Below are 72,089 nucleotides of genomic sequence, written 5' to 3' on the forward strand. Positions count from 1 at the left end.
CCACAGAAAAAGACATTACAAACCCTGTTGTTCAAGATCAGTGTATATCAACACCTCTCCAGAGCCATGCTGAGATGAAGGATCCCAGTGTTATTACGAATATTTCCACAGAAGACCTTACAAGTCATGTTCTTCAAGAGGAATATATACCAACTCCACTCCAGAAACCTGTTGAGACAAACAATCCAAGCATCCTCATGGAAATTTCAAGAGAAGACTTTACAAACCCTGTTCTGCAAGAGCAGTGTATATCAAGTCCACTCCAGAACCCTGCTGAGACAATTGATTCAAGCATCCTCATGGATATTTCCACTGAAGACTTTATAAATCCTGTTTTTCAAGAGCAGTGTATATCAACTCCACTCCAGAACCCTGCTGAGACAAACAGCCCACCCATCGTTATGGATATCTCCACAGAACAAGACCTTCCAAACCCTGTTTTTCAAGAGCAGTATGTATCAACTCTACTCCAGAACTCTGTTGAGGGAAATGATCCACGCATCGTCATGAATATTGCCACAGGAGAAGAGGTTGCAAACCATGCTTTTCAAGAGCACTGTATATCAACTCCACTCCAGAACCCTGCTGAGACAAATGATCCACCCACTGTTACGAATATCTCTACAGAACAAGACCTTCCAAGCCCTGTTTTTCAAGAGCAGTATGTATCAACTCCACTCCAGAACCCTGCTGATACAAACGATCCATGCATCATCTTGAATATTGCCACAGGAGAAGAGGTTAAAAACCATGTTTTTCAAGAGCAGTGTATATCAACTCCACACCAGAACCATACTGAGACAAACGATCCATGCATTGCTATGAATATTTCCACAGGAGACCTTCCAAACCCTGTTTTTCAAGAGCAGTATGTATCAACTCCACTCCAGAACCCTGTTTTTCAAGAGCAGTGTATATCAACTCCACTCCAGAACCCTGTTTTTCAAGAGCAGTGTTTATCAGCTCTATTCCAGAACCCTGTGTTTCAAGAGCAGTATATATCAACTCCACTCCAGAACCCTGTTTTTCAAAAGCAGGGTATATCTATTCCACTCCAGAACCCTGTTTTTCAAGAGCAGTGTATATCAACTCCACTCCAGAACCCTGTATTTCAAAATCAGGGTATATCAACTCCGCTCCAGAACCCTGTTTTTCAAGAGCAGTGTATATCAACTCCGCTCCAGAACCCTGTTTTTCAAGAGCAGTGTACATCAACTCCGCTCCAGAACCCTGTTTTTCAAGAGCAGTGTATATCAACTCCGCTCCAGAACCCTATTTTTCAAAACCAGTGTATATTAACTCCGCTTCAGAACCCTGTTTTTCAAAAGCAGTGTATATCAATGCCATTCCAGAACCCTGATGAGACAAATGATCCATGCTTTGTTATGAATATTTCCACAGGAGACCTTCCAAACCCTGTTTTTCAAGAGCACTATGTATCAACTCCACTCCAGAACCCTACTCAGACAAACAATCCACATATTGTCATGAATATTTCTACAGGAGAAGACTTTGTAAGTCCTGTTTTTCAAGAACAGTTTATAACAACTCCACTACCGAACACTACTGTAACATACAACCCAAGGATCTTCATGAATATTGCTACAGGAAGTATTGCAATTCCTGTTCTTCCAGAGCAATGTATAACAACTCCACTCCAGCAACCTGCACAACATTCATCATGGAGGCCAATTGCACCAAGAATGAAGCTATCACAGGCCCGAAATGACTCACCATATGCTCGTAAGTCTGAGAGAGCAAGAAATGAATTTTTCCAGAGGGAAGTCTCCAACATCCCAAGACACAGACTTGTGCAGCCATTAATACTCCCTGCCCCTCCGCTGATAAAACAAATCCCTCAGCAACCAGTTTGGGCAAGCATACCTACAAATATCCAATATATGCCTGTGAATTATGGAATAAGGCAAGTGCAACCCTTGTACACAGGCACCCCCAATTATAGATTTGAAGTTCCTACACAGAACACATACAATTTCACCATGCCGATGGAATCACCTCCAGTGACGTATGCAAATCAGCCTCCGAATATTATAAATAAGCCGCCGCCGGAAGTGAAGATAAAATCACATTGCAATTGTGACCTCTGTGAGTATATCAAGAAACATGGAAGAATCTGAATTCCTAGACAATTGAAGACAAGTAAAAATGAACATGTCCTAAAAATGAACCCATTCTTTTATTTAAATAACATGAATCCCAAAATGTCCTGTCAAATAATAAACAAATTAAATTATATTCTTGAGTGTTGTTTGGAACGTTCCATACTGCTCACGCATCGTTGGTATATACCCTCCCTGCTTTGCTTCCCCTTGATGTCATTCGTTGGAGCAGCAGAATTGCCAGTAGAGGATTCCACAGGGTTGAGGGCAGTGCAGGAAGATCTGGTCCCCTGGACCTTGATTGGGGTCAGGAGACAGAAAGAGCCAAGTCCTCACCTGGGTAGGGGGAGTCACTAACAATTTAGGTGTATGAAGCAGAGTATCACTTCCTCATGGATGCTCCCCAATCAGCACTGCCAGAAATATCATCGGAGGGCTTCTCTTCTCAAGATCCTGTGGACCTACAAGCTGCCCATCCAGCAAGGAATGGACCACTACTGTCTCCTCATTCACGAGAGACAGGCCATTCCAAAAAACCTTGGTACTATGGTGGAGGGAGGTGAGGATTCTTTTATTTATTTATTTTTGTCAGTCATGAGGCTTGAACTCTGGGCCTGAGTGATGTCCCTCAGCTCTTCAGCTTAAGGTGAGCACTCTACCACTTGAGCTTCTGAGGTGGGGATTCTTAGAGATTACAGTCACTTCACTGGGTTTCAGACAAAACCAGTAAAAGGTTGTTGGAATAATAGCAGCCACACTTCACGTTCCAGAAACTCCCTGGGTGTGAACACAGATGTGTGTCACATCACAGTCCTTCAGGGTCACAGGCAGTGGGCTGCACCTTTCCTCAACCTAGCCCAGGTTACCTGACATTGCACTGACCTCAAGAGTTCCCAGCTTCTACTTGACACCCTTCTCTACCATAGGATAAATTCAAGGGGCTGGGATAGTTTGAGTCCATCCTGTGAATCTCATGGCCTAGGAGGAGACAGAAAGAGAAAGCCACAGGGAGGATAGTGGGCAGTGAGTGATCTGAGAGAGGTCACTGACCCTGGAAGCACAGAGGAGAAAGGGCCCCCTTCATAGCTGGGACATTGCAGCCAAGCCACTGGATTTAGTAGAGTGACAGTCTCAGCCCTGCTACTTTGCCTGCCTGTCCTACACCAGCCCCACCCATCCTCTCAGCACCCAAAGCTCTGCAGGCACAGATCTGCTTGGTTCCTACCCCAGAGCTTCTAGGCACACCTCCTTGGTGTCTACCAGAGCTCATGACTTGGACCAAGTGTGATTCCCACTTGGACCCATCGGTGTCACAGACCTAGGACCTCATGCATCACCACCGTAAATACATCCCCCCTCCAAGTCTACCAGTAGGTGACTGCCTGCCCCTAAGTATGTGCCCCAAGTCATCCAGCTCACACCTCTCTTTCTCCTGATCATGACCTGTATCATCCAGCATGATTCCCAGAATTTCCAGTGTGTCCACAACCAGCATCCCAGCCCCACGCCATGCTGCTTGCTGTCTTAGCCAGCAGCACTCTGTGCACACTCCATCTTCCCATGTCCTGCAACTAGGAGCTTGCCTGCTACAACAGTTCCAGGGCAGTCACAGTGCCCATGGGACTAGGAGAGGCAGATCTGGTCACTCCTCTGCAAAAACCTCCCAATGCTTCTTGATTGAATAGAGACAAATTCAACCCTTCTAATGAGAGCCATTGGGATTCCCCTTGATGTGACCATTTCATCTCCTCCTCACTCCAGCAAAACCCTATAGCCACACAGACCTTTCTTCCACCTGTGGAACATTCTTTGTTCCTGACTGTTGGTCTTTGAAGGGGGAGGGTAAGAGGCTACATCGTGTCACCTTACAATTCCTGTCCAAGTGTGCACCCCTAGTACCTCACAGTGAGACCTGATATAGAGATACAGGCTGTTTCCAATGCAATAGCATGAAACAAAGTCATTAGGATGGCCCACATCCAATATTGCTGACATCTGAGTAAAAGTATGGAACTTAGAGACAGACATGCACACAAGCTAACTACTATGAGAAGATGAAGGCACAGCTAAATGAATATGATGCTTCACAGATCACAATGTGCCAATGACTGCCAGCCAATCAGCAGACACTAGAAATGGGACATGACAGAGTCTTTCTGTCACAGAAGAGCGGTCCTCACCAATACATTACCTTCAGATTTGCCCTTCAGAAATGAAGGGTAAAAAATGTTTCATTTGGTAGATATAAACATGTCTAATCAAGGCCAGCAAGGCAATGCGAGAGTGCTCCTCCCATGCCATAGGCATAAGCTGATCCCCACACATATCCACCGGGAGTGTCCCCATTTTCCCATCAAACAGCACAGCAAGCTACATCTGCATGTTCACTGTCTGTGTTGACGCAACTACTGCTCCACCCAAGGCCACTTGCACCTTGTTTCCCACTGTCTGCCACTAGAACTGACATTGTCACTAATGCTGCTTGTCTGAAGACATGTTGAAGAGGATATCCAGATCCAATGGCAAGCCTATCTAAGCTGCTGCCACATTGCAGCAGACCTCCCACAGACACCTGCCATGTACATGCCACCCACCAAATGTCCTCTTTCCTTACAGACCTCATGGTCCTGAGACTCATTGGGTTATAAAGTATCACCTTTTTCGTTGAATGTGGATTATTTGTGATGTAAAATTTTGCTTCTCCTAGCCCTGGCCATGTGTGTTTACTCTTCTGGGAGATCTGACCAGAAGAGATTTGCCTACTTCCCACCACTCAGCTTCTTAGCCATTCCAAAAGAGATCAGCAAGGCCCTCAGAGAGATGGAGAGGTCTGCGGAATGTGGAGAGGCCTATGGAAAAGAAGAAAAAGGAAAAAAAACTTTCCCCCTTGGAGGTTACATCTGCTCCTTGTTCTGAGGTAACCCAGGACAGGGTTGCAGACCAACTAATAAAACTCCTTTTTCACCTTAAATCATGCTTCTGTGAATTTTCTCACTCACAAGTCATTACAATACCAGAAGCTAAGCAGGTTCCTGAGCAGAGTCACACCAATGGTCCATGATGCACAATCACTTTTGCATCCAGGACACAGAGTGGCACATTACATAATCACGCCATGACGTAAATATGTACTTGTGCACAGTGATTTGTTGGAGACTTCTGAGGGACAAAGATGGCTTGCACCAGGGACCTTGACGGTAACTAACTTTAGTGAGGGGGTCTGAAGAACAGGAAGATAAAAAAGCAGGAGGGAGAGGAAGAAGAGGAGGAGGAAGAGGAGAAAACAATCAGGCAGGAAGTTGGAGAGATGTAGGATCTCTGCAGCCAGCACATCTTGAGTTGGAAGGGGTACATCGTGCTTAGAAAACTTTCTACTATCTGTGAGTGTGAGATGAGGGTACAGCAGGGAGGGGCTGTGAGAATTGAGGCAAAATGGGGGCTGCGCTTCAGGTGAAACCCAGCATAGTGCCTATGTGGGAGGTAGGTTTTTTGAGGTATGACTGTTGGAAAAAGGCAGGACCTTGAGGGAGAAGACTGGTTGGGTGCTAAGCTTTGAGGAGGAAGGAAGGGGAGAGGAGGGATGGAGCTAGTTAGGGTGGGGTTTCCGGTGGAGCAGGGTGGGGTTTTGGGGTAGAAGGCTAGTTGGGAGCAGGGCTTTGAGAGGGAAGGCTATGTCAAGGAGGGACTAGGCTAGGTAGGGGCGGGGTTTCCGGTGGAGGAGTGGCTAGGATGTGGAAGTGTTCCCTTGAACTGAGCAGATGGAGGAGGATTTTTAGGGGTGTGGCTTTGAGAGCGAAGAAAGAGGGTACAAGGGGGTAGTTTGGTTAGAGGCTAGGTTTCCAGTGAAGCCTGCCGAGGGTCCATTAGGTTGGGTAGACTGTGAGTGGCGGGGCTTGAAGGAAGAAGGCTGGTCTGGTGCAGGAATTTGAGAGCTCAGGGAGGGCTCAAAGTACTACACTAGTTAAGGCCCGGGTTTCTGTTTAAGCCAGGCAACAATTCGATTGAGGTGACAAGATTGCATGAGGCTTTCAGGGCATCAAAGGAGGAATCCTACTGGTGGCAGGATTTCCCTTAGGTTTCAAGGGAAGGAATGGTGAGGGTCTGGGGTTTCCTGTAGATCCATAAGGGGCTTCGAGAGAGGAGACCAAATGGTGGAGTTGCTTCTGGAGGAACAATGTGGGCTTCCAGGGAAGGTATATGGTGCCCAAGGGTTTCTGGTGAAGCAAGGCGGGGCTTGGAGATAGAAGGCTAGTTGGAGGTCAGGCTTTGAGAGGAAAAGCCCTGGCTAGGAGTGACTAGGATTGTTATGGACAATTTTTCCGATGGAGCATGGCCGGAATTCCAGGCAGGAACCAGACAGGGGTGGAGTTTATGGTGTAGAGTGGCAGGGCTTGTAGGGAGATGTTTGGGAGGTGGCTGGGTGTCTGATAGTGGAGTATAGTGTGGCTTCGAGGGAAGGAGCAGACGGCCTTGTGAGTAGTTTCTGGTGTTGCAAGGTGTGGTTTCCAAGCAGGGCACAGGATGGGTGAGAGTTTCTGGTGTAGCACTTGCAGTGTTTCCAGTCTGTCTGGCCTTTTGGTTTTTACTTCAGAAATGATCAACTCTTTCCCTGGCAGAAGGAAATGAAGTTTGTCTTGATAGGGCTCTAAGAGCCCTATGCTTATCAGAGGGTAAGAGTGTCCTCTGACAAGCACAGAGCTTGTAACAAAGCTTTGGGTTTATGTTCTACAGGCCAAAGGGACCCGAAGTCCTGGCTTCACTGAAGCCATATGGGCACTCCATTAAGTATGAGAACCTCCTCCTTTGTCCCTAAGCATCTGTCTTCCTGTCTCTTCCCTGAGTAATTCTGTAATGATAACTCTGAGAAAGTCTTCCTATATCAGAGAGGAACAAAGTAAACGGGGAAAAAGGGGAGACCACATGTACCCCTCATTCAGACAAATGCAATGCAAGTGGAAAAAGACCTAGTCACAGCCCACTGACAGTGAACTCTTGGGGCCAGAAATGTAGGTCACCTAACTTGACCTTGGACCTTGTGTCTAGCAAGTGAAGGATTCACGTGAGACTTGATTTCAATGCAAGGTGATAGCAAGCAACATTTGTTAGAAAAGAAGTCTAACAGAGTAAGAGTGTGTGGCACAGACATGCCATGGGAAGATGGCCCTTCCAGCCAGCTCAGCCACCCTGCCTAGTTGTCTTCATTACAGAAATTATCTTTGGGTTAAATACGAAAATTGGAGTGCTGGATATCAGCTTTTTGACTGCGAGTTCTCCTGACTGATTTCTATAAGGTCTTGACACCAAACATCTAGAGCCCAACCTGACATTCTTTATCCTGCTTCTTCATTTTTATAATCCCTTTGTATTTCAGCTGATACATCGGCAAGATGAATAGGTTCTGTTTCCTGGCTACCTGCTTTTCTACTAACTCATATCAGTATTTCTGGTCTGAATAGACATTCCTATGCAACTTCATTTGAAGCTCATGCAGGACAAAATTACGTTAATTTTGAGTTGGTTAACCTCTCAGTTTCGGCGGCACCTGGTGGAAGCTTTTATAAAACTTCTGCTTTCCAGCTCTGAGAGCCCTGGCCTATCCTGTTCGTCTGTTGTCAGCATGTTAAACCATTCATCCATCAGCTTGGCTATCCTTCCATTTGTGTGTCCATTCGTTGTCAGTCTATCCTTTGGTCGGTCCATTTGTCTGATTGTCCATTCATCCATCTGTTTGTATCTCCATCTGCCTGTCCATTTGTATGTCATTCTGCCTGTTCATCTGTCCTGTGTCTGTTTGTCCATCAGTTTTCCCATTTCTCATTCTGTCAATCCATCCATATGCCTGTCATCTCTCTGTCCATCTGTTATTCTGTCCATCTGTCACACTGTTTGCCATTCCACTAGCCATTTTGTCATTGTATCCCTCTGTCGGGCCAACTTTCTGTCTGTCTCTGTCTGTTCATTGATCATCCATCAATGGTGTGTCTCTTTGTCCATCCGTCCCTTTTTCTGCCTCTCTGTTTGTCACTGCATCATTAAATCCTTTGGTCTATTCATCTTTCAGACTGTATGTCTCTCTGTCTGATGTCTGTCTGCCATCAGCTGTTTATCTTTTGCAATATTGGTGTATCTGTCATCAACCTCTCCACCTGTCAACTGTCCATCCATCCATCTATTTGTTAATCAGTAATATTCTTCCACATGTTTCTGCTTTCCTTTCTATGTCTTTTCTATCCACTTTTCAGTCTATGCAACTATACGTCCATTTAACCATTTATTAGTTCACTCATCAAATTATCAATATACTCATTTGTTTTGCTATTGTGTCTAGATCTGTTCATTAAACTAATGTCTATTGGTGCTTCCTCTGTCTCCTTCCTGTCTGTACTTTCATCCATTTCTACATTCCTTGGTTTGCTGGTCCATTTGCCCATTCATCTGTATATTCACATGTGCAATCATGGAACCACTCATATATCTAACTATCATCACATTCATCTATCCATCAATCAATATATCTATACATACATGCATACATACATACATACATCAATATATTGTCCATCCTCGCAACTACAACATCCATTCTCCATCCATCCATTCCTCCCTCCATCTCCCCATCCATGATGCAATGATTCTCTATATAATCATTTAGTTGTTTCAGTGGTGGAGGACCTGATAATGCTATAGACTTACATAATTCTTTGAGTTTCTTTGTCTTTGTAAGACAAGTTTGAATAGTAGATCTGATATATATATGCTTCATTTTTGGAAAATTACTGTTTTTTCTTTCCATGGTCTATTGATTTTCTCTAGAACTTTATTTGTAGACTTTATGAGTAAAATTTTACATAGCTGTTTTAGTCTGGAACACTATTATCTTTCTACTTTTGATATCCTGACTTTCCCACATGTAGATGACTGTTTCATTCATTTTTCTGATGCCCCCATAAGCCATCAGCCTGACTCAAGATTTTGCTGAGTTTTAAAGTTACTTCTCTACTGTTTCTTGAATAACTTCTTTACCTTCATGTTCTCTGTCCCATTTTAGGATAGTCTTAAAACTGGCAATCTTCCCAGTTCTCTTTTGCTCCCCATTTATTGCCTATTATTTCTCTTATTTCATTGAGTCATAAAATACATAGGGATGTAGAGCTGAAGTGTTGCTTCAGTCTGCACTCATACACCAAGTCTCCAAACCAGATAGAATATATTCATCACCCTGAAGAATGGTTCATGCTGCCCCCTGCTGGAGACTACTTTCTGCCACATCATCTCCCATAAAGACTATCTGGGACTCATGGCAACACCTGAATTGTGTGGTTCCTGCAATGCATAAGAATGTCAAGTGCTGTTTACGTTTCAATCTCTACATGCCTTTAGATGTCAGAGTATTTTTGTCTCTTTTGATTAGTGCATTCTCTTCTCTTTCATGATTACATCATAACTCATTTCTCCAACTTACTGAACACTTATTTTTCAATTTGTTCTTCTGAATACTGGGTGTTGAACCTTTTGGGGTAAGAACTTCCACCTAGAAACATTTCCTGAATCACTCTGGCCTACGGTTCCATTTCACTCCCCTGCCCATGATGATTATTCTTGACTCCAAGTTAGAAAATGGGTTTCCCCGTTTGTTCTCTTCAAAGCTCAGGTTTTATCCCACAGATATGCTTTAGTGCAGTTGTATTGTTCTCCATCCACTGTGTTGGCATTGAGAACGTGGGCAGGCTTTGAAATTCACTGAATGATGGCTTCTTCTTTATTTTTATATTGAGAAGAAAACCATATGTTATTAATCATTTTACTCCACTTAGTTACCTTCTTTGACTTAATGTCTCAGGGTAGAACTCAGGACTTCTGGTCATCTTGTCTTGACCTTTTCCATCTATTCTCATGCTTTACCATATGAGTGATACCTCTCCTTTACAGTTTCTCATTCTGTGTATCCCTGAGTCCATCTCGCTTTTTGTATTCAAATTAACTCCATTCCTGTTTCATTTGTATTGGCTTGCTTCATATCAGACAGTTTTAGATTGGTGGGGTTTCAATACACTATGTATTAAACGTATACCTCACTTTTCCTAATACCTCACTGAGATTCCCATAAAATGATGTTTTGTTATTTCCCAAAGAACTTCCATAGGCTCTTAACTTGTACTACAGTATGCACTGTTAAGTCTCTGGGACTACTACAGAGGTGTCATGATGGACAATATTTTGTGTTGCTATTTCTATATATTTCGATTGTTCATACATCTGTGTATCTCTCTATGTGTCATTGGTTCCTTCCATTTGTTGTTTGCTGATCATCTATCTTTCTATCTGCTTGTTCATTTTTATGACCATTAGTTGATCTATGCAGGTGTCTGTCCATCCCGCCATCTATCATTATTGACATCTGCCTGTTCATCTGTTTCCTGTTTGTTGTCAATCTATCTTCTCATCTATCTGTTGTTACATTTACATTTGTGATGTATGTCTGGGCATCTGTTTTCCACCCATCCATCCATCCTTCTGTTTGTGTATTTTTCTATCCATTTTCTTTCCATCGGTCCATTCACCACTCCATCTTACTCACATCTGCCCATCCATCTACAGTCTATGGGCCAGTCCACTCATCTCTGTGCCCCTCTGTTGCCTGTATGTCTCTCCATCTTCCCGTGTGTTTATCTGACTATCCATTCATCTTTCTGACTATCCATCTGTCAACCCATTTGTCCATGTGTCCATCTGACCATCAGTCTGCCTGTCTGAATACTGTCTGTCCATCTGTTTTCCATCTGTCCATTCATCTGTCTGCTTATCTGTTGTCAGTTTCTGTATTCATCCATCAGCATGGCCATCCTCCCATTTCTCTGTCCATTCATTGTCAGTCTATCCTTTGGTCCGTCCATCTGTCTGATTGTCTGTCTATCCATCCATCTGTCTTTCTCTCCATCTGCCTGTCCATTTGTATGTCATTCTGGCTGTTCATCTGTCATGTGTCTGTCCATCCATTTTCCCATTTCTTATTTTGTCTGGCAGTCCACACATATGTCTGTCCATCTCTCTGTCCATCTGGTATTCTGTCTATCAGTCCCACTGTCTGCCTCTCTATTCATCACTTTGTCATTATATCCTTTTGTCTGCCCAACTTTCTGTCTGTCTCTCTATCTGACGTCTATCTGTTCATTGATCATCCATCAATGTTATGTTTGTCTGTCTGTCATCCTATCCTCATGTCAACTGTCTGTCCACAGATTACTCTGTTAATCAGTAGTATCTTTCCACATCCTCCTGGCTATTGTTCTTCATGTTATTTCTATCCATTTGTAAGTCTATTATAGTGGATATCCATTTACCTACTTATCAATGCACTCATCAACCTATCAACTCATTCAAATCTCTGTCTGTCCTTCTGTTTAGATATGTTAATCAGTCTATTGTCTGTTCATTAGTCTATCCGTCCCCTCTACATTTTGTGTCTGTAATTTCATCCATTACTACATTCCTTGGATTGATGGTCCATTTGTCCATTCATCTGTACAATCATCCAACCACCCATTCATCCACCTGTCATCCCATCCGTCCATCCATCCATTCATCAGTCCACCTGTGCATCCATCCATCCATCCATATGTATATCTATCAGTATATTGTGGATCCACCCAACTACACATCTATTTCTCTATCCATCCATTCATCCATGGCTCCATGATTCTCTATATAATCATTTAGTTGTTTCAGTGGTGGTAGCACTGATAATGCCTAGATTTACAGAATCATTTGAGTTTCTTTGTCTTTGTAAGACAAGTTTGAATAGCAGATCCAGTAGTAAATGCTTGCATTTCTGAAAAATTGCTTCTTCTCTTTCCATGGTCTTTATTGATTTTGTTTAGAACTTTATTTGTAGATTTTCTGAATAAAATTTTACACAGCTGGTTTAGTCTCTGGAACATTATTATCTTTTCATCCTTGATATCCCAAAGGTATATGACTATCTCAGTGTGTCTCATTATTTTGCTGATGCCCCAGTAAGCCATCAGTCTGACTCATGATTTTCAAAGTTAGGTGTCTACTGTTTCTTGAATGACTTCTTTACTACATCTCTTCTGTTCCATTTTAGGATAGTCTTAAAACAGTTCTTCTCTTTTGCTCCACATTTCCTATTGATTGTTTCACTTCCTTCACTGAGTCAAGAAATTCAGTAACATTTCAGAGGCAAAAAACATCCACCCAGAAACCTTTCATGAATCACTCTGGCCTATGTTCCATTTCATACTCCTGCCCATGATGATTGCTGTTGACTACAAGTTGGAAAATGGGTTTCCTTATTTGTTCCCTTCTCAGCCCACTCTACCAATACACTCTTCTGTCTTTGTATTAGTCTCCAACCACTGTGTTGTCATTTAGAAAGCAGGTGGGGTTTTGAATCCATTGAATGATGGCTCTTCTTTATTTTCACATTGAAAGGTAAATCATGAAATATTAATCATTTTACTTCACTTATGTATCTTATGTACTCAGGCTAGCACTCAGGACCTCTGGAGCTCTATTCTTTACTTTTTCACTCAAGTCCTGTACTCTAACTCTACTTTACAGTTTCTTGTTCTTGGAGTCCATCTCATTTTTCTTATTCTAACTCATTCCATTTGTTCCATGTTGGACAGAGACTATGTTTCATCGGTTTTAGAAACTGTATTATACATATCTCAGTTACTCATATCAAATATGTCATCTTATTTCCTAGACATGTCCCATAGGCACTATTCTTATGCTTGATGTGGACTCTACTTTCCTTGCTATTACCAGAGTTGTCATACTGGAGAAAATTTTGTTTTATCTCCTTATTTCAATGGGCCATTTATTCAAATGTCAGCCATTACATCCCTCTCTCTGTCCCTTCATCCTCCATTCTTATTTTTTGTTTGTTTGGACATCCATCCCTCTGTTGATATGCCTGCCCTTCTGCCTGTTTGTTTGTCTATGTGTCCATGTGTCTTTCTGTCTTTCCATTATTATTCATTTGTCTATATGTTGTGTGTCAGTTACAGAAATGGAAAATATGTTCATTGGGGTTTGCCTAGTAGTGAATAGGACAAAATGCACAGAGCTTTTCATCTCATGGTAGGTAGTAAGTAGATAAAGACTGGGGAATATGTATAACCTTCAAAGACTTGCCTTAAGTGACCAACTTCTTCAACCTGTGGAAACTGAGATTTTAGGATTTCAGTTCAAAGCCAGCCTAGTCAGGATGTTTGTGAGTCGAGTCCCTTACCTCCATTTAGCGAACCTAAAGTCAGAAGTATAGGTGTGCCTCAAGAGATAGTTCACTAGCCCAGAGTGAAAAAGATCAGGGACAGTGCCCAGGCCTGAGTTCAAGTCCTAAGACCAGCACAAAAGGAATACAACAGTGATATGGCCAGATACTTGTCGCATATGCCTATAATCCTAGCTACTCAGGAGGCTGAGTTCAAAACCATCCTGGTAAGTATGTGAGACTCTTATCTCCAACTATCTACCTAAAAGTCGGAAATGGAACTGTGACTCACATGGTAGAGTATCATCCTAAGTGAAAAAGGTAAGAGACAACACCTATGTCATAAGTATGTGAAAAAATTTTTTAAAAGTATAATATGTCCTCTCATCTATGTGGGCAGCGACCATCATTTATGCCATTATGGTCTTTTACCCAGCCACACACATGCTCTCTGCTTTTCACATGCACACTGGTGAACTTTAGTCATGGATTAGTGATGCCTAGCCTATCAGTATGAATTTTCCCTAGGATAGATTCTGTGAAGACTGGACTTCAGAAATGAAATGAAAATCAATGCCATTGCTATGGGAATCTACAGATAAATGAGATTTGGAGACAAGCAGAGATCAGGTTGGATCTCAAAGCACAGCTGAGGTTATGGCCATTTCATTCTACTCCAGATCTTGGAATAACACTATCACAGATGAACAAGAGCTCTCCTGTCTGCCCAAGAGTGTATGGTCTCCTATGGTAGGGACACAGACCAAGTGGCAGTAAAATACACCACTCCCTTGGGTCCATCTAAAGTTGAGCCAAGCAAACAGTGGCAAAGTAGGACAGATATTGCAAGTGAGTCAGGAAAATAGATGGGTGACCAACCAAGTTCAGAAAATCTACCTTAGAGGAACCGATATCCAGCAACCAGTCTGACCTAGGTAGACCAAATAGCACCTTGGTTAGATTCACTGGAGCCTGGCTTTTGGCCAAAGCAGCAGAGCAGAAAAGGGCCTCCCCCTTCATCAGGAAAGGGAGGGATAATGGGATCTTGATTTCTCAACTCAGGCAGGACTAGGACCTGTGACCCTCTGTGCCAGTCAGAAGACTCAGGAGACTTGTCTGGGAATTCCAAAGGCTTATCCGTACATTTGGAGAGTGGGAAAGACCTGGGGTCTGCCGCCCCTCCTTCTTCCCACACTTGGACAAGATGCCATCTCCTGATTGGCTGTAGCCCATGTTTGTGACAAAATATGACACACAAAGAGACTGATGTCAGCAGAGGGTTGCCCAGTAACTACATTATACAACTAGTCAAGAGCTTTTTCAAGACAGGCCAGTGAGACTAAGGACATTCTGGTCCTACAAGGACAGCAACTAGTAGTCTTCAAAACAAAATGCTTCTACTGCCTGTGTAGTGCCATGGATAAGATTATGCAAGATGAGAATATGCAAGAAGACCTTGAAGAGAAGTTGGTTCCACCTGTTGTCGATAAGCCACCAGGAGGTGAAGTGTCAGAGCCATTTCCTAATCCCACCCTGGATTCAAGAGACAGTATGGATGAACAAGGAAACCAAGCCATAATCCAGGAAATGCCAACCCAAGCTAACTTAGAATCTAGTGAGAACACACCGAATGAGGCCAATAAAGAAGACAACATTGATGCTCACCTCTCCTTTCCAAGAAAGTTATGGCTAATAGCAGAGAACCAGGCTTTTAAATCAGTGACCTGGAATGAAGAAGGAGACCATGTAATTATCCATGCCGAACAATTTCAGAAGGAAGTTCTCGACCTTGAAGGTGCAAACAAAGTTTTTCATGCCTCAACCATGAAGAGTTTCATTCGCCTATTGAATCTGCACGAATTCACCAAAATCCGTCCCAACAACTCCACAGTTCAGGCTCAAGAGCAAGGAAAAGTCATGGTAAGTTAAAAATATTTGTCTTTCATTTTCTGTTTGATGGGAATCTTAGTGTGCTGTCCATGTATTGCCACCGTAAACTACAAACCCTTTATCTTTAGTGAGCTCTTATTGAGGGGTGGATTGACACCTGCCCGCAAACAGGTTTATGATTGAGGAAAGGAAGAAAGCAATGACTATGTTATGTAAGAAAGAATGAAATATTTCATTTTGTTACAGATATACCATAATTCCAATTTTCAGAGAGACAATCCGGATCTTGTTAAAAACATCTGCATTAAAAGAAATAATAGACACATTGGTTTGCAAGAAACACACAAAACCAGTCTGATGAAAGAAAGTAAGGAAGAGGCCAAGACCGCAGCTTTCCAGCTGGATGCCGAGCATGAAGTTAACCAAGATCCCCAGAGGGAGTACCTCAATGAAGCAGGATCCAGGGAGGATATAGCATTATATTTTCGTGGCATTCCTCCGAGAAACATCTGCCCTCAGGAACCAAAAAATTCTAGTGGAGAAGGCACCTCAGCGAACAATGTTTTTGAGCTTCTGCCTGACTGTGAAACCAAAGGCAGTGAGGACGTGCCTAGCACATCACAACCAGTTCCTGATATGCAGTATATGATGGATTTGTATAACATCTGTTGCTCTTTTCTACTGGGTTCACTGCTATTCATAACCCCAGATGAGCCTCTGGATGGTGACAAAGATCCTGAGGACAAGCAATAGGAGGAGGAGGAGGAAAAGTGCTCCAAAGTTTACAAAAATGTAACCTTTGTGAACATTTCAAAGTCAATGCAGAGCTCTGAAGTTGTTGGGTGCTAAAGGCCCATAAAATCAATTTCTAATGAAGAAGCAATTTACATCTTAAGACAAGTCCCCAAACATCTTACCAGATAATAAAAAAACTAAATGATATTCTTGAGTCTGTGTTGTTTGGAACCTTCCTTTCTGCTCACAAGTTATCGGCATATACCCTCTCCCATTTTGCTTCCTCTTGATGTCATTTGTGAGAACAGCTGCATTGCCAGTAGAGGATTCCACAGGGCTGAGGGCAGGTAAGACCCTTGGGTCTTACCTGGGGTCAGGCCTGGTCCTCACCTGGGACAGGGAGAGTCATCTCACTAATGATTTGGGTATCTTGAAGCAGGAGATTGCTCCCTCATGAATGCTCCCCAATCAACACTGCCAGGAAGGTCTGGTTACCAGCTGATGAGTTCTACTCCCAAGATTCTTCAGGACTGCAAGCTGCCCATCCAACAAGACATGGACCATTGCCATCTCCTGGCTCACAGGACAGTACATTCCAGTCACTCCCACAGGGTAGGGGATCAGGAAGGCCAGGATTCTTTTTGTTTTGTCGGTCATGGGGCTTGAACTCTGGGCCTAAGCGTTGTCCCTCACCTCTACGGCTCAAGGCGAGCGCTCTACCACTTGAGCTACAGCGCCACTTCTGGTTTTCTAGTGGTTAATTGGAGATAAGAGTCTCACGGAGTTTCCTGTCTGGGCTGGCTTTGAACTGTGATCCTCAGATCTCAGCCTCCTGAGTAGCTAGGATTACAGGAGTGAGCCACCAGCACCGGGCTAGGCCAGGATTCTGATAGATTGCATTCACTAGAACATTTGCTATAAGACAAACAGTACTTGCTTCATAATCTCAGGGGGAAATTTCCTATTTAGTGGAAACAAGAGAAAGGATGTATGGCTGCTCTGTTTCCAAGTGTAATGTCTTCTTTAACCTGTATACCTCAGGCCGTTGCAGGCTGCTCACTCTCAGCTGATACCATACAGTGTCCAGTCCTAGGCCTCACACATGCCCCCGGGATGTTGTTCAACCATTCCATGAAGCTTGACTCAAAGACTGGGAAAAGAGTAAAGGAGGCGCAATAGTCATAGGCACATTTGTTTGTTCCCTACAGAACATAGCAAACCAATGTCTGGGACAACACTGAGACATTTCCCAGCAGCCTTTCCTTCTCCCAAAGAGACAACGTACTTGATATCTTAGCAAGAAGCCTCAAGAAGAAATGCACAAAGATGGTCACTTCTTGTGACCTCATCACCTAAGTGTGGGAACAGCACTTACTGGTTACTGCTTAACAAGGTTGTGGCGTTTAGAGCTAGCTGATTTTTATAGGACTTAGCTATGTTTGGGAATAGATACCGCATGACTTGGCTGATTGGGAGCAATGCTGTCCTGAAAGATCTAAGCCAATCATACTTCATGGCCCACATAGATCAGTTTTTAGGAATGGCTTCCTGGAATATAGCTTTTACCCAGTTCCTAGATAAGGGCTCCAGTAACCACCTGGGACTGGAAATAATAGACCAGAACTTGTACTTCAGGTTGGTCAGCACAGCTTGATGTTTCAGCTCCTTGGTCTTGCGAGGAGATAAATTTCTGGGTACTCTCTAGTTCCCCACACTAATGTCAATGAACCCTATGCAACAAAGTAAAAGCCCACAGAAGCAAGATGAATCTTCTGGACACTTGGAGGCATTCTAAACAGTGCTTATGGCTGTTTAGTAAGGCACATAGAGGCTCCAGACATGAAAAGGAGAAGGCCCAACATCCATGGAACAGTACAAGTAACCAAGTGACAATCAGGTCCCCTCTGTACACTTAAGGTGGCAGTTACAGCTGGTAAACCTACATACAGTGTAAGATGCCTCAGCACTCCAGGTGATAGCTGCTGCTACAAGGCTTCATCCATGCTGAGGTGAACAGACTGCCCAGGCTGCTCCATGTTAAGCACACATGTGAAGCCAGGCAGGCATCCTAACTCCATGCACCCACCCAGCTCTGATTGATGATTCCTCTTTGGAGTTTACTTAGTGAATATTTGCTCGTGCCTATGTGAAAGCTCCACTATGGAACATAGAGCCAGTGACTCCTGGCCCATTGGCCCTCCTGACCCCTTAGATAATGTTCTTGGGGAACCTCGGTGTGTGCACACTCAACAGCTCGCAGGACAACGGAAGCACACACTGTCTGCCACGAAACCTGGGGTACATTGGAGAATCATCTGTCCCATGCTCAGCACATCCTCATTTTCCCACTACTACACCTTGGCCAAACTATTCCCCTTTTCTGGAGCAAGGTTGGAATCTGGGCTCATCCCCAGCCTTTCCACCAGCAATTCCCACCAGAAATCAATGCGGTGTACAATTCTGTGGGCTCCTCAGCAGGAGTAGTTAACAGTCTCCAGGGGCTTGCCTCCACCAAATGTAACACCAGCAAAAGACTGCTGGAAGGAGAGGCAGCCAAACTTTATCTTCTTCTAGCTCCCTGGACCTAACACAGACACATGTCATACCTAAGCACTTAAGCCTCATAACGATGAGATTCATCTGCCAAGTACCCTGAAATCCCACTGATCCCACAGTGTTCTGCTTCTATGTGTTGCCATGAGGCACTGATATCCTGCTCCACAGTACACAAAACACAAGGGCCCAGCATGTCTTGGATCCATTCCTTGAGCCTTTGGGTTGCTTATGGCATACGGAGGGATATCTAGAGAAAAGCACAGACTGCATCGTGTGTGGTTACTGCTTAGAAGAGCCCACAGATGACATAAGGCCATCTTAGTTATGTTGGGTCTTTGTGGTGAATGAACTAGTTTAGCAGAATGACAGTCTGGGTCCAACTACTTTTCATACCTGTCCAATACCACCCTCACCAATACTCCTCATTTCCTGGTCCTGCCAAGCCAAGTGCTGTAGTCCCATATCTGCTTGGCTCCTACCTAAAATCTATTTGGCACACAGCCTTGGTATCTGAAGTCAGCTGATGAGTTGAATTATCAGTGACTCATCATTGTCACAAACCTATGACCCCAGTGACCACCACCCCAGACATACCTCCCTTCCTCTCTCCCCAATGTGTGTGCCCTAACTGAGTTAGTTCTCTGTCCTCCCTTTCTCCCAACCACTGCTTATCTCATCCCAGAATTAAATGCAAGGGCCTGGAAGTGAGTAATGGCAAGCCAAGGCAAGGCAATGAACTGGCTGGAAAATGAAGAGAATAGCTGTTCAGAAGATGATACAGGATTCCAGAGGGAAGCAGGTCTTTAACCTCTTCTAATTAGAAAACCACTTCATCTTACAACATAGTTGACAGTGTGTGATTCAGGGTAGAAAAACTGCAAACATCAAGGCTTAGTCCCTGACTGTCTCCTCGGGGTCCCTTGGGCTTCACTTGTATTGGGAGGGCAATAAGAGAGTCTGGTTGTGACATAACTCATTTTAATTCCATTCAGGTCCCAGGGAACTCAGGGCTGTGACTGCTGCCACAAGGATAAGGGTGTCCTCCATGTGGTTGTATCCATCCCCGCTTTCATACATCTTGAGAAATGAGTTCTAGTGGTGCCTTGCACATCTACATACAGACACTGTTGAGTGCACCGTTGCTGAGGACCGTTAAATGTTCTCATTAGTCTCCTCCTCAGGGCACCATTTCCCATGCCCCTAGACTCCAGGACTCTAAATACAATTCTCTGGGTAAGTGTGGTCACTGCATCAGTCTGAGTGGAGTAAAGGACTCTTCTTTCTTATGCAAGAAATTCCCATCGTGCTCTCTAGTCCAGACACACAATGATGGCCCTAGGGATACATTAATGAAAGGAAAGGGCAGACCGTGCCTTGATATGGTGTGTATCCAAGATTTCTGGAACTTTATTTCTTAACTCCATTTATGGTCAGTTTTCAGATGAACACAACCTTCAAGAGTACATGTATTAGGTTCCTTAATTTTAACTGGAAGTGAGCCAATCATTATTTTGTTAATATTCCAGACATTTATTTAATGTTTACTTGTATGAGTTTTATGTGGAAAGATTGGTGGCATTGCTTTGGATGGCCCTATTAACTCTCCTGAGCTACAAAGGGGTGTCAAACTTGGAGCGTCAGAAATAGAATCAGAGACTTGATTTTATGAAGCTTTCCGCTAAATACTTTAGTTGTTGGTGAAATTAGACAAGTCCTTTAAGAATGTTCCATGAAATGAAGTTAGTTTGAATGCAGTTGCTAAGCAGCCGGGCCAACTCTGCACTCCGTCCGCAGCTCCGCCCCCTGTGGTGGACCTTAGTGCCATGTCCCGCCCCCAAGGAGGCGGGACGAGGGAGAGGCGCACAGGCGCACTTGCGCTCTGCCGGGCGCCTCGGGCCTGTGGGCCCTGGGCCGCCCGGTAGCAGGATTCTTGGGTCCGAACGCTGCGGTGGTGGCTGCGGTGGTTGCCGAGCCCTCCCGCTCCAGCTGGTCTGACCAGTGAGACCGCCGCACGGAAGCAGAAATGCCCCTGACGCCGCCAGCCTGGCTCCTACTGTGGCTTAGTCTGCTCCTGAGCTCCGTCTGCCCTGCCCTAAAAACGGCTGCGCAGGCCAGCGCCAGCACAGGTGCTGCTTGCGACCTCGCGGATTACCTTGCCTTTTCTTCCTGCCAGGCTCCTGCACCCTTCCCGCGTTCCCTGCCTGCATCCACCCTGGCCTCGCTCTCCTCCTCCCTCCCACGGCTCCTTTCCTCTCCTTTCTGCATCCTGCCAAGCACTCGTTTCACATGCTTACCTTCTACACATCCCTCTGTCTGGATCTCTTCCTGTCTCCATCCATCCTCCATTAATTATCTTTCCCCTCAATCGCTCTCCTTTTGATCGCTTCGTATTTTCCTCTTGTCACTCCATCCCATCAATGCATCTTGCCCCTCCTTCCTTCATTCCTTTTACTCCGTCTCTTTTCCTTTCTCCCGTCTTCCCTCCTCTCTTCCTTTTGTCCATCCAACTTTCCTTTACTTTCTTCCCCTCTTCTGTTTTCTCATGCAACTCCGACCGCCCTTCCTTCCCTTTATCAATCCTCTTACTACGTTCTGTTCTTTTCTTTCCCTGGAGGCAGTGGCTAAAGCCTCACACTGCTCCTCCCCTCCATTCCCCCCTCTGGTATCTCAGTATTGGAAATGAGAGATGGGAGGGATTCTCAGGTAACTTCACTAAGTTCCTTCCCTTTGGTACAGGTGCTCTGAATGTCCTTCTCATCATTGTGGACGACCTGCGCCCCTCCCTAGGCTGTTACGGGGATAAAATAGTGCGATCTCCAAATATCGACCAGCTAGCAGCTCACAGCCTTCTCTTTCAGAATGCCTTTGCACAGGTATGTTCCAGGACCTGGGTGTGTGTCTTCTCATGCACCTGGAGTCGGTGGCCCTTTGGTTACCTAGTGGTGGTGCTGACTGTTCCAGGAACCTCCTTGGAAGAGGACAGCATACACTGAAAAGCAAGGGTCCAGGAAATTTAGTAGTCTGCTCCCAAGGAAGCCCTCAAGACTGGTCCTTTTACATGGGTGGAGGGAGGCCCTTTTATATGCATGATAGCCCTGGCCAACTTCCTCTCAGAAGGCAGAATTTTTGCTGTTGTAGAATGCTACCAACAGTTCTTTGTACCTATTGAGCTGGGGGGTGAATGCCAGCCCCCTGGCCAGGGTTGTCCTTCCTCAGGCCCTTCTTAGGGTGACTCCCAAGAATATCATTCTCTCTGGGCACCTGGAGATGCCATCACATATGAACACACACACGCACATACACACACACACACACACACACACACACATTTGCTGGTCTTTGGCTGATTTTGCTGCCTTCTTTTGCTGGGAAGATGCAAAATGTCTGGCACGTGGGTGAGGCGCATATCCCAGTGGTTGGCTTTGGAAACTGCATGACTCAGCTGCCAGGCTGTTGCTGAGGACCTGGGGAGGTTGCTTAGTTACCTGACAGATTGAAGATGGGTTTTGCTGTAATCACGTTGACCTCTGTTTCTGCTTCCTGACAGCAAGCAGTGTGCGCCCCAAGTCGTGTGTCCTTCCTCACTGGGCGGAGGCCTGACACCACTCGCCTGTATGACTTCAACTCCTACTGGAGATCGCATTCCGGAAACTTCTCCACCATCCCCCAGTACTTCAAAGAGAATGGCTATGTGACCATGTCGGTTGGAAAAGTCTTTCACCCTGGTACTGCTGCATGCCTGAAATCTGAATTCTTTGGTTTCCTGCCTCGAGGCAGAAATCCCCTGCTGGGTTCAGGCAACTTTTGCAGAGGCTTTTTGCTGCTGCATGCCTTCTTAGTCAATACTGCCTTTCTAGATAATCCACTTCCCAATTTGGCTTCATGTCTGCACCGAAAGTGAAAAAGGGAAGGAAGTTTGTCTTCTTTTTGGAAGCTGGAGGTGATGCTATGAGTGTCCCTTGTCTCCTTAGGTGATGGGAAGGTCACTGGCTAGTAAGGTATCGGTGTTGGGTGTGTGAGTTCACTCTGGGCCTCAACTGGTGCCCTGTCTGTAAAGGTGGAGTGGGATGAGCACACTGAAGGATCTTACATGTGGCCAGAGCTGCTGAGGACTTGTCCAGTAAACCGACTCTGTTTTTGTTGGGGTTACTCTTCACTCTCTGAATTACATCAGAAAGAGGAGTGTTACCTGGTACCCAGGGTCTATAGGTTGTTCAGTTCTGATCTTAAAAAGCTGCTTGATTAACTAGCTGTCTTCATTATAGGAACAACAGTTTTGAAACATAAACAAGAGCCCTTTTGTTTGAGGGGGTGAGATGGGTGCTGGTGGTTCATGCTGGTAATACTAGTTACCCAGGTGACTGAGATCTGAGAGTTTTTAATGTACACAGTTTTGAGGATTTTTATTGGTTAGTTGTGCATATTTAAAGAAACCTTGATAACTCTTTCCATAAGCTAGGACTAGACTATTGACTTTGTCCTTTGTAGTGAAGAGGCACACACACACACACACACACACACACACACACACACACACACACACACACACACACACGCCTGTACATTGTTTTTACCTGTATTCCATTTATTCTCTTTCTCTACCAAATTGTCTGTTAATTGTTGCATACTGGCAGGCTTCATAGCCTTCTTCCAGAGCCCATGAACATAGCATTCAGTTGAACTATGTCAATCGACCAGAAATTATGGGGCCAAAAGCCCATCAATTAAACTTCTTATAGCTTGGTGCTCCAGCCACTTATATCCTTTGCTTGAGGGCAGCTGGAGGGAAGTGAGTTTTAGAGAGAGGAGGAAGTAGAGCAGCAGGTGGAGCTTGTATTGGGGAAGGGAAGTCAACTGAGGCCTGTTACTGTTGCTTACCCTCATTCTTCCTGATGATTAGATTTGGAAACTAGATTCTAAGTGTGGTATCCTAGCTAGAAAACAAAATCTTGCTGCAGTCCTTGAGGAAATAGTTTTCAACTAGATCTGTTCTCAAGATCATTTTATCATGTTTGGGCCTGTTCATGGATGACAGTAGCATCATGGATTGTCAGATGTGTATCATTTACTGTGCTGGCTGTTCATTGAATCCTCTGAACAGCAAAAAAGGTCGATTTTTTTTATCATCCTCATTTCATGAGGTAGAATTTGAGCTCATACCACACAGGTAGCTTGCACAAGCCTGCTAGGTGCTAAGGCACAGCGTGTGACCCTTGGCCTTCTAAAATCATTCCCACCATGATTGATTGCTCTGTCTATAAGCCCTTCATTCAGTGATTCTTGTCTTTGAACCTCTTCTGGTGCTCCTGATTGGAGGCTGCAACAGACCACTGTGTTGTGTGTGGTCCTTCTCCTGCCTCTCATGCCCCTCCGATCCTCCTGGCTTTCCTATAGATCACTCACAAATCTCACTGACTTCTAAACATTCTCCTTTCAATCCTCACCTTAACTATGTGTACTCTGTCTTGGGTAATTCCCTAGTTAAAAGACACTTGTGTAATTTAAAAAGTTACTTGATTAGCATATGTTGTATGGGGCAGTGACTTTGCCACACATGTCACCCATGTTTCCCAATCAACCTCCTTTCTCTCACCACTCTTCCTCCTCAAAACACATTCAGCAGGCTGCTTGATTTTCATATATGTAGATAAGCCACATGGTCTGTACTTGAAAAAATTATTTTCTTGTAAAGTTACTGTACAGAGGGGTTACAGTTACATCAGTAAGGTGATGAGTACGTTACTTATTCAGCATTGCTACCCCCTCCTTTGTTTTCCTCCTTTGTTTTACTATCCCTTTCCTCCCCACCTCCTCAACTCATCCCTCCCCTAAAGTTGTAAAGTTCCTTTCCAACATACTGTCTTGTGGGTATCGTTGTTGCAATGGGTCATCCTGTGTCCTTCTTTCAGCGTTTTGTTATTCCCCTTCCCCTTCCCAAATTAGATAAATGTACATACAAGATGCAAGGCACCAAAATCAAATTCAGTGACAAAAGGAATATACCACAGGAGGAAAAACATACGAAGAAACAAAAAATCGCAGAGTACATCAAACAACAACAACAAAGAAAGAACTCTTGTGTGCATATCTTGGGGTTCATTTTGTTTAGTTAGCATCATCTTATATTGTCATATGTACATAGCTTTTGAGCTTTTCTGCTCATCTGAGAAGATTATCTTAGACATATACTAATTATTGCAAATAAGGGAAAGCATGGGACCTATATTTCTCTGGGTCACTTCACTTAATATGATTTTTCCAAGTCTTTCCATTTCCTAACAAATGGGGCAGTGTCATTCTTTCTGATGGAAGCACAGAATTCCACTATCTATATCTATATAAATAAATGTATATATAGTGTGTGTACACATACATACACACACACACACACACAATACACATTTTCTTGATCCATTCATCTACTAAGGGGCATCTGGGTTGGTTCCATATCCTAGCTTTGGTGAATAATGCTGTGATAAACATAGTTGTGCTGGTAGCTTTACTATGGTCTTGTTGGTGATCATTGGGGTAAATGCCCAGAAGTGGGATTGCTGGGCCATAGGGGACAGCCTCTTCAGTAAATGGTGCTGGCAGAATTGGCTAACACATGTAGAAAACTGAAGTTAGATCCTTATATATCACCCTGCACCAGAATCAACTCCAAATGGATCAAAGACCTCAAAGTAAATCAGACACCCTGAAAACATTACAGGAAGGAATAGGAGAAACCCTAGGGCTTCTTGGCACAGGCCGACATTTTTTTAATAAAGACCCAGAAACACAACAAATCAAAGAAAGTTTGGACAAATGGGATTGCGTGAAACTGCAGAGCTTCTGCACGGCAAAAGACATAGCTAGTAAGATCAATAGAAAGCCCATGGATTGGGAGAAGATCTTTACTAGCTATACAACAGACAAGGGCCTCATATCTATTATATACTTAGAACTAAAAAAATTAAATCCCCCAACAACAAAATCCCCAAAGAAACAACTGTCCCATTAATAAGTGGGCTAAAGAATTACAGACTTCTCTGAAGAGGAAATAAGAATGGCCAAGTGACACATGAAGAAATGCTCAATTTCTCTGGCCATAAAAGAGATGCATATCAAAACAACATTGAGATTCCACCTCACCCCAGTTAGAATGGCTATAATTAGAAATCTAATTAACAACAGATGCTGGAGGGGATTTTTGCCAAAAGGGAGCCCTATTGTACTTTTGGTGGGAGTGTAAACGTGTTCAACTACTCTGGAAAGCAGTATGGAGGTTCCTCAAAAGGTCTGTACTTTTTAAATGACCATTTTCCTTTTTTTTTACCTTTCCTTTTCCTTTTCCAGAGGGCTTGAATTTTGGGCCTGGGTGCTGTCCCTGAGGGTAGCACTCTACCACTTGAGCCATAGCTCCACCTCCAGCTGTTTGTGGTTAATTGGAGATAAAGAGTCTCAAGGACTTTTCTGCCTGGGCTGGTTTGGAATTGTGATCCTCAGATCTAGCCTTCTGACTAGTTAGGATTATAGGCGTGATCCATCAGTGCACCTGGCTTTAAATGACCATTTTAATTAGCATACTTCTATGTTTTTGACAGCTAGTAGTCTTTCCTTTTTTTAAAAAAAACATCCATGGCTTTATGTTTCCTTGTAGCTAGACTTTAAACTGCTAAGCTTTGGGCTGGGTTTCGGTTTCACAACTGAGAACTTGAATTTCGATTCTGAAGGCATGGGTTTAAATTTGAGATGACTCATCTAATATCTAACTGTGACTGGGCAAGGTGTGGGCTGAGCTTTCTCTGAGCCACCCTCTACTCCCCTGTCTTATAGTGATGCCGATGTTTCTATGTGTGTGTGTGTTGGGGGTGGGGAGGTGGCTGGCTGAGGATGTTCTGGTTTGGATCTAAGGAGCTTTAACAGACTGGCTGATCTTCCCTTGTGGATCACTTCTGAAGAATCTAGCACAAACAAGGACTTAGGAAGTGGGAAATCAACTGGAGATCTTGAGAGTTGGCTTTAGTAGGAATGTATCATCGGGCCTGAGCTCCTGATTTCATAATTGAGGAAAACTGAGGCCCAAAGAAAGGAGGCTCTACTTGTTTACAACGTTTTAATTTGGGGCAGTAGGCATTGAAAGACCCTTCATGTTTTGCTTAATGGCTTTCTTCCCTCTTTCAAGGTATATCTTCAAATTATAGTGATGACTCTCCATATAGCTGGTCTTTCCTTCCTTACCATCCCTCCTCAGAGAAGTATGAAAACACTAAGGTAAGACAATGAAAGGGCTGCAGGCCTGAGGAGGAAGCACTTTCGTGTCTAGCAAATTGAACTATTGTATGCACTGTACATGCTTTTAGGCTGATTATATAAGATTTATGAATTTCACTTGTGTTTTATGTCTTGTAGAGACTAATGTTGGGATCTTTAGCATTAGGTCTGATGGAAGCAGTGACACCTTCACTATAGAAGCTGATAAGTACTTTTTGTCCTAGAACCTTAGTGGACTCAGACTTAATGGCTTTTTTTTTGTCGGTCATGGGACTTGAACTCTGGACTTGGGCATGCAATCTCTGAGTTGTTAAGCTCAAGGCTAGTGATCTACCACTTTGAGCCACAGTGCCACTTCTGGTTTTCTGGCAGTTAATTGGAGATAAGAGTCTCAAGGACTTTCTTGCCCAGGTTGGCCTTGAACCATGATCCTCAGATCTCAGCCTCTTGAGTAGCTAGGATTACAGGCATGAGCCACTACCGCCCAGCTAATGGCTTCTCTTTTAATTAGTATACATTAATTGTACAAAGGGTTTCATTGACACATTGCCATAGATATGTATAATATACTTTGATCTGATTCATTCCCCTTTATTAAACTCTTTATACTTTATTCCCTTATCTCCTTTGTTCAAACATTATTTATTGGGTTTGATTATGCAATCCTTATGCTATATATATATATATATATATATATATATATATCCATACATACATACAGACACACACACACACATATATATATATACACACACACATATGTAATTTTTAGTTAGTTGTTGGGCTTGAATTCATGGCCTGGGTGCTATCCCTGAGCTCTTTTTCCCAAGGCTAGTGCTTTACCAGTTTGTGCCACAGCTCCACTTCCATTTTTTTTTTTTTGGTCAGTCATAGGGCTTGAACTCTGGGCTTGGGCACTATCCCTCAGCTCTTCAGCTTAAGGTGAGCGCTCTACCCCTTGAGCCACAATGCCACTGCCGGTTTTCTAGTAGTTTATTGGAGATAAGTGTCTCACGGAGTTTGCTGCCTGGGTTGGCTTTGAACTGTGATCCTCAGATCCAGCCTCCTCAGTAGCTAGGATTATAGGCATGATCCATCAGCGCCCGGCTGCACTTCCATTTTTTGAGTGGTTAATTGGAGATGAGTCTCTTGGACTTTTCTACATGGGCTGGCTTTGAACCATGATCCTCAGATCTCAGCCTCCTGAGTAGCTAGGATTACAGGCATGAGTCACTAGTGCCTGGCTTGTACTGTTTTTCTATCATATTTACTTCTCACTCTCCTTTTCCACTCCTCCTCTGTGTTTCCTGCTACTTCACCTCTCTAGAGAGTTCTCTTTTGCTTTCATATCCCATTAATAATAATAATAATTATTATTATTATTGGTTCCTTGGTGCTCGCTCTGGATGAGGCTCTGAACTGAGGACTATAGTTGCTGAGACATAGGAGAGACAAGGAGAACCTAAGCTACAGGATCCTCAGCCTGAGTCAGAGAAAGATATACAATCTTATCTTGGGATTAATGCATAGATTTAGCTATTGAAACTTCTGGTATGGATATCATAATTTCATAGCATTCATTTGTAGAATCTAGACTTTATTGTTCTAGAACTGCACCTTGACCCATGTCCTTGTACATTTGCTTAGCTTTTTGTTCTCTCCTTTAGCTTTTTTGCTCAAGGCTGGTGCTATGCCACTGGAGCCACAGCTTTACCTCTGGCTTCTTGGTGACTAATTGAAGATAAGATTGTCATGGACTTTCTTGCCCGCTGGTTTCAAATTGTGATTATCAGATCTCAGCCTCTTGAGTAGCTAAGATTACAGATGTGAGCCAGCAGCACCTGATGAATTTATACTTTAAAGACACAGACACACACACACACACACACACACACACTCACATACACACACACACAGAGCAATAGTGAGAGAACTTAATTATAACTAGTTGAGGAGTCATGAGGGGGGAGGGAAGAGAATGATGGAGGGTGAATAATATCAACACATTTGAAGATGGCATGAAGATGTATGAAGATGATCTTAAAAATCTCAATGAAAGCTATTGATCAATAGTGGGGTGAGTGGATGAGGGAAATACCAATAGAGAGGGTTATTCTGATGAAAATATATCATGTAAGAAATACCATGGTAAAACTCCTCAGTGCAATTAATATACACTAACAAATGAATGAGAAGAGAGTAAAACAGGCTGTTTGGGTAGTGGGGAGATGAGGACCAGTGGGAGGGTAAAGGGTGAATTGAGAATATAAATGATGGTGAATATGGGCAAAACACTTTATTAGAATTTTTGAAAATAATAACAATGAAACAAATTGAAATTGTTTTAAGAAATGAGAGGAGATATGGCAGATGAGATTAATAGAAGACATTAAACACATGTCTAGAAATGTTGCAATGAAATCCCTTTAGTATGACTAACGTGTACTAATACAAAAATGTTAAAAAAGAAGAACATATCCACACCAAAGGAAAAAAATAAAGCATTACAGGAAACCAAAGGATTTACAAAGAAACATAGTCTTGGCTTGGGGGAAATTCCCAATGTATTAATGAAACTAAAACCCACATTTAAGAAATTGAGGTGCATACTATAATGATATCCAATTTCAATTGTTAATTAAAACTTAAAATTTTCATTTATTTATGTATTTGTTGCTACTCAGAACCTGTAATCCTAGCTAACAGTAGGCTGAGATCTGAGAATGAGAGAAACATATTAAAATCCTTAGCTCATTTTAATTGACTTATCTTTGTTGAGGTATTTTGCTGTTTTTCAAAATTTAGTTTATGTGGTATCCTTTAATTAGTTACCACCTAGAGTCAGAGAATTCACCTCTGAAGCTAAATATTGTGGCTTTCTAGTCCCTTTGTGGGAAAGAAGAAACATTTTCTGGTTGAATTCTATTTCATCTGTGCCTGTTCAGTTTGAAAGATAACACTTAGGGGGATGGTGACAGGTTTATTAAATTTGTGTTTTGAGCAATCTATTTCTTACCCTTAAAATGTTGTTGTTACATATTTTGTTTTAAAGACATGTAGGGGGCAAGATGGAGAACTCCATGCCAACCTACTTTGCCCTGTGGATGTGAAGGATGTACCAGAGGGTACCTTGCCTGACATACAGAGTACTGAAGAAGCCATCCGATTATTGGAAAAGATGAAAACACTATCCAGTCCTTTCTTCCTGGCTATTGGGTATCATAAGCCACACATCCCCTTCAGATATCCTAAGGTGAAGAGCTAGCTGCAAGTGATCCAGTAGTCACTACAGCTGTGTTTTATTTGTTGAGAGAGGCATTTGTATACCGAAGGTGGCAATATCCCACCATCTGCAGTCATTAGGGATGTCTGCTGGGCACAAGTATACCTAGTGGCATAAAGATAGGGGTCATAGATCAAGTCCAAGAAGTAATTTCAGGACACACATGAATCTTAAAAGAAATGCTTAGCTATTCCTTTCCCTTTGCTGAAGGATTTTGTTACCTTCCATTGAATGCATTGTGCAATTATAGGTTGGATGGTGAGATCATCATAGAGAAGTGAGTCAGAGAGAGCAAAGCCTGTAACAATTAGAGATGGTACTTAGGGAAAAATTCTATGACACTGTCTTTCTTCCTGGATCCTGTTAGGTCAGACCTTGTAAACACAGGATGTTGCTTGTTGAGATCTCAAATCCTGTATTTGCTTGTCATTTAGAGCATGTAGTTCTTTTTATTATCCAGTTCAGGTTTTCCTTACATTATATTTCTCCTTTACATTTTCCTTGGGCAGTCCAGCCTTTGATTTTACAAAAATTGTTCCTTACTTAGAATGAAAATAGAAACCAGCAGTCATGCTATTTTGCTTTGATTGGCCCAGGGGATCTTCATTTTCCAGCAGAAGCTGTCAGCTCCCTTAGCAAAAGACAGTGAGACTATCTTCTTGTGCCTCTTTTCAGACAAAAAAAAATCCCCCAAACTGGTCTGACGGCAAGTCTTTGAAGAGCATTTTTATAAGGCCTAGCCCTTGGGTGGCACCTGAGAAGTTTCACTTTGTGAGTGTCCTCACCATTTCCCGAACTGACAGAGTGGCTTAAACTGTGTCCAAGCTGTTCAGTCAAATGTTACTAAATGCCAGAGTCTGTTTTCTATCTGAGAGTCTAAAGTTTTGACATGGTCTAGGTAAACAGAGAGTACCGAGCCCTGAGTCAAAAGTGAGTGCTGAGGTTTGAGTGAGCCAGGGAAGCTCATGTGTGCTGTCACACACCTCATTGCTGGGACAGTAAATTGCATCCTGTGTAATTTCTCTGGAAAGACTTTCTCTGGAAGCTTGCCAGTGCTTTTTTTTGCATTCTTCCCCCTTAGACAATTTTTTCTTACTTTCTGTGCTTAGTATCCTTTCACTATAATAAACTATTACTGTGAATGCGGCTGTATACTGAGGCCTGTGAGGTCTAGTGGATTACTGAAGCTGACGGGTTCTGGGGAATTCATGACACTTTATGACACCTTTACAGATTGGGAACATGTGAGGGGGGACAGTGTAGCATCTATCTATATGGGGAAAGACAGCTGTTGATGCTTGGTTTGTAGGAAATCGAACGGCAGGATTTCATTACCGTTGGCATCTGACAAGAGTAACCTAAGGCCTGACCTTAGATTAGGGCAGGGGTGAGCACCTGGGGAGCATTGAAGAGCTACCACATAGAACACCCATAGTCACAGCCTGGTGCCTTTGTCACATGAATGACAGCCTTGTGGCTTTGTGTTTTCTTTTTTCTCAAGGAATTTCAGAAGTTATATCCCTTGGAGAACATTACCCTGGCCCCTGATCCCCAAGTTCCTGGTGGCCTTCCTCCTGTGGCCTACAACCCTTGGATGGACATCCGCCAGCGAGAAGATGTGAAAGCATTGAATATCAGTGTGCCCTATGGCCCAATTCCTGTCGACTTTCAGGTACCAAGGACATATTTTGTGCATATATCAGGCACTAATAGTGTGATTTCATCAACAAGGCAACTTTTCTCTGTAGATTTTATTGTATCATCTTAAGATCTATCATATCTTATAAGAATCTTATTAATGCTGTATGGTAGGGCACACCTGTCATCAGAGCTGCTGTGGAGGTAGAGACAGGAGGATTGTGGTGTGAAGCCAGCCTGAGCAAAAAAATTAGCAAGCCCCCTTCTCAAAAACAAGTCAGGTATGGCACCACGTGCCTGAAATCTCAGCTCTTTCAGAGGTAAGGATCACTGTCTGAGACCAGCCCAGGTAAACATGTGAGACCCTACACGAAGAATAAACTGAACCCAAAGGGGCTAGGAGGGGCACATGGGCCAATGGTAGAGCATTTCCTAGAAAGGATAGACTTTGTCTCATCTCTCACTTCAGCCTCTCAGTTCTATCCTGGTCACCAACTCATCACAATCCCCCCTTCTTACTGTGTATGTATTCTGGGGATATCCAAAACATGGCTTCACTCCTTCCCTGAATTTCCAAAGCCCTGTGGCAGGCCACTTCCAGTTCTTGCCAGTCCCTCAGCATGCTCTTCCTACTTGCAGTGCCTTGATCCTGAGACAGTCCATCGATAAGGGCTGCCAGAGTGAATCCATGCTGCCAGGGGGTAGAGACCCCCACTGTCCCCGAGAGCACTTTGCTTGGGTCCTCCCACATGTCCTGAAATGTTTTCCTTTCTTTATATTAACTTTTCCTGCATCTTCCCCTTTCTCCCCTGCCCCTCAAGGGCAGTATAGAATGCTCAGCTCTGGTTGTTTTCATGGTCCCTGTGTTCATTTGTTCATCATCCTCTGCTTGGGCTTCTACCTCCATTGGCAGCACTCTGACTTTGTTGGCGAATAGAATCCAACCTTGACCTTCTCTAACTTCTGTGCTTCTTTCTTTCTTTCTTTTAATTTTGTTTTATTTGTGAACATACTGTACAGAGGGGTTACAATTGCATGGGCAGGATAATGCGTACATTTCTTACCAAGCATTGCATCCTCCTCCTTTGTTTACCCTTCCCATCCCTTCCCAGCCTCCCCCCTCCCCCCCAATCCCAATCCTTCTCCTTCCCCCCACTTCCCCCCCCCCCCCGCACCGACGTTGTAAAGCTCGTTTTGGACATGACAACTTGTACTTCTCACTGTTGCAACAGGTCCACCGGTATCCTTAAACAACTGGTTTTTCCCCATCTCCTCCACAAGTTATACTGACATCAAATATAGTGAAAGCAGGGGTTATACTGTGGGGGAGGGACATACAAAGCAACAAAGAGATAATCTTATAAATGCGTTAGAAACACATGCATGAAAGAAAAAAACATTAAAATACATATCTAAGGGTTCATTTTCCTGACATCACATTATCTGACCTTTTCCGCTTGACTCATACATATACTAGATATTGTATATAAGGGAAACCATGGGACCTATGTTTCTTTGGGCCTGGCTTACTTCACTTAATATAATTTTTTCCAAGTTTTTCCATTTCCTAACAAATGTGGCAATGTCATTCTTTCTGATGGAGGCATAGAATTCCATTGTGTATATATACCACATTTTCTTGATCCATTCATCTACTGAGGGGCATCTGGGTTGGTTCCATATCTTAGCTATGGTAAATAATGCTGCAATAAACATTGTTGTGCTGGTAGCTTTAGTGTGGTCTTGTTTGTGCTCATTTGGGTAAATGCCCAAAAGTGGGATTGCTGGGTCATAGGGGAGTTCTATGTGAAGTCTTTTCAAGAACCTCCATACTGCTTTCCAAAGTGGTTAAACAAGTTTACATTCCCACCAACAATGAAGTAAGGTTCCTTTCTGTCCACATCCCCTCCAGCATCTGTTGTTGTTAGAGTTCTTGATTTTTGCCGTTCTAACTGGACTGAGGTGATATCTCAATGTTGTTTTGATTTGCATTTCTTTTATGGCTAGGGATGTTGAACATTTCTTCATGTGTCTATTGGCCATCCTTCTTTCTTCTTCAGAGAAGTTTCTCTTTAAGTCTTTCACCCACTTATTTATTGGGCAGTTGTTTCTTTGGGGATTTGTTGTTGGGGGGTTTAATTTTTTGAGTTCCAAGTATATTTTAGATATGAGACCCTTGTCCGTTGTATGGCTAGTAAAGATCTTCTCCCAATCTGTGGGCTTTCTATTGATCTTGCTAGCTACATCATTTGCCCTGCAGAAGCTCTGCAACTTTATGCAATCCCATTTGTCCAACCTTTCTTTGATTTGTTGTGTTTCCGGGTCTCTATTCAGAAAATTTCGGCCTGAGCCAAGGAGACCTAGGGTTTCTCCTATTCCATCCTGTAATGTTTTCAGAGTGTCTGCTTTGACTTCAAGGTCTTTGATCCATTTGGAGTTGATTCTGGTGCAGAGTGATATATAAGGATCTAGCTTTAGTTTTATACATGTAGTTAACCAATTTTGCCAGCACCATTTACTGAAGAGGCTGTCTTTCTTCCATTCTATTGTTTTAGCTCCCTTATCGAAGATTAGATGGCTATAGGTCTGTAGGTTCATTTCTGGGTTTTCAATTCTATTCCATTGGTCCTCAGGTCTGTTCTTATGCCAATACTCTTAACCAGCCACATCCCTTTTGGAATTGTCCACCTTCTAGGCTTCCTTACAGCCCTTCTTAGTTCCCTCTGCTTCAGTCTACTTGGTAGACATCTCTGTCCCTCTCCCACTTAGGTGTGGTCCTCAGGATCAATTCTGGCCTCCCATGGTGTGCTTTCTCCCCTTTTCTCTAACTAGCCTCATCTGAGTGCTCTGGTAGATTGATTCTGAGAGCACTCCTCCAGGCTGGCCCTCATTTCTGATTTTCAAAATTGTTCTCAGGCATATGACCATGGTGGCCTCAGTTGCCATAGGTTCTTGTGTGGTTTGGCTCCCCACTCCTACCCTGCATTTTCTTCTTCCTCTTCCTCCTCTGCCTCTTTCTCTTCATGCAAGCCATTCGCCATCACATGCCATTGAATCATACTATCAGCTGATTTACAAACTTGAATCTTATCTCTGTTCTTTCTCCTGTTCCTTCTGTGTCCTCCCCAGGTTCCTCTCAAATGAACTCTGGCCTCAGAATCGTTCAGTATCTTGTTCTAGACCTCTGCAGTGGGTCTGCTTTGTTGTGATTGTCATTCTGCCAGTGTGCTGAGGCTTCACAGGCAGCAATGTGGTGTTCTGTTGTTGAACGCTGCTGTAGCCACAGGACACTGCTACTCTGCAGCCCTGTTCACCTCCTCACTTTCAAAGAACTCAGTGATTCCTTAGGCCTGAAGGTTGGGCTCCTCCAGAGGGGCCTGCCAAGGTCATATCATCTGCCCCTCACCTACTGTTTTGGTGTCCTCTGACACTCCCTATTCTCCTATGTTATTCTGCAGCCTCAAACATGCCTTGTTCTCAGTATACCCCTGTGTAGTACATCTTACTTCTATTTGTCCAACAGCAAACATTTCTTCCTTACCTTTGAGGACCTTGCCTTCTTATTTATTTGTTGCCTTACCTCCAGGGGTCAGCATTGGACTGAGGTGTAAGTCTCCAGAACATGAAAGGTCTCTGTGTTACAGACGGAAGACTTTATTTAGCAGACAGTATAAGTATGCTGGGTCCACATAATATTCTTAGATGTGAATCTGTTCTCTTCAGCACAAGCAGAGTATGGAGCAGGTCCCATGACTGTCCTGACCCTAGCAGAGACAAGAAGCTGACATGTCCAGCTGAAAAGGCAGGGGATAAACACACGGCAGAAACTGAGGCTGATAACTCAGTGTCGAGGATTTTAAGACATCCCGTTTATGGCACTGCCAGATCATGTGAAAAAGACCGAAGGGAGGAGGTAGTAAGTGATATCCATCTGCCATGAGAGCAAAGGCTGATTTGCTCACAAGTAGGATTTTGGGCTTGCAGATTGGGCTGTGACTTTGAAGGGAAATGAGTAAGAAAGTTATTAAGGGCATTGGTGGAATTGTTGGGAATGGGCAAGATGCTCAAAAAGAAAAAAAAGACATCATCTCTGTATATGCTATAGTAAGTAAAACTGTAGGTAGTCTTAAAGAGTTTTTCTTTTGAATTTGCAGCAGAAAATACGCCAGAGCTACTTTGCCTCTGTGTCCTATTTGGATACACAGGTTGGCCACCTTTTGGGTGCTTTGGATGATCTTGAGCTGGCCAACAGAACAATCATTGCATTTATGTCTGATCATGGTAAGAATTGGGAAATGTTCTGGTGAGTAACTCAAAGCATCTCAAAACTTTCCTATGAAACATGCTTTTGGAAATTGCCGTATTATACATTGGCATCTACTTGCTCCCTTGGGAGGCTTTTGTTTTGTTTTGATCTGAAACTGGGACTCAAACTAAGAACCTGACACTTTTGCTCATTAGCTAGTGCTCTAGCAACTGAGCTACCACTCCAACCCTTTTGAGATGCTTTTAACTAAGTCTTGGAACCTGTCTTGAATATTGGGTGTGCAGGCAGGTTTTGGGTAGGGGGAGGTGCAAATGTAGAAACTTTTAATTTCCTAGTGCATTCATTAGGAAAACATCAACCCTGTTTGTGTAATGGAAATCTGTGTGTGTGTGTGTGTGTGTCTGTGTGTGTGTGCCTGTGTGTGTCTATGCTCATAGTGGGTGTTGAACTCCATGCTTTACACCCTTGCTCAGCTATTTTGCTTGCAGCTAGTGCTCTACCACTTGAGTCATACCTCCAGCCCAGTTTTTTGCTGGTAAGTTAGAGGTAGGGTCATGTGAATTTTTCTGCCTGGCCTGGCTTAAAACTGTGATCCTGAAATCTCATCACACTGATTTAAGGGCTATAGATGTAAGCCACTGTTCAGCTATGTGTAATGGAAATCTTTTAACCCCTATGTTAACCTATAAGACTTCAGAACTTTTTGGTCTTTTTGAGAGGATTTAGTAGGATCCTGGCAGAGCCAGCAAGTCTCTGACTGGACCTCTTACATCCCTGCTCCCATTGTTTTGTCTAGTGAGAGACTGAGCTTCTCCACTCTATCTCTTCTCAGGCTATTTCCTAATATGGAATGTTTGCTAAATGTAGAACTATTATTTTAAAACATTCATTTTAATTGGAAATATTTCAAGCACACTCAAGGATGGAAAATAAAACATCTCTCTGCTAGCAGCATTCTTGTTCATATTATCCTTATCTACTCTTTCTGCCTGAATTGTTCTGAACCAAATCTGAGATGATTCTGTTTCCACACACTCTATAAAAACTATTGTTTTTTAGGGTGCACATCTGTGGCTAATACCTATAATCCTAGTGACTTGAGTATCTGAGGATTGGAGCATCACACCGTTCAAGGCCAGCCTGGGCAGAAAAGTTTATGATACTCCTCAACTTACAACTGGTCATGTGGTATACACCTGTCATTCTAAACTGCATGGGAGGCTGAGATTAGGATGATCATCATTCCAGGACAGGTCATGCAAAAATCTCTCTGAGACCTTATCTCAATGGAGGGAAATTCCATGTAGTGGCATATCCCAGCAGTAACGAAGTATAAAATAGATGCTTTGTGGTACAGACTTATGCCCAGGTAGGAAGTGAGACTTTATCTCAAAAATGAGCATCAAATACACACACACACACACACACACACACAGAAACACACTAAAACAAGGCTGCAGGTGTGGCTCACTAGAAACCTTGAATTCAAACCTTGAATTCACTATTGAAAGAAATAAGGAGGATAATTCTGGTCAAAATATAGTATATACATAGCTGAAATACCACGGTGAAAATTCTTGGTAGTCAGTACACACTAAAAACATGAATGATAGAAAGGTAAAAAGATTGGGAAGGTGTATATACCAGTGGAAGAGAGGATAGTGAATGGAAAGGGTGAATAAGGATGAATATAATCAAAGGATTTTTTTGTATATATGAAAATAGAATAATGAAACCTTTTCAAGTCATTTGAGGAAGGAGGAGGAAGGTCAGGGTCAGTAATAGAAGGGGTGAGTTTGGTATGCATATATAGAAATGTCACAATCCTCCTTAAACAGTTGATAGATACTAATAAAAAAAGAAAAAAGGAACATTATAGCTTCTTTAAGTATGGCTATATTATTACCATACTTAGAATAAGGAAAATGATTCTCATATCATTATAGGAAATGGCACAATATTAAATGATAACATTCTCATTACAAAAACAAATAAGGATACAGAACATACAATATAGCGTCAGGATAGCTTTCCCTTTTGTACCATTTGCCAAGGTTAACTAATGTTGACAGAGTGAGCCTCCATCTGCCAGCCATTAGTTGTATATATATGTACATGGAGATGTCATTTATGTATGTATAACAAGTAGCATATCACAAAACATGACTGATAGTGCTATGTTTATTTTTTCCTATAGTGTCTTTCATTTAATGGTGGCATGGATGATTCTCCTTGTCATTTTTCTTTTTCTTTTCTTTTTTTGTCAGTTATGGGTCTTGAACTCAGGGCCTGGGTACGGTCCCTGAACATCTTTGTGCTTAAGGCTAGTGCTCTACCACTTGAGCCACAGTGCCACTACTGGTTTTTGAGTAGTTAATTGGAGATAAGAGTCTCACGGGGATTTTTTTGTCCAGGCTGGCTTTGAACCATGATCTTCAGATCTCAGCCTCCTGAGAACTTAGGATTACAGGCGTGAACCACTGGCGCCTGGCTCTCCCTGTCCTTATCATTTTTCATAGGCCTAACATTTCCCTTATATAAAAGTCTGTCTGTTGTATTTTTTTAGACCTGGAGGTGTCATAATTTTCACACATTACTAGTGATCTGTTGTTTTAAATGTATGTAAAGAACTTTTTATAATCAGCATTACTGATTTGTATTAGAAGTTTTGTATTGTCCATGTGTGGTATGTCTTAAAAGTGAGCAAGATTGCTAGGCACCAGGGGCTCATGCCTGTAATCCTCAGGATGCTGAGATCTGTGTATCGTGGTTCGAAGCCAGTTGGGGCAAGAAAGTCCATGAGACTCTTATCTCCAGTTAACCACACACACACACACACACACACACACACACAGCTGGAATGCTAGCTTGGAGCACAGAAGCACAGAGACAGTGCTAGCTTGGAGCACAGAAGCACAGAGACAGTGCCCAGGCCCTGAGTTCAAGCCCCAGGACCAATACACACACAAAAAAGAGCAAGATAGACATTCTTATGTCACAGTTCTGTAGCTCATGTTTTAGTAGAACAACCTATCAAGAAATAGACACAGAGCAGGGCACTAGTAACATTGCTGCTTTCAGGGTCCTATCATTAAGAATGAGCATCTGGGGTGTGACTGAGTGGTAGAGCATGTTCTTCATGTGCACAAAATCCTGTATTCACTCATCCTGGCATGGTAAGCATGTTTGTTTAGGACCCATTGGTCCCCCAAAGCCTAGTGTGGGTATAAATGACAAATTGTTGATTTTGAAAAGATATTATTAATTGTGGAATTTAATATTTTTTCATTTTTAAAGGTTTCCTCATTTAGGGCAGGTATCTGACTTTGAATAAAGAGACCTTCAGGTGAAATTTCCTTTTTGTAGTAATTCTAGAGAAATTTCCGCAAGATAATGAGGTTTTACTCCCTCTGGTGTTTACCGAAGAAAATGAAATGAAGTCTAAAATAAACGAGCTGGATCCAGTTATTCATTTTCTGTCATTGTGTGCTTTTTATGACCCAGGGTGGTCTCTAGGTGAACACGGAGAATGGGCCAAATACAGCAATTTTGATGTCACTACTCGTGTACCTCTGATGTTCTATGTTCCGGGGAAGACGGCTCCACTTCCAGAAGCAGGCCAGAAGCTCTTCCCTTATCGTGACCCCTTTGATCTTGCCTCACAGTGGATGGCTCCAGGTATAAAACACACAAAAGGGATATTGCCATGCACTAACTATTCCTTTAGCTTCCATATAGATCAATGTAGGGAATCACATGCTTTGTGCTTGTACATTCTCTCTTCTGGATGTGTTGGAATTCCTTCAGCACATTGTTTAGTTGGCACATGTTCTTTCTTTGTTTTTGATTTTAGCACCTCCCATTCTCTGGGTTGGAAATGAGCAGCACAGCTAGAGCTTCAGAAGGTGGAAAGACAAAAGAGCAGATAACATTCCCAAGGTGGGAAGTGCTGCAGAGGAGCCAGCAAATATGCTCCACAGCTTAGAGGAGAGGATTACACAGGCAGGGGATGCGTCTCTCAAATAGGTGAATGGAATCCTTAACCTGCATACTTGGATGAAGATTTGGTCATTTATGAGAATAATATCTTCCATTTTGGCAGACTAAATGAACTTCTAGATTTGTAAAATCTGCAGAGTGATTCTACTCTGGGCTCCCAACTGGGAAGGACACTGATTTCCACATGCCAATCCTTCAAAGCAAGTATCTTCCCTACCCACAGAATGTGAACATATGTTCCTATAATTTGCATCCTGACTTGATCTCCCCAGTGACGAATGTCTTAATTCAGGTGGCATTTGCTCTTTTTGGAATATTTTTCTCCCCCCACAAACTGCTAAATCAGGGACCCTGCTTTGTGGGTTTACATTCAATCCATATTGAACATCTAAGTTTATACTTTATCTTTATCTCTGTTTAAATTTATTTTGGTTTTCGATAATCATTTTGACCTTTCTGCACCATTGACTTTTCTTTACAATGTCCAGTTTTATTTTCTGCATATTTAATTTTTGAGCACTGCATGCTGTTTTACTGTAGTGGTGGAGAACATGAACCATTTTTAGGCATGACTTTAGCTATTTGTTTGCTGAGACCAATCTGACAGTCACAAGTCATTTTTGAAACCTGTTGGGAGGAATTCAGTAAGTTGTAAATTCATGTAACTGTACAGTTATTCCACATTTTTCCCTCTTTTCTCTTTCTTTTTCTTTCTTTCTTTCTTTCTTTCTTTCTTTCTTTCTTTCTTTCTTTCTTTCTTTCTTTCTTTCTTTCTTTCTTTTCTTCATTCTTTTCTTCCCCCCTCTCTCTTTTTGGTCAGTCGTTGGGCTTGAACTCTGGGTCTGGATGCTGCCCTCGGCTCTTCAGCTCAAAGCTAGTGCTCTACCACTTGGGCCACAGCACCACTTCTGGCTTTTTCTGTTTATGTGGTGTTGAGGAATCGAACTCAGGGTCTCATGACTGCAAGGCAAGCACTCTACCACTGAGCCACCTTCCCAGCCCCTGAAGCATGTTTTTAAAAATACTTTTTACTTCACTGACAACAAATCAAGTGTTTAGAAGTTGAAATTGGACATGTAAAACAGCTTCTAACTCTTCAGAAAGGCCATTTTAATAGTGTAAAGCCAAGATTAATTTGAACAGAAGTCAGTATAAATACAGAACTTAGATTTTAAACATAGATCAATCATAATAAGATGCCCCCATCAGGATAGCCGTTAATAAACAGTAACTGTTGGTGATGGTCACATGACCAAGCAACTCCACTCCTAGATATACAAACTATAGAACCAAAAGCAGGTATTTAGACAAAAACTTGAATGTGAATGTTGGTAGCAGCTCTGTTTACAAATGTTCATCGACACATGGATATACACGTTGTGGTATATACATGCAGTGGAGTATTATTCAGTCTTAAAAAGAAGGACATTTCAACAATGTGGAAGATCCTTGAGTATGTGATACAGAATGAAATAAGCCAGACACAAACGGACAAATACTGTATGATCCACATGTAGTATCTAGAATAGTCAGATTCACAAAGATAGAAAATAGAATGGGAGTTACCAGTTGTTGGGGATAGGGAAATGAGCAACTGTTGTTTAATGGGCATAGTTTCAGATGTGAAAAATGAACAGGCTAATCAGGAGGCTGAGATCTAAGGACTACAGCTGGAAGCCAGCCTGGGAAGAAAAGTCCACGAGACTCTTAACTCCAATTAACTATCCCCAAAGTGGAAGTGGTGCTGTGGCACAAGGTGGTACAGTATTAGCCTTGAGTAAAAAAGCAAAGGGACAGTGCTTAAACTCTGAGATCAAGCTGTGTGTTCAAGTCCCAGGACTGATGCGCGCGCGCACACACACACACACACACACACACACACACACACACACACACACACACACACACACACAGAGAGAGAGAGAGAGAGAGATGGGTCAAATGTACACATCAAGTAACAAGTGTCTGTGGGGTGACCCTGAGACACAGATTGTCATATTCTTCAGCAGAGTTTTGCACTGCATTTTGAATTTAATTGATGAAGCTTGCCTTGTTTAATTGTTATACTGGTAGTTTGAAATTCTGAGTAGTTTTAAAAAGTGCTGAAGGTCTGGGAAGGTGGCTCAGTGGTAGAGCGCTTGCCTTGCATGCATGAGGCCCTGGGTTCGATTCTTCAGCACCACATAAGCAAAAAAGAAAAATCCAGAAGTGGCGCTGTGGCTCAAGTGGTAGAGTGCTAGCCTTAAGCTGAAGAGCTGAGGGACAGCGCCCAGGCCCAGAGTTCAGGCCCCACGACGGGACCCCCCCGCCAAAAACAAGTACTGAAGACATGTTAATTTTGCATCCTGCAATTTGGTTGAATGAATAGCTAGTAGAGCCCGAAGTGCTCAGGTAGAGGTGTTTCTAAACTTTGGCTAAAAATAATAGTCTTGAACAAAAAGAATGAAAACAAAAACAGATGAAGCTGAGAGTAGGCTCGGTGACTCATCAGTCTTGATTTGGCAGGCTGCTATAGTGTGCCACGTCTAGCTATGTTACTTCCTGTTTCAGGCAGGCAAAGCTGGGACCTCGTGGAACTCATGTCTCTCTTCCCCACACTCGCTGGACTCGCAGGACTACAAGTTCCTCCTCGATGCCCCATTCCTTCATTTCATATTGAGCTGTGCAGAGAAGGCCAGAGCCTTCTGAATCACTTTCGATTCCATGACTGGGAAGAGGATCCACACCTCCATGGTAATCCCCATGAGTCAGTTGCCTACAGCCAGTATCCCCGACCTGCAGATTCCCCTCAATGGAATTCTGACAAGCCGAGTTTAAAAGATATAAAGATCATGGGCTACTCCATACGCACCATAGACTATAGGTATACTGTGTGGGTTGGCTTCAATCCTGATGAATTTCTGGCTAATTTTACTGATATCCATGCAGGAGAATTGTATTTTGTGGATTCTGACCCATTACAGGATCACAATGTGTACAATGACTCCCAACATAGAGAATTTCTCCAGTCATTGATACCTTGAGTTTTATCAGCCACAGAGGGCAAACATAATATGTTCCCCTTGAGAGGAGAAATGATTATTTTATCAATACCCATAATATTGGACACAACCTAGGGGGGGAGGTAATTCAAACACACATCAACAATTTGCCTTATGTCAACAAGCCTTTTCATTTTGCCATTATTCGTTTGAAATTGGCAGTTGGATTAGGACTTGGCTGAATCACTTTGTTTCCTTTTAAAAGTATTTATAGTTTAGTCATTGGTTGACAAACAAAAATTGTCTTAAAATATCAAGACCATGATAATAGAACATAATACTATAACTCAAGAAATTGTCCAATTTAGTACATTTCAGAAAGTAACAATATATCAAAGTAGGATTGACTTTAAAGTTCTGGTTATTTTGTTTATAATTTACTAATATATCTAGGGTAGGCCAATATATTCAAAATATTTCAATACCGAATTCACATTTCTTCCCCAAATATGAAGGTAAATGGTAATTTTAAGAGCCACAGATTTCAAAATGTGAAGTTGAGATACACATGAAATGATCAGTGTGTTACTTCATCAAATAATAAATGATGCATAGTGCAATAGAGACATGCAGGTATTTGGAAAGTTCAAGTAAAAATTTTCAGATACATTTGAATAATTTGCTACTAAAATGTCCCTTGAACTCACTGGCCATCTATTAAATCTGTTATTCACAATGGAACTTTTGAAAATGTAAGTATATCCATGGTTTCAGTTATGCAAATTCATATTAATGTTCTCATTTATGGATTGATAATTGTAGAATCCATTTATTCAGGAGACAGAAAATATTCTCGTTTTAATTGCTAATTAAAGCATCAATTTTACTAAATTTTAAAGTGTGAAAACTTTATTAGTACAATATTAGGTAATTTTCATTTGTGTATTTCTTGAGTATGACAATTTTCAGAAAGGCAGTAATAAGCTTAATTCAAATCATCTTTAAGTAATGGAATATTTACAAGTTGTATTTGATCATGATGAAGTGAATCAACTCTTTGTAGTCATTGGAAGAATTTATTCCTTTCTAAACAAATGTAATATGTCAGTCTTATAGTAAAATGAATATTTAGCATTTTTCTCCTTACAGTGTCTTGGTGTTTTAAGGTGCATGTTTGTGAAAAAAATATAACAAAGAGCAAAGTGCAATGTATTAAATTGTGACCCAGAAAAGACAAGATATACAGATATATAGATATATATCTTAAAATCAGTACCAAAACTTACAAAAATAACTATTTGGCCTACGCTAGGTGCATATAAAAATCACTATGGTCTTGTAAGCAGTTAAGTGAGTATCTTGGCAACAACCAATTTTTATTGGGGGAGTGAAGGGCCTCTTCATTGCTTGTCGCTGCAGAACTCGTTTCTTTCAAGAAGCTTGAGCTTTTGTAAATGGTTTCCTTCAGCTTTCACTTCGTTGTTCTTCATCTCTTTATTGCTTTCCTTATGTCCACTATAATTTTTACAATATAGTCTAGAAATTCCTTAGGACATATTTTCAGTGTATTTAGCTTTATCTCCCACTTTACAGTTACAATGGTAAGTTTTAAATTTCTTTCCTGGTTGGCTACAATGTGTGCACTTTTTTTCTCATTTTATTTCTAAAATGAGCAGTCAAACTCCAAATGCTGCTCTGATGGAGTCATGAAGTGAACTCTGCTGGCCACTTTGTAGTCACTAAGCCGATGTGACTATCTCAAATTAAATGAATTGAAAGAAAATAAAATTTAAGATGCCTGATCACACCATATTTCAAGTGCTTTGTAGCCGCAATCCTATCATGACAGGTAGTTTGGACAGATCTACCTTAGTTCTCTCTAGGTTTCTAGCTGGATCTGTTGAATGCTAACAAGTTTCTCCTACACTGATCCTGAATTTGCCAACAAAGCCTTGTGTGGATGTGTTTAGGTGTAGGGTAGGGAGTTTGCTGTAGTCGTTGGCCTCTTTCTCTTCACTCCCATCACCATTGCCTCAGTCCTTATCCCTTCCCTCCAAAGTAGTTTACCTTCCCTCCTTTTTCCTCCCCTGTTCCAAAAGGAATCCATGTGTCTTCCTAAAATCCCTCTTAACCCTGCCCTTTGAGAACACCGTCAGTGCCTACTATGGGTCTAGAAAGACCTCCGCTGAGCAGTCAGAGTCTTCCCTGGCTCCACAATGCCCCTGCCCTTGGCTGACTCTACCTTGCCTATTCCTACCTCCCACCCATCATAGGCTGTGCCCTCTTTTCTCTGCTCCAGCCCATTCATAACCATTCTTCACAGCCTGGTTTCTGTACATTGAAGGCAAAGAGGCTGAGAGCATTTTGTGGGACAAAATGAACACACATAAAGAATCTTGGGATTTAACTTACCTTAAAAAATGTACTCATGGGCTGGGAAGGTGGCTCAGTGGTAGAGCGCTTGCCTTGCATGCCTGAGGCCCTGGGTTCGATTCATCAGCACCACATAAGCAAAAAGAAAAAAGCCGGAAGTGGTGCTGTGGCTCAAGTGGTAGAGCGCTAGCCCTGAGCTGAAGAGCTGAGGGACAGCGCCCAGGCCCAGAGTTCAGGCCCCACGACCGGACCCCCTCACCCCAAAAATGTACTCTTTATCTGATAATAAAATTGCTGTGTTATTTTAAAAAATGGGAAAAGAGAAACATGGTGAAAGGTGAGAAAGTGTGTGAATATTTTCTCCTTAGATTGCCACTTAATATCTTGTCTTTTTAGGGGTATGATTTTTTTCCACATTTCTGTGATCTCCTATATTCTTTATCATAACATTTGCATTCTGACTTTTAAGCATTATATGTGGTTAGTATAGCTTTTTTGCAAAGCAACTTTGCATCACTCATATTCTATTTTATTGTGTAGTTTTATTGTAATTTACTTAACCTTCTTTCAATAGTTGGAAATTTTAGTATAATAGATACTGCTGTAATGATCAACTTGGTGAATAAAATGGTTTTTGTGTATTTCCAACTATTCTCTTAGGATAGTATCTCAGTGCCAAGTTGTCAAAAAAATAGCTGTATTTTCTCCTCTCATTGTCTTGCTATATTAGAGCACTAAAGTTAAAAAATGAAATTAACAAATAAAAACCCTAATGTCACAAAAGCACCTTACATTCTTCCAATAATAGGTAAGATTGGTGTCCTTCTTTAACTGTGGACTCTGTTTATTAATTACTTTGATGATTCTTGTATGATTGTTGCATATTTACATTTCCAGTTTTGTGAATTTGCCTGGTAAATTTTGCTATTGGAGCTCACATTTTCAAGTGATTGAATGGTCTTTCCCGGTGTGATTTTTTCCCCCTATCTTTTCCTAATAAACACGGAGACTCCCTCCTTCTGGAGACTGAAAATGCTTATTAGCCTTTGAATTTTTTGTGTTTTTGTTTTATATTAACTGTGACTTTCCATCCCATTCTAAGAGCAAAACTGAGATAATATGTGGTCAATTTCTACATTTTCCATATTTCACTCTATGGTGAAGATGGAAAGAAGCTAACTCTTCAGGATGTGGCTACTGGTGACATTTTATATTTACTTCTATGCCTTTTCCTACTCATATCCATACTAACAGATCTAGAGCATTTTGTTTTTCCCTAGCTGAAAGTTACCACATACAATCTTGGTCTTGCTCTGGTGATGTAGCATATTAGCCTTTGGTTTTGAGACAACCTCTTCATAGCCTGCTGGCTTGGAACTCCCAGTTCTTTCCCCTGCTTCTGCCCCTTGAGTGTTGGGTTTACAGGTTTGTGACACTGAATGGCTTAAATAATAAGAAAAAATGTTGTAGTTCTGGGAATCAAACCCAGGGCCTCAAGGATACTAGACAAGAACTCTACCACTGAGCCACACCCTTCCTCATAGAATGCTTTTTCATTGTTCGTAGTTAGTAGCTCCCATGATTATACCAGTCTTTCCACACTGATCTTTTTTTGACAAAAATTCTCAAATTATGAATGCATTTAAAAATTTGTAAATTATTAATTGGATTCCTAAAAGACAGATATACAGAACATGATTGTACCTATGGGACTGCTTGGGGACACGGGAATGAAGAGAATATTGGGCAGTGAATGATATAAAATTCATTGTGTGTGTGTGTGTGTGTGTGTGTGTGTGTGTGTATGCGTGAAGATGATATTGGAAACACAGTGAAAGTTGTTGGATAATAGAGTGGTTAGGGGACATGGAAAGGAACAGGAATAGAGAGCATTAAATTTTAGTAAAATATAATATATGTCTGGGTGAAATGCCATGGTGAAACAAACACCTTTGTGTAATTATAGATACTAAAGAAAATTAATGGCAGAAATGTATAACACATTCTCTTTTGGGGTGGATATTAATAAGAGGAGAGGGGGTGAATGGAGAGTACGAAGGAGGACAATTGTAATCAAAGAACTTTATATACATGCATGAAAATAGAACAATGAAACCTGTTGAAATTGTTTTAAGAAGAGGGATGAGATCAGGAGATATTGTATGCATACATGGAAATACCACAATGAAAATCTCTTCTTCCACCAATATATGTTTCTAAAAAGCTGGTAAAATACATGCAATACATAATTTACCATCCCAACCATTTTGTGGTTCAGTTGCATTAAGTATGTTTGCAGTATTATGCTATTATGCAGATACAGAACTCCTGGCCAAATTGAACCTGTCCTATTAAATAGCAACTCTTCATTTTCTCTTTGCCCCAGCTTATTGTGCATTTGGACTGACTGTAAGTGCTGCCATACAGTATTATCTTTTGTGACATGCTTTTATAATGTCCTCAAAGTCCCCCAGGTCATAGCAATTGACAGAATTTCTTTCCCTTTTAAGACTGAATACTATTACATTGTATGCATACATAACTTTTTTCATGTATTTGTTGACAGACACTTGGCCTTTCACAAATGATGCTGCCCCATTACAATAGCTGTACGTGTACCTCCACAAGTCCCTACTATTCTTTTGGGTATATTCCTGGTCTACATTAATCTTGATCACTTGGGTGTTGGGGTATGTGTTGAATGGTGAGCCAGGTAATTGATGAATCCTTACCCAGACTACAAACCTCTTGCTTTCTCCAAACCCACCTTCCAGGTTATGTAAATGTATGAAATCATGTAAATTTCAGGACAGCACTTTAGAGATGTCCCTGGAATTCTTGCCTGAGATCTGCAATAAATTAGAACCTAGATTCTTCCTTAGCCTCGGTCTCTTTTAGCATGAGATATGGCCTGTTGGGGCTCTAAACATAGTTCCCTCATTGTCGACTGCCTTTGGGGTCCCATTGGTTCTCCTAGGGAAGTTTCAGAACATGACGTGAGAAGGCTGCTGGGAATTTGTGTACTCAGGTCACCCATGGAGTTACCACGATAGGTGTACATCCTCATTGCCTTTGTCCATGTCCAACTGAGGTCCTCTTCCCTTTACTCACTGGATGGAGTAGATGGACTTTCCACTCACGTGTTCACTAAAATATAGGCCATATAGGATGTGGGGAATGTTCCCTCCAGAGTTTTCTTTGGGATCAGAGTTTCCTCGGGAGTCCTGCCACATCCTGCCTGAGATCACTCTTGCCCATAGAGGAATCAAAGGATGCCCTTTTTTTTTTTGATTCTGGATCCTAGGTTATGATCTTCATCCTCTGAGGGCAGCCTCTAAGCGAGAAATAACAAAGATGGCATAGGTGGGCTCCACATAGGATTTCAGGGAGACGATGTTCAGGTGCTGGGCATGTAGTGATGTAGCAGCACCCAGACAGGATGAGCCCTGGTGCTAAGTTCTAGTAGAGTATCCCATGCTAGGAAGTTAAGTGGTCAAAAAGAGGTATGAAGGCTAAGGGTTGCCTACTTTTGCTTTTCTATCCATAAAAGAGACCATGATTTATGCAAGCAACAGGGTTTGGAGCAGGCCTGAAGTTGGCATTGATAAAACATTTGCTCTAATTTATTGTCTTTTCATGTGTGTTTCTGAAAGAACCATTTGCAGGTGATTCATATTCTACACTCATTATTTACTTAACAGGCTTTATGAATTCATCTATTCCACACTATTGAGAAGCTTACCTTTGTGTTTGTGGGAAGTGCAGCCTGAGTTATTGTCTGAATAAATCACATTAAATTTACCATTAGCATTGTGTGTGCATTTCTTGCTGCTGTTTTGGGACTACTTGATGCTTCTTTAAAGTAAATAAAGCCATTTAACAAATCTTGATATCACTGTGCAGGTGTTTCCCCTTTCAAGTAGCCAACTTGTTTCTCCCTGAGGAGTCAGGGCAGCTTGTGTGGATATTGCTGAGGAGATGACCTTTATGTTTTTATTTTTGAGGGAAAGTGTATTGCTGGGTAGCCCAGGTGGACCTAGAAACTTTCTTCTCCTACCTCAGCCTCCTTAGCACTGGGATTATACACATGTGTCACCATGACCAGGTAGGACTTGATTTTCTTTCCTTTCTTTCTTGGTGCTGGTACTGGGGCTGGAGATCAGAGCCTGGGCACCATCTCTTAGCTTTTTTTGCTTAAAGCTGGTCTCTACCACTTGAACTGTACCTCCTCTTCCAGACTTTTGGTAGTGAACTTGAGATGTGAATCTCAAGGACTTTCTTGCTCAATATGGCTTTGAACTGTGCTCTTCAGATCTTCACTTCCTGAGTAGCTAGGATTGTCAGTATGAGCCATAAATTTTGTCTGCCTGCACCATAAATGTTCCTTGACTTGGGAAATTCCCTACTCTTATTATTATGGACAGGAGACAGAGCCTGCTTGTCACTGTAGAGACATAACATGCCAGAATTTCACTTTCCTTTGGCATCCCTGTGGCTGGAGAGTGGGCTTGTGACTTGTTACCTCACTCTTTCCGGAGCTTACACTCACAAGTAGTGGTGATTTGCTATAAGCCATGTTGTTGCGACGCAGTTTGGTGGTGTGATTTTGACAGTGGTTATGGTAATTGCCTGATTATCTTTTTCTTTATCCATTATTCATGGCTGACACTGTGACCTTCCCGGGGAGCCAATGAGTAGCCTTTCCAAGCAAAACAAAATGAGCAACCCCAAACAACAACAATCCTCACCTGCCTTTTCTGCTTAAATTTCTGAGAGCCGGTCAAGCCAGATGGACTGTTGACTAATGTAGTTTTTGCATTCCAAACCCCAGAAGTTAGTGCCAGATTGCCCTCCAAAGAAGGGGAGGGCCCGTTCACATTCCTGTCAACAGGGTGCGCAGCCTCCAGCTTTCTGTCCTTACCAGAGCACAGTTTACATTGCCTAATAGTGATCTATTTCTGAAAGTGGAAGCATTTCTTATTTCTTTAATCTTTTAACTCAGGGAGTGGCACATTTTAGGCACTTACATGTTTCCTCAAGAATGAGTGAAAGGAATTGTCTACAAAGGGTTTGGAAAAAGACTGCACGGCCAGAAGCACAGTGAGAGTTAGGAAGACTCCGGGCACATCTGTATTCATGGGTAGGAGCTAATGCCCTCTCCTCCAGGAAGCAAGCCACTGGACCGAGACTTCACAGTTTGCGAGTTAAAGCAGCCCTCGGCTTACTGGACGTCTAGGTCACAGTCCTTGGTAAAGGAGGCTGGCTACAGGGCTGCTGCCTCACAGTTCCGGCCTTGAAATGATGTACAAAAGATTCAGCTGAAAGCTATGGAACTGTCAGAAAATCAACCTGGAAAAGGAGGAAGGCTAATGACTACCCATTTGGAAAATTGCCTTTGTATGTAACTGGACAGGATGGGGCAGGCGTGTGTGTGTGTGTGTGTGTGTGTGTGTGTGTGTGTGTGTAGCACTGCCTTTTTAAAGCTATATTTTTCATTTCTCTTTTTCTTTGTATTGCTTCCAAATCAAGGCAAGAGTATTGCTTGCCTTGAGCTGCATAAATGAAAATGAAGATTATAGCAGTTGTGTGCTTTCAATAATGGATTGGTAATACCTCTCTTTAGGAAATGAAGCAAAGTTGTTACCAGAATGACACCAAGAGGGGCTGAAGGGGTGTGGGGTCCCAATTCTACATCCTTTCTGATATCCACCAACGGATGCATTGGTGTTCAGTCAAATGATAGAATAAGACTCAATTGTGGACTGTTCAGTCAGTTCTCATCTTATTTAAAGGGGCCTTTCTGACATCCTTGGCATCACAGCTTGATAGAAAAATATTCACAAAACCAAGATCGTTTGGAAGAGAACATCTATAAAATTGGGTGACCCGATAGGTTACACGTTGGCACGGAACATGAAATATAACCCTATCACCGCGATGGGAAAGAGCTTTGTTTTCAGGTTGCACACTTGGAGTTGGGCTTTTTGGCTATAATCCCGCCACACAGCCCATGCCTCTGCAGATCAAAGGGGCACTGCCCTGGCTTTTTTTTTTTTTTTTTTGCCAGAAGTTCTAGCCAGGCGGCAAACACAGTATGTGGTTCCTTACGTTGCCACTGGAGGGCGCTGTGGCACCAAGAACGCTTCAAGGGCATACAACTGACAGAATGGCTATCTCCAAGGAGTAAGTAATGACTGTCACAGGCACTGATTTTTCTTGAATTCGAGACTAGGATTTTAAAGACACGGTTATGAATTAGCGACAATAAAATACCCGGCAGATGAAGCTGGGTCTTGGATCCCCTGGGGTTGCTTTCTAACTGCTTTGGAACTCATTTTCCTCTCCTGTGGGACTGGGTCTCATTTGCAGCCCAGAGGCACAGGTTTTATCTGTGGTGGAAACGTCCTCCAAAAATGACACAAGTGCTAAAGTTGCAGCATGTACTATTTATTCCAAAATACTTTTGAAAACAGGATTTTATGCTTTTTCCCCTCCCTCCGTCAGTCAGTATTAGCAGCAGGTATCAGCCGCTGCATGGGCTACAGGAATTGGCCTGCCTGCTGAAATTCAGGATGCCTCACCCCCCAAAAACAACAACAACAACAACAAAATGAATTTCAGATGGGCAATCAACAATGGCTTCACATTAATGTATAGTAAACATTGGATGGATCATACTTATACTAAATACTTATTATCTCCAGTTCAAATTTCACTGGATTTTTTTGGTATCTTTATAAGACATCTAACACAAGGGTGGGTAACTCAGGTGTGGATGTGGGAAATTACTCCCAGGGAACTCAGTGTCTCCGGATGGTGGGAGCTGAAGCTAATCACAGAAATGAGGTGATTGGTAACAGGTACACATGTCCGCTTGGACAATAATAGGCTCAGCCCTGTCTGTAGGAAGGGATTTCAGAGGAAGAGATTTCTTACTTAGAAGCAGTCATTGGAGATCATGTTTGGCTATATTTTCACCCTAATATCTATATAGGCACACCAGCTTTGGGCAGGTTTCAGGTTCAACCAGTGGACATTATGCCTTGCTTCTGAGAGGCCTTATATTCATGCTGCATTGACACCGTGAATTGTAAATGGCACATCAAACACTTTGAATGTGAGGCTTCTTAAGTCCCTGAGCTCCCTATGTATCCATGTCACCTCCTCTGACTCCTCCCAAGGCTCTTCCACTGGCTAGAGCCCTCCCTGAATGGGTGGAGACACACATCCAGAAGTTTCAGCGTATGGTTTATTAGATCAACCAGAGCAATGGAAGAGCTTCAAGTCTCTGGCTCTCCATTACAGACATTCTCCCGGTGTAAGTATCCAAACTCTAACCCTAAGCCTACCATTGCCTCATGGGGTAACTTGGGCTAAATATCCTTTCTGGACCTGAGTCGTCCCTATCTAAGAGCTGTCCTTTGCAGATGGCATACTCTGTAGATTAGAAAATGGACTGTTTCTCTGTGCATGGGAACTGTCTTTGTTGTGGCTAGCAACATACATCTTTTGCACTGTTTAGTTTCCTTAAAGAATGTGTTTGAATAGTCTCAGATACACACATTTATTGATTTCCAGGAAGCAGCAGGTCCTAGACACACCTCGTGCTAGACTAGTCTATGGTCTGAGAGAGCTACTTAGAGAGAGAGAGAGAGAGAGAGAGAGAGAGAGAGAGAGAGAGAGAGAGTTAGAAGTTAGAAGGCAGGCTTAGGGAGGGTTTCTGGCAGGACAGCATTGCGGGGCTGCCATGCAAGTTTTCATCTGCAGATACCAGACCCTATTCTGAAAGTGGGGCTTGCTATGGCACTCACATATGCACAGACTAGGGAAATATGATTTCCTCAACAGGCTGTGGGCCCTAGAGGGCATCATTTGCATACCTCATCCTTACACCTCTCCCACCTCTCACATTTGATCTGGCTTTACTTACTGTATGACATCTGTCATTTAATGCAACATGAGTTATGTTCTTATTAACAGATCATTAGACATTTCCCCTACCAGAATGTCAGGTTCTGGAAGCAGAGGTTTTGTGGCATCCTGTTTACCACTCTTTTCTCAAAACTTAGGACAACTGTTGGAAAAACATTTGTTGCATCAGCTCATAACCACTCTTTAGAGCTTGTAAGAGAAACCGCGAAGGATGGATAGGTTCCTTGAATTGGATGTGTCAATTCTATCTCCATCTCAAATGAGCTGCATGGCTTTTAGGTAAGTACATCAATCTCTCTTAGCTATTAGCAGATTCCTTATGTATATTTGTCGATGAAATAAAGAGGATGTATCTTTGAGCACTATTTTTTACACCTACCCAAAGGACTATATGATAAATCCATTAGTCTACCTGAGAGATTCAGGATATTGCCAACTGAAATCTTAATACTCCTCTGCCAGGTTTTGGGGATGAGGATACAGTTTTTTTTTTGCAGTACTTAAGACTTTGAACTCAGGGCCTCACACTACCATTTGAGGCATGCCACCACATAACTTTTTGTTTTACTTATTTTTGTGATTGGGTGTAACTGTTTTTGCCCTGACTGGCCTGGGACTGACATCCTCCCTTCTAAGCCTCCTGTGGAACAAAAATTATAGACTTGTATTACCATGCTCACCTTGAGACCGAGTCTCAACTTTTTGCCTGAGCTGTCTTCAAACTATAATCCTCCCAAGAGCTCAATAATCTTACCTGTGTTACTGGGCTGCTGTTAGGATAGGATGAGATCAGATGAACTGTTCTGATTGTCCCAAACCCTGCCATTAGAACAATGCTGCTGCTGCATTATCACTTAGCATTTGGCCAGTCCTTGACCTTGTGTGTGCCCCTGTAAGTGAGTGGTGATTTTGACCAGAAAAACCTGGTCCCCTCATCCTTGATGCACATGATGTATGGTTCCTGTGTGTAGCCTCATCAAAAGAACCTTGGGATATAATAGTCATATTGGAGAGAAGCTCAACTTGGATGGTGTACTTTCTAGTATATTTGTTTCCCCAACTGGACCTGTATTTGCCCTTCTGACAGAATGATCGGTCAAAGGTAGGCATGAGGGAGCAGAGGCCAGGCCTGGTTTGTTGAAGCAGTTCCTCTGCAGACTTTCATTAATTCCTACTCCACCTGCCACCTGGGCCATGCTCTATGGCTTCCTTCTCTTGATAGGCTGCAGCTGTGCTGGGTACTGAGCTTTTTTTTTTTTTTCTGAGACTGAAGGCAGACATTGTCCAGGGCTCTATCTATTAGTTGCTGCCCAGAACAATAGACATGGCTTTGTCCCAGGAGATCGTCTCAAGAGGCCTGACTAGGCCAGGGGGGCCATACCAGTTCATTTGGCTTATATTAACCTGCTAGGGCTTTTCATCTAGTCCAAGCTTGTCTTGCAAATCCACTTCCCCAAATCAATGGTTTTCATTAGATTCTGTAATATGAGAAGTTGCAGCATCTGTAAGCACTTTGACAAATATGTGAATGAACTCTAGGCTCATGTGTGGAGATGCAGGAATAATAGGACAGACTTAGTGACTCTTTGTTCTTTTATTTTCTCCTCCAGGAAGAAAAAAAGCCATTGGAATAAAAGACTGAAATAACTTTACCCAGAGTGTTCATTCATTCATTTCCTCCTTCATCAATGCCAGCTCACCTATGTTTGGCCAGGACATGTTAGATAGATCAACTGTGTATAGACGATCAGATCTCGACTGGGGTGCCACTTCATTTCAGGTTCTAGTCCTTTTAGCCGTTCTTTGGGAAGTAGAGGGTTGTCCATTGGAAGAGGAAATGGAGTAAGCTTGAATAAAGATAAAAGTGTGTTGAATGGGAGTGAAACGGGGTGGGAGGGAGCTTGAAATTCATAATTGGATTCAACCTGGGCTGTACTGCAATCCAGAAGAGGGATAGCAAATGCAGCCCTTCGTGCACATCATGTATTGTTAACTTGAACCGCAAAAGGATTCTAAAACTGTGTACTGATGAAGTGCTTGAGGATGGAAGTAGGCCCAGACAAAGTCAACTCACAATGGCTTCCAGAGACGTAGGAAGGGGAGTGGTATATCAGTGCTTCTACAGCTGTAGATCTAAATAGTCATAATTCTAGCATGTTATGGGGCTGGGAAGGTGGCTCAGTGGTAGAGCGCTTGTCTTGCCTGCATAAGGCCCTGGGTGCGATTCCTCAGTACCACATAAGCAGGAAAAAAAGGCCTGCAGTGGCGCTGTGGCTCAAGTGGTAGAGCACTAGCCTTGAGCTGAAGATCTGAGGGACAGCGCCTAGGCCCAGAGTTCAGGTCCAAGATCGGACCCAAAAAATAAATAAGTAAATAAATTCTAGCATGTTATATACAGGTTTTTTTTGCTATAGAATCTTAGCCTGTAAATTCATATCTTCATTGGACTCCCCCAGAATCAGTCTCTAAAATAAGGATTAACGAGTTGGATCTAATCAGTTTATTTGGGAGGCTGCATTAATTAGGATTCTCCAGAGAAACAGAAACAGCAGGAAGGACACATACACACGTTTTTTCCTCCCCCTTCGACTCAGTTATATTTTAGGAATTCAATCATAATAGTGGGGACTGGCAAGTCTGAAATTTGCTGAGCAAGGCAGCAAGTTAGAAACTCCAAGAAGAGTTTATATTGCAGCTTTACTCTAAAAATAACATGTTGACAGAATTCTTTCCTCTTCGGGGATCTTCAGTCCTTTCTTTTAAGGTCTTCAATTAGATAAGCCCTACTGACATTATGGAGGGTAATGTGCTTTACTTAAAATATACTAGTTTAAATATTAATACACAATTTCATCTATTTTCCTGTGACACATTTTTATTCTTTATGGATGAATAATCCTACATTTAAATATATTCTTTTTGTTTAGTAATTCCATAGTTTGACTCTTATGAACACTGCTGCTATAACCATGAATGTGTTGGTATTTCTTCAGGTATACATGCAGGAGTTTTGTAGCAGGATCATGTGATGGTTTAGTGTATTGAGCAACCACCTTTATACTGATTCCCATAGTGGTTGCACTAAATTTCATTCCCACCAACAGTGTATAAGAATTTCTTTTCCCCTTTGTCCTTGTTGATATTAACCAAAATATAGCTTCATATAGCATCTGGATTGTGATTGACTACAACATGAGTACCATGGGATTAGCAAGTTGATAGATAGGATAAATTTTTCACAGAGGTGACCTCAGGAAATACTCATAGAGGAAGAAGTGATACAAGGAATGGACATGGCTCAAGTGGTACAGCACCTGCCTGGCAAGCACAAAGCTTAAGTTCAATCCTCAGTACTAAAACAGAAAGTCTACAAAACAGAAAATAATGCATTCACCTTCTTTGTTGAGAATTTGTAAGAATAAAATGAGTAAATTGATATGAAAGTACTAGAATTTTAGTCATTATAAACGAAGTATTAATCAAATAAGTATAAAGCTAAAATTTTAAATTAAAATAAATATCCTTTAAAAGTATTCTGCTTAATTAAGATTACACTTCTAGATACTATGCCAAGGAAATTCCAATTCATCTTTCCATTGTTACTGATGATATCATATTTTCCATGAGGCTTTCTCTGAGTCCTTTGACCAGCTTCCATGTTAAACAGTCTCAGAACACCCTATCCTTTTCCTTCAGCTCTAGTCTTTCTTACGAAGAAGCCATTTATTTACTGTTTACTACAGGTTCCTCAATACCAAGCAGAATCCCTGGAATGCACATTCAACAAATATGTAACTTAAAACAACTAACAAAATGTGGTGGAAATGAAAGGGTTTGGTATCCCTACAAATTAGTGAAGACTATAAAACAAATATATATAATCACTCAAACCATGACTTGGAAGTTATCTTTAGTAATCTATTGTTCAAAAAGTAATAAGTACTTTTCAATTATTTGGGGAAAATTAATTCATTGGAGACTCTTTGTTTCTATTTTTTTGTGGTGCTGGGGATGAAATCTAGGGCCTTACACATTATACACTCTATGCACTGAGTTACATCCCCAACACTAAGTTACTTAACTGTATTTGTACTACAGATTTCTTTGGATAATGTTCCTCAAAGATGAATTAGTCAGAATGGGTTAGATTATGCTTTGCTAACAAATTACCCCACACCACTGAATGACACGACAAAGTTCTACTCATTCACAGAATTTCCCTCATGCAGATCAACAGAGAGCTTTGTTTTTCGTAATTACTCAGGAATACAGGCCAACATTTATCTAAGTAACATTCCCAAGAATCAACATCTAGTGGAGGAGTTGAGTCATCCTCATAAATAGAGCCTCTGAGAGGATCTACAAATATGTTGTTGTCACAGACTTCAAAAAAACCCTGGATGTCAGCAGGGGGAATGAGACATTTTTCCTCAGTGACTCATATAAAGAAAAAGAAAAAATATTATTTTATAAATAGAATGAGTAAAACAACTTCTGTATTTTGGCTATGGTCATGTGTTATTCTCCATCTTCAGTTATGTATAAGAGGATATCCTCTTTCTGCCTTATGGCCTGCAGAGCACACATCTTCACACTGAAGGACTAATCTGTACCATAGAGTCCAGGCTGACCATTTGCATTTCTTTTGCTAAAGAAATGAGAGTGCACACAACTAACTACAGCCCAGTAGAAGTCTTGAGAGGCATTTTGAGTTTCTAGTCTTCTCTGTCTCTGCCATCTTTCATTAGTTGCCAAGTTCTCACAATTTTACATTTATGTTTAATATGCTTTGTACTTCATTTCTTTTCTGTTTTATTTGATGACATTGATTTGCATTTCCTTTATGGCCAGGGATAGTGAATGTTCCCTCATGTATTTTCTGGTCAGTAGTACGTCATCTTTCAAGAACTATCTGTTCAGTGCTTTTGTCCATTTATTAATTGAGGTCTTTACTATTTTTTAGGGGTTTAGTTTTTTTGAGTTGCCTGTATATTCTCATTATTAGTCCCTTATCAGATATATAGATGGCAAAGATTGTCTCTGATTCTGTAGTCCATCTCTTCAGTACAGCGACTATTTCCTTTGCTATGCAGAAGCTTTTTCGTTTGATACAATTGCATTTGTCAGTCCTTACCCTTACTTGCTGAGCTACTGGAATTCTATTCAAGAAGTTATTGCTATGCCAATATGTTCCAGCATTTTCCCTATTCTTTCCAGTAGAAGTTTTAAAGGTTGGGGCTGGGAAGGTGGCTCAGTGGCAGAGCGCTTGCCTTGCAATGCATGAGGCCCTGGGTTTGATTCCTCAGCACCACATAAGAAAAAAGAAAAAAGCCGGAAGTGGCACTGTGGCTCAAGTGGTAGAGCGCTAGCCTTGAGCTGAAGAGCTGAGGGACAGCGCCCAGGCCCAGAGTTCAGGCCCCACGACCGGACCAAAAAAAAAAAAAAAGAAGTTTTAAAGGTTCATGTCTTCTATTAAGGTCCTTAATCCACTTTGAACTCATGTTAGTATAGGGTAAGAGACAAGGTTCCAGTTTTAGTTTTTTTCATGTGGATATCCACTTTCCCTCAGTGACATTTGTTGAAGAGGCTTTCTTCCAACGTATATTTTTGGCATCTTTATTAGTAATCAGTTGGCTGTAGTCATGTGGGCTTATTTGTAGTCTTTTATTATGTTAATTTGGTCTACATATTTGTTTTTGTTCCAATGCTGTGCTGTTTTGGTAACTATGGCTCTGTAGTATAGTTTGAAGTTAAATGTTGTGATATCTTCTGCCGTATTCTCCTATGTGAGTACTGTGATATCCTAAGGAATTTGTTTCCATGTTAGTGCAATGGGAAGAAGGTCAATGGATTGGGAGCCCTTGACTGCAGGATGATTCTGAAGAGATCATTCTACCTCTTTGGCCCTGATTCACCATATATAAAATGAGAGAGGCTGATCTTGGAAAATCTACAGCCTCTAATCCTATAGGAGTTAGTGATTCCTGGTATTTCAGTCAAGTCCCCTTGTAACCAAGCTTTGCTTGTTGAGATACCACTAAGTCTGCTTGATTTGAAAAACTTTTAAAAATTGGTGACTCGTCAAACTCCATATTCATTCAAAGACAGCAAACAGATCAACTATAGAAGTATCTTTGTACAGATCCTGTCATGGAGAGATAATGAGTGAAGTTTACAGATTTTCTTTGTAGTGTTGAGGATCAAAGCACATCTTTGTACATGCTAGATAAGATCTATCACTGACTTACAGTCCTCAAGTTTTCAGATATAGATAGAATATATTAATTTTTTTCCTGACTAAGGAATCATACAATTTTATTTCCTACAGAACTTCCAGAGGCTCTAACCTCATACTGAAATGTGGACTGGTTAATCTCTAAGCCTGTTACATAATTGTTACAATAGAGAATGTTTTGGGTTATCTCTCTATTTCAGTCTAGTCCATTTGTTCATACAAGTGTCAGTTTGGTCCTCTCTCAGTCAAGCTGTACTTTCTTCTGAATTGACTGTTTGACCATCCGTCCTTCGGTCTGTTTGCCTATCCATCTGTACATCCATATGCTTGTCCATTGATCTGTACACATATCTATTCAGTTGTCTCTCTGTCCATCCATCCTTCTCTGTCTGTCCCTCTGTCTTTGTGCCTGTGTTTCCATCTGTGTGTCAATTTATCACTCCACCATGTCTGTCCATACTTCTGTCTGTCCATTCGTTGTCTGTCTATCTGCCTGTCTGTCCATCTATCTGTCTCTCTGTTGGAAGTCTGTCCATCTGTTGTCTGTCAGTCTATTCATCTATTTGTCTGTCTATATGTCTGTTTGCCCATCCAGCTCTCTGATGTCTGTCTATCCATCTGTTATCTGTCTTTTCCTAATCTATCTGTCTGTCTGACATTGTCCATCATTATCTGTCTGCTTGTCTGTCCACTGTCTGTCTGTCTGTCAGAGGTCTATTTGTTCATATGTTCTCAGTCCATCCATTCCACTCTGCCCATACGTACATCTATCTATCTCTGTCTGATATCTGTCTATATGTTATCTGCCAATCTGTACATACATCTGTCTGGCATCTGTCTAGCCACCTATAATCTATCTGCTAATCACTATATCATCACACATGTATCCAAATCTTCATTTTTTTAATCCATTTGTCATTCTAGTCAACTGGACATGTATTTACGCATCCATTCATTCATCTATCGATCCATGTTTCCACCCACCAATCTATCAATTATTTTTCTATCTATTCTTTTATCTTTCTCTTAATCTTATTGTCTATCATTCATGCCTCTGTTTGCTCCTCCATCTTTACATTCCTTGGTTCATTGGTCAATTTGTCCATTCATCTCTGCATTCATCTGTCCATTCGTCCAATGATCCATCCATCCATCCATCCATTATTAACTTACCCATATACACATCCAACCATTTTTCCAACCATCCATCCATGACTTCATCAAATCATTTGTTTGCTATCTTTCTCTATCTGTCTATGGGTTCCTCCATAAATCTTTAAAATGTTTATGAATATTATATGTTATTTATATTATATAAATATTATATTTATAAAATTGCAAATTATAAACATATAGTATTTATATGAAAACTCTATATAGTGTTTATTGAACTAATATGGAATCTATATTAGTGGTAGAGATAGTGATAATGCTATATACTTACATTATTCTTTGAGCCTTTTGACTTTGTAAGACAAGTTTTAATAGGTCAGTTATTAAATCCTTACATTCTGAACAATTAGTTCTCCTCTTTTCATAGTCTTTATCATTATTCTTGTTTGGTTTAGGTGAGTAGGTATATGCTATGACCAATCTATGAGACAGAGGAAAAACAGCAAATTGATAAGGAAAAATAATGATATTTTGGATGCATTAGATTTGAGATCCTATGGAATATATTGAAAAGTATTTGACTATTTAAAAGTGTTATATCTGGGGGCTGGGAAGGTGGCTCAGTGGTAGAACACTTGTCTTGCATGCCTGAGGCCCTGGGTTTGACTCATCAGCACCACATAAGCAAAAAGAAAAAGGCTGGAAGTGGTGCTATGGCTCAAGTGGTACAGCACTAGCTTTGAGCTGAAGAGCTGAGGGATAGCGCCCAGGCCCAGAGTTCAGGCCCCATGACCAGACCCCCTCCATAAAAAAAAGTGTTATATCTGTAAAGAAAAGCCATACTAAATTTTAGATCTTACCATAGCAGCTCTTTCTCATATCAGCTCTAATATAGCCTCTCATCACTCTTTTTAAAAATAACCTTTATTTAACATGTGCATTACAGAAAACATATATAAGCAAAGAACAAAGTATTCCTGCCACAGGCGGTTCAATTGGACATGACTGTCTAGATCTTCCATGTACACAGGGCAATCCATATTAGATAACTGAGATCATATTTTGTGTCCTGCTTTTCCAAATGTTATGAACTCACCAATTCAGAATCCCAAAGCTACACAAAGATTTTTATAACCACACCAGCTCAATGTGTTTGGGAAAAATTCAGTTGAAAGTATTATTTTCAGTTGAGAGAGATAAGAAATGAAAAAAGCTCAAACAAGGAAAATGAAATGATGAATGGATGTAATTTATAAACATTAAAGTGAAATGCACATCAGAAGGCTGGTTCTCTGCTATAGGTCCCCAAGAAAGGGATAACTATAGCCTGATTATATTCTGGATGATGGCATTACTGCAATGTTTTTTGGGGAAATTCATTATGTATCTGTAAGTCATTAATTCATTTCACAGATTAGCTAACCAGCCAATATTGTTTGATCATCTATATGTCTTTCGGTTGATGAACAAGATGTTTTTTTTTTGTCCTGGAACAACATTCAGTCCAGAGAGAAGATACTCCCTCAAAAGATGGCAAGATAAGGTGGGGCAGTGGAATCTGAAGTAGTTTGCTGATTTTTAGAGTTTCCTGGATAATGTTAATTTAAGACCTAGAAGACAAAGTCATATAAATAAAATAGCCCAGTGATGGTTTTGTGGCGGTGATACATTGTGTACATGAAACCTTGAGACAGAAGATCTGGACGGTCAGTATTGCTGGATAGAGAAAGAAATAAGTATGTGAACAAAGGATAGGCTAAGTCATGCATCATCTTTAAAGCTATGAATTGCAAGTATCTACCACTATTTAACAAACTACTTCCACACTTCATGGCTTAAAGCAGCCATTTATTTTGTTCCCAATTTGTAATTCATTAATCTTGGAAGCTTGCCATGGATCCTTATGGTTTGAGAACTGATATTAGAAGGTCTATTTACTATTTACTTTTCTGCTTTCTTCTTTATGTGTCTTGAATTTCTTTGTCTTTGACTTTTCTCCCTAAAGGGTATTTAATCTTCCAGTATGGCTGTATCAGGTCATTTGGCTTTCTTATATGACAGCTGGTGGTTCCTAGAGAGCTTTTTAAGAAAACTAGGCACAAGGTGACTTAGTCTTGAGAGGCCCAAGGATCACATTCTATTATGTAAGCAAGTCAATATGGCCATTATAGATTCAAAAAAGCAGTTGGATTCCATCTCTTCGTGAGCAGATAGGGAAAGGATAACCAAGAATTTGTACTGATTTTAATGTGCCACAGCATGGTAAGTAGTTTGATTTCTCTTCCAAGTTCAGAGGGTTTGTTGTGATATTCTGAGGAGATTGATATGATGATGAGACAACAATTTTATTTTATTTTTTGTTTTTTTATTATGAACATGATATATAGGGGGTGCGATATAGTTATATAAGTCATGAGTACATTTCTTTTTGAACATTGTTACCTCTTCCTTATTTTTCTCCTGCTTCCTCCCCCCCCCAATATCCCACTCCTCCAAAGTTGTAAAGTTCATTTCTAACATAGTGTCACTAGACACTATATCACTGTTGCTTTGGTTTACTTTGTCCCACCCTTTCTGTGATTTCACTTCCCTTCCCCAAATCAGATAAACTTATATATAAGACAAATGGCACAGAAATTAAAAAAAGAATGACTATAGGGAATAAACCAAGGGGGGAAAAGTAAATAGAAATAACTCTAAACAGTTCACTTTACAATCCTCTTGTATCCATTTCTTGGAGCTCATTTCACTGAGCATCATTTTATATGGTGATATGCACATAGCTATTGAGCTATTGTGAGCTTTTTAAAAAGAATATCCTAGACATATTCTAGTTTTTCCAAATGAGGGAAAACATATAGCATATGATTCTTTGAGTCAGGTTTGTTTTGCATAATATGTTTTCCAAGTCTTTCCATTCCCTTACAAATGGGGAAATGAGACAAGAATTTTAAATAGGTATATTTGGCTTCAGAGTGATTGGAACATAAATTGGAGGGGAATACAAATGGATAGAGGAGCATGATTGTAGGAAACTTTGGACAGATCCATGTCAGACATGCTCACAGTGGTGGCAGTGGTGACAGAGAAAGGTAGCATGGAGTAGATATTGACTTCCGATATTCTTTCAGTCACTATGTATTCAGTAGCCCTTTGGTATTTATTTCATAAGCAGTTTCTGTGATTGTTTCATAATGTAGCCCTCTGTAAGTCTGATGGATGCACTAGAACGTGGGTGAGTGGGAATGAATCTACTTCAGTACCTCACACCCGCAAGTCTACGTGGTTTCGTTCTTCTCTAGGCAACATTTCTCACAGAAAAGCTTGCATTAAATATGAAAAAGTACCTATAAAATATCCAGGGATGATGATTTGTGTGGCATGGAATTATTTGAGCCCCAACTTTAGTTGTGGGTATTATTACCTCCAACGATTTACTCTCAGAGGTCAGAACCATGAAAAGGAAAAGGCTCTGTGCAGGATTTGGCTGTGAGTCACTGGACAGTAGCAGATAAACCCTTTCCTCTTTTTTTTTTTAAATGCTATACAGAGCAATTACAGTTCCATGAGTAAAGTAATGAGTACATGTCAGAACTTTTTCCAAACTCCTAGTGAATTAGAGGCCATTGCTTATGGGAAATAATGGAGTCCATTTTGGGCATATGAATCCCACTCGTCTTAGCAGTTGAGAGTTCTGCCTAACCCATCTCTCTGTTTGTCTCCACTGAGCACCACTTTCTCCTCTTGTCTCTCAACACTCTGAAAAATTGATATTTAGAAATTACGTCTGAGTAATGCAGTTTGGTAACTACCAGACCAAGGTGGATTCAACCCAGTGACCTCAGGGGGAAAGAATTCTTAAATGGATTTTTTTTTCTTTCAGATTTTCAAAGAAGCTGGTACTGTACTTTTCATTTCACACATCACAAATTTACATCTTCAAAAGCTGGAAAACGTCAACACCTCAGACAAATATAGTGTAAAGTATATGGACATCTGCTCACCTGGAGCAGTAGTTATCAGAGAGAAAACTGTAATCTCCTAGACTAGGCCAGCATTAGACTTGTATGCTTAGACCTGTCTTAAGGCCGTCTTCAACCTTCTTAGCTTTGTATAACATAAAAGTCCAGGCAGCACATACCCTGGATTAAGCTTCTGGTAAAAAGAGAAATTTGTTTCAACAGAAAATCAACAGTGAAGCCGTTGTGTTTCACTGGAATGAGGCAGGGTTGGAAGAGCTTAGCTTCCCACTGTGGTGTAACACCTTCACAGGGGCCTTCCTGTCCAGCCCAAGCCTGTTGGGATAGGAGTCAGCATTCCACAGGTATTTCCTGAGAGCCTCTCTTATGGTCTCCTCTCAACGTGTGCATTCATGGCCAGGTCATTTATCCTGCCTGCCACCTTGGGCTGATGAAAATGTTACTTTGACTTATGGCTTGAGCACTTCCTTAGAAAGTTGGGGACCCCAAGTGAGTTTTATCCCTAAGTTTTCTTCATGGAAAGCTTTTCATTGTTTATAGTCTGTGAATTTTGGATGGCAGCCAATGCTGAAGGCAAAAGGAAGGCTTTCTCTGTGGGATTTTGCCTGCATTCACCACCATGATAAATATGCAATGTTATTACTAGTTTATTTGACATTACAGAAATAATGTCTTTGTGTACAAGGACAGATGTGTGGTTTGCATGTTCATAAATACATTGTCCTATGCTGTTAATTGGCAATCATGTTTTTATTTAATTATTATGACATTGATGTTACCTTTTTTTTCAATCCTAATATATTACATAGTAAAACACAGCCATTTTTGTATTGAGCAGAACTACCTTTCTACCACATCTGTCTTTTAATTTCTGAAAGGAGACAATTATGCTAACATTCAACAGTACAACACATTTATGTTTGGGATAAAGAATTGGTAGCTGATTAGAGGAGAACCATTTGACTTTGAGAATGGCTATCTTTTCTGATAAACAAGTGAGGGGGAATAGTAAAGCCTTTCCTGACAACTTTTGGGCCTAGTAGGAATGATCCTTGTTGGCTTGGTTACAGGGTTGGGTGTTCAGTCTTGAGCTGTCTCAGGTTGCTAGACATGAGGATAGATTTAAACTTACTGAAACACTGGAGAGTAATATACAAGCAAGAGGGAATGCATCTATGTCTACTTCTCAGTGCCAAAACACATGGGAACAGAATCATTTAGCCAAAAATTGCTTAGAGAAATATGTGGCTTGAAGGTGGCTATTTTTTCCCCCACCACTGAGGAATGATCTTTTGACCCTGCTCCCAAGCAAAGATCCTCTCTTTAGTGACCTCACATTCAGGATCTCTCTTCCTTTGTAGTGGACACAATAATTTCTGCGTGCCAGTGACTCACATCTGTAATCTAAAGATCACGGTTTGAAGCCAGCTTGGGCAAGAAAGTCTGTGAGACTCTTATCTCCAATTAATCTCCAAAAAGATGGAAGTGGAACTGTGGTTCAAGTGGTAGAATGCTAGCCTTGAGCAAAAAAGCTTAAGGACAATGCCAGGCCCTGAATTCAAGCCTCAGGAAAGGCACAAAACAAAACAAACACTCATAATTTTTACTCATAAATTAAAATTAATTAACAAATCTTTTAAAACTCATGTCCATTGAAGCAATGATGTTCATGATTCCCATGTGATGCTCGCAAACATGGGTCTCATTAAGTTATTTTATTTTTGAATTAACATATATTAATAATATAGGGAGATTCATTAAAATGATTCCATAGATGCATATAGTGACTTTATTTGAATTGGAGTCATTTTGTACTATTTTCTATGCTAGTTACCCCTTCCCCCAATTTATACACTAATTTTCTTTAGATGATATGCATTATTTTTGGCTCCAGAACTTGTCTATTTTCAGATAAAGGGTGCTGACACTTTTTAGCTCCACAGGTACACAGGATTCATGAGACTGACTTATCTCAGTGTATATTTGATGCATTTTGTGGCAGTCACATTTCTTTTTTGTGTACTGTAGCCATGTACTAGAGCTGTATTTGAACAAAAGGAGGAAGCAGCGATCAAGGGTAAAATTCAGGTTTAACTCCCTGCTCAAGTCTTGTATAGTCAAGAGGATTGTGAGCCACTGTTGTCCCCGAATGGCTAACCCAGAATATATACGCATATTTCAAAGCTATTTGTTCTTACTGCAAGCCCTATTTCCCGGCACTTTGCCAAGAACCAATGTATATACTGTGCCACCTTGAAGCAGCCTAGAAAATGGAATAGCTGAGTACCAACTTGAGCGTAGTCCATGGTCCTCTTGAAACATTGATCCATGCAGGTTCTTTAACAACGCAGACTATCCTCAATGACTCAGGTAACCCAAGGTGGCAGGAAGGAGACTTTTTGCCATCTGATATAAATACTCTCGTGGCCTTATTTGGACCCTCATGGAACAAGGTTGCTTTGGACCACAAAAGAATCTGGGAGAATTTGTGCTGTAGCAATGCCTGAGGAGGGAAATACTAGCCAGCCCATGCTTTTATTTACCAGTAGGTGAGTCAGACATCTGGAAAGATGATAAGTATCTTAGAACAGTTATTACCTCCCTGTCAAAAGTTTGACAGTTGAGCTGAGGTCTAATATTTCTAACAACAAGAGCAAAATGTTGCTCTTGTAATGGCTGGTCCTGAAAGAAAAGAGTGTCCGGATCCCTAAGGCACTGCCTTGTATTTTCATTCTTTTGACTGGCCTTGCACCTCATAAATTTGTCAGTCATTTCAAATAACATTTCTGTTTGTGTTGGGCAAAGCATTTTCAGTATTTTATAGGAACTATTTGACAAGCTGGTAAGACATGAAGACTGGATTTCCCATTGAAATAAGGCAAGAAAATGAGTTTTTAACTGATCATTTCTTTGCTACCTCTAATGCTGCATACCTATTAAAAAGCTAGTGTCACATTTCCTTCACATTGGAGAATTTAAGTTGAATCTTCTCATTTGTATTGCCATCTGGTGTGCTACTAACAGTCTTAGAGAGTAAGAGGCCATCTGTTAATACTTTTTCCAGGAAGCTTTTTATAGAGCAGTGAAGTGGCAACTCTCAAAAACACATTGTAATGACTTCCATGATCTTGGGTAATATGTACAAGTTGAAGCTAGTATTTTATTTTTACAAACATTTCTTCTATTGGGGAGAGAAAGGAATGCAGACATCGTATGTATTTTCAAGCACAAAATATTTTCCTCTAAAATGTAGAGAGCCATCAGGTTAACAAGTTATTCATCTGATAATGTTTCAAATAAGTTTATAGGCATATTGTATTATAATTATTATTTTATAAGTATATTATATACTGCGAAATAATAATAATGGTGATTATGTTAGTGGCTTATGGACTATTGTCTTTCAACTAAGATGCCAAATGCTTTATATGCAGTTTTATTTTATCCTTACAATAACTATGAGAAACATCTGTTGATATTATACAACTTACAGATAAGACAAACAATTGGTCAGCTGGCACTGTTGGCTCCCACATGTAATCCTAGCTATTCAGGAGGCTGACATTTTAGGATTGAGGTTTGAAGCAAGTCCTGGCTGGAAAGTCCATATGAGCAGGAAAGTCCATGAGTCTCTTATCTCCAATAAACCACTCAGGAAAAAAAACCAAAAGTGGTGCTGTGACTCAAGTGGTAGAGCACTAGCCTTGAGCAAAAGGAGTTCATGGACAGTGGCCAGGCCCCAAGTTTAAGTCCCAGGACCAGCAAAAAATTTAAAAAATGAATTGTTCAGAAAAAATTAATAACTTGCTCATGGCACAGAGGTAGTAAGAGCAAGCATTGAACAATTAACATTTTTTTCTGACTCCAAAGCTTTTGCTGCTCTTTATGGAGTATTCTTTTCTCTCTGTCTTGTGAAACTATGAACACTCACCCTTTTGTCACCATCCAGATATGAGCAGTGAGATTGTCTATTACCAAACGTAAAGTTGATCAGGGACAGCTCCTGGTTTGAATTAATAACAATATGGGCCACTCTGAGGTAGGTTTTACTATTGTTACAAATAACCTGCAAATGCAAATGACTTCGTAGAACAACCTATTGGAAATTCAGACTCCAATGCAAGTCGAGTTAGAACATGGAGCATAATGGGCAAGATGTAGGTCACAGTGTTTCTGTCTTCATGAATAGACCAGTGGCATCACACAAGGACAAGTTTAGTTTCCATTTGCTTTCTTTGCCCTATTACTTGCCCCTGCTGCAAGTGTTCTCCGCCCCTCTCTATTGTGCAGCAAAAGCTGCTTCTCCTCACCTAGACCCACATCTTAGTGACCTAAGGAAGGATTTGCCCAACTCAAGTTGGAAGATAAAAGTTTCCTCACACTTGTCTGGAGCAATTTTAATCCTAACCCAGGTGTACCAAGAAAGAGAGGATGAAGACTATATTTGGAGCTATCTCTCTTGTCATGACAGTGACATATTGCAGTCCATTGAAAGGCTTCTGCCCATTGGACAGTTTTCAATTTGAGGTTATAATAAATGTTCCTCTGCTGTATGTTTGAATTGAGTGTGCTGTAATGTAGTTCTATATTTTTTTGTCTGATGTTACTAATTGCTCTTCAAGTATTGCTTCTTGTCCTTTTTAACCAGCAATTATCATATTTGTGCTCTGAGTCTTTAGCCTATAAAACATATGAAACTGCTGGATACAAATCATGCCAGTATCTTTTACATCCACTTGATTTTATTCTAAAGGTGATTTCAGATCATATTGTTGAATTTTATTTTTTGGTTAATGTTACAGTATTTCAGTAGCAATTGCTTTTAAAAAACATTTACTCTTAGCATGTTTCCACTATATTCAAAAGTAGGGTGTGTTCTTGTATTTGAGAGGTAAGCCAGTGGTGGAGGTATTAGTGATGGTAATTAATTTGGGGGAGGCATGGTACTGGGGGTGGACTCAGGAACTGGTACTTGCTGGGGAAGTGTTCTAGCTCTTGAGCCAGTCTTCAGATCTTCTTTTTGTTTTTTAATTGTCGGTCATGGGGCCTGAACTCTGGGCTTGGGCTCTGTCCCTTAGCTCTTCAGCTCAAGGTGAGCACTCTACCACTTGAGCCACAGCTCCACTTCTGGTTTTTTGGTGGTTAATTGGAGATGAGTCTCATGGACTTTCCTGCCCTGGCTGGCTTTAAATTGTGATCCTCAGATCTCAGCTTCCTGAGTAGCTAGGATTACAGCTCAGAATTTTATCCAGGCCAGCCTCAAGCTTAGATCCTCCTACCTCTGCCTCTTGATTAGCTGGGCTTACAGGTGTAAGTCACCACTTAAGTCCTTATATTTATGTGTTTTTACATAAAGTTTACAAGAAAAATTGAAGAACAATCTGAACAAGCCTGTTGATTAGGAATCCTTATACACTGGTGGCTCTTCATCAGACCATAGAGTGTGTACATCCATTCAAAGACCCAGTGGCCAAGTTGCCTTTGCTAGACTTTTCTAGCATTTATAAACAAAGCACTATTTTAAATATATTTGACCTTATTTGTATTTTTTTCTTTAACATTTACCATTTATCTCTGTACATATGAAAGTAATACATATTGTGTTGGTCTATTTGTGATGTTAGAATACCACAACTTGGGAAACTTATAAAGAACAGAAATTCATCTTCTATTAGTTGCAGAGGCTGAGAAGTTCAAAAGTGAGATTCTAGAGTTTTGTTGCGTCCTTGAGAAGGGACCCACAAGTTGTCCTCACATAGCAAAAGGGCAAAGAAAACAAATGAAAACTAAACTTGTCCTTGTGTGGTGCCATCAGTCTATTCATGAAGACAGAAACACAGTGACCAACATCTTGCTCATTATGCCCCATGTTCTAACCAGATGTATTAGAGTCTGAATTTCCAATATACATTTTTGAGGACTCATTCAAACCACAGCATATCCTATTGCTGAACACTTGGAAAGATATAGCAAATATGATGATAATGAGTCTATTAAAATAATAACCACTTTTGAACATTTTGTGTGCTTCACCCATTGCACTCATCCCCCCAGTGATTTAGTAGCTCATTATGTACTATCGTGGCAACATGTAATGTCCTCAAAGTACTTATTAAATCCATAATTATGTCTTTGTGTATATAATATTTAATAGATCTGCCATGCTAGAGTACAATGAAGAGAGGCTCATGTCTTTGTTTACAATTCTATCATTAGACTCTATCACAGTTCTTGACATAATGAGTACTTAATATTTATTGGATACATGAATAAAATACACACATATAGTTTCAAATTATGTAACTGAATTTCCTTTTGATAATATATCAGTACTTCACTTTAAATGTTTAAAATATATTTTTTATCTTATTAGGTAGACATTTTCAAAATAGGCTTTCTATTTTATTATCGTATATTGCTTGTACAGGGGTTGTATTGTGACATTTCTATACATACAGATTGGCATATTCAAGTAGAAATGAAACAAATGGTGTAGATATTTATATGTTTAAAATATGCATTAAAACTGAGATCATAGTTTAATAGTAAATGACAGCATGATTTTGATAGCATTATATTATAGTTTACTGTATTTTACAAATATTTTTATCATTAATTTTGTTATAATTTTAAATGACTATGTAGTATCTTATAGAAAGACCAGGATTTCTTTAGTCATTTCCTTAACATCAACTATCTGTGCTATTTTTAGCATTTTGCTTATATGTACTGCTGGAGATTATTCATACTTTCATAGTAACAGGAAACGTGATATATCCTTGGAATAACTAGATGTACTAAATAAGTATGAATGAATTTCTTTAAGGCTTTTTTATATTGTACTTTAGAAAATATGTGCTCATTTGTATCATCATCCACATGTCCTGATCTGTTTCCTTCCTGACAAGCATTTTACATTATGATTCCCTATTATATTAGCCAATTTATAGACTTAAAATATTATTTATCTTTTTATGCTTATTTGTAATACTCCTTTGCATATTAAAGTTCTGACCCTTGTCTATCACATATACTACATTATAATTTATCTTGTTATTTCTGTTTTATTCTTATGATCCTGTTGAAATATGTAAATTAAAATAGTTATCTAGTCGACACTAGCAGTTTATCTTTTGTAACTTTAATGAAATTTAAAGAGTTGTAAATACATGAATTTGATCATGACACACTGTAGACCTGTATTAAATTAGCACACAGATTTCATATACAATTTTTGAAATAACTTTTTAAAGGAAACAATTATTTCTTCCCCAAGATGGTTATATTCATCACTATAATTTCGTTTATTTTAATCTAGTGGGTAAACATTTCCTACTCAGCTATTGAATTCTTATGCTATTTAGAATAACATACAAGATAGTGATACACTTTATTTTTCCTCACATTTGACCAATTCGACTCCACTCAAGCCCCTTTCCTCTTGCCTAAACAGAAGTTTAAATGGAACCAGGTAACTTGAAGAGATAGGTAA

The 72,089-nt window shown here is 41.1% G+C and overlaps 1 protein-coding gene across 4 annotated transcripts; it reads left to right on the plus strand.

The window, feature by feature from the left end:
• Positions 1-20,431: 20,431 nt before the first annotated feature.
• Positions 20,432-54,921, plus strand: Ids (iduronate 2-sulfatase). 4 transcript variants are annotated; one of them, XR_001175423.1, is made up of 11 exons: positions 20,432-20,666; positions 21,277-21,413; positions 22,088-22,265; positions 26,708-26,796; positions 29,849-30,049; positions 31,581-31,751; positions 35,872-35,998; positions 39,489-39,662; positions 42,534-42,716; positions 53,407-53,548; positions 54,880-54,921. XR_001175423.1 is itself a non-coding variant. In XM_013025975.1 (11 exons), the coding sequence occupies exons 1-10, from the start codon at positions 20,564-20,566 to the stop codon at positions 51,497-51,499; spliced, it is 1,458 nt and encodes a 485-aa protein (XP_012881429.1). In that variant the 5' UTR covers positions 20,432-20,563; the 3' UTR covers positions 51,500-51,520; positions 53,407-53,483. The 4 variants fall into 4 exon arrangements, 3 of the variants coding, with proteins under 3 accessions (XP_012881429.1, XP_012881427.1, XP_012881428.1); XM_013025975.1 differs by lacking the exon at positions 54,880-54,921 and adding an exon at positions 51,405-51,520 and having other exon boundaries at positions 53,407-53,483; XM_013025973.1 differs by lacking the exons at positions 53,407-53,548; positions 54,880-54,921 and having other exon boundaries at positions 42,534-45,440.
• The last annotated feature ends 17,168 nt before the right edge of the window (positions 54,922-72,089 follow it).

The sequence above is a fragment of the Dipodomys ordii genome, unplaced genomic scaffold (genome assembly GCF_000151885.1).
Source record: "Dipodomys ordii isolate 6190 unplaced genomic scaffold, Dord_2.0 Scaffold89, whole genome shotgun sequence".
Classification (NCBI taxonomy): Eukaryota; Metazoa; Chordata; class Mammalia; order Rodentia; family Heteromyidae; genus Dipodomys; species Dipodomys ordii.

Bases quoted from the DNA above. Each gene is read 5' to 3' on its own strand.
- Ids (XM_013025973.1), top strand. From the start codon at position 20,564: ATGCCCCTGACGCCGCCAGCCTGGCTCCTACTGTGGCTTAGTCTGCTC. The intron at 20,667-21,276 runs GTGCTGCTTGCG...CCTTTGGTACAG, and splicing joins GCAGGCCAGCGCCAGCACAG to GTGCTCTGAATGTCCTTCTC. The intron at 21,414-22,087 runs GTATGTTCCAGG...GCTTCCTGACAG, and splicing joins TTCAGAATGCCTTTGCACAG to CAAGCAGTGTGCGCCCCAAG.